Source organism: Pogona vitticeps, chromosome 11 (genome assembly GCF_051106095.1).
Source record: "Pogona vitticeps strain Pit_001003342236 chromosome 11, PviZW2.1, whole genome shotgun sequence".
Classification (NCBI taxonomy): Eukaryota; Metazoa; Chordata; class Lepidosauria; order Squamata; family Agamidae; genus Pogona; species Pogona vitticeps.
In genome coordinates this window covers 16,434,423-16,506,511 of record NC_135793.1, presented here as the reverse complement: position 1 = coordinate 16,506,511, position 72,089 = coordinate 16,434,423, and positions in this window count along the sequence as shown.

Sequence of the window (72,089 nt, the reverse complement as noted above, 5' to 3'; positions counted from 1 at the left end):
AATGAGAAGATGGGGGGGTGGATATTAGGAAATTCCACCCTTCTGGTTCTTCTGATTGTATGCTCACCCCATGCTCACTCAATATGTTTTACTGACTGAATCAAAGCTTAGATGTTTCTTTGTCTCCCTGGACCAATACTTTAAAAACAACCCTCTTCACTATTCACATACTGGTTCCTGCTTTCATCTATTCCCACAGTTGAGCCAGGACATTTTGCTGCCTGAGGCAGAACAACAAATGGTGTCTCTCCCCCTGCAGCCCCGCAGGATTCATATATTAACTTAGCACAACCAGAGTTGTTGGCATCTCAAGCAAAATAACTGGCACCTCTCTCTATTTTCTCTCCCCCCAAAATATGAACACAATATGTTAAGAACTAGCAATTTGGATATGAGGGCAATCTAGCTATGGCATCTGTCTCTCACACACACACCTTGATCAGCAGGGTTGATTCAGTTGATCTGGCTGGCTGGCTAACAATTTGCTGCTTTGCTATGAAATCCGCAAATCGGTCAGAGGTATCTGTCTCACTCTAACAGTAGAGTTGATATTATCTATGCCCACTGTCATCAGAATGGCATTCTAGCCTTTTCGTATCTTTTTGTCCGAAGTAGTCTTTTTTGGATGAGGAATCGGTGGAGTTTATAGCGTCTTGTCTTTTATCTTCCCCTCGCTACTGAAGTTGAACTTTTATGGCCCTTGTCACCAAACCTACGAGATATCAAAAGTGACAGGGGCCCATATTTTCTTCTAGTTTCTTCTTATTGCTAACAAAAATTGCTCTGCTGGGCACTGGAATATGCTGTCTTCCCCAGCACGTGTTCCCAGGCATTTGTAGCCAAGTGTGGTTCAACTTCTGTATCTAAACTTTGGAGAGGGCATGATTTTCAGCAATTCACTCACTTCTACCTTGCAGGGTTGTTGCAGGATTTGTTAAAAGTAGAGCAGTAGAAAAACAGCCATGACAATTGCTTTGTGTTTAGACGAGACATAGAGCCAAATTCTGGGATTTCCCCTTGCTTGGTGTGTCTTTGTAATGAACACAAGAGCATATTCTGTAGATTTTCTTAACTAATGACAATGGCATCATCAACATTCAGGTTGCCCTTTGTTATATAAAGCTTGGCCTTTTTCCTGCTGGCAATATGGGTATAATATTGTGCAGCAATATTAGGCTATTTGTTGGTGTTTTCAATGGTGGATTCAGAAGTACAATATCTCACATTTACAAACTGGGTTGGTTTTTTTTTTTAAGAAGTATTTAAAGAATTGAATTAGCACAACATCCCCCTCCTATTCTTAGCAGGGAGAAATTAATCAGATGACATTGTATGGCACTAGGGGTGGGGAAAGTTTTGATGGTTTTTATATGTTGCCCTGAAGAATACAATAGTGATGGTGAGACTGAAGCCAGCCCATGAAAACACACAGGGGCTGATTGGATGATTGCCTAGACATGGATACAGAATGCAGACCTCATCGCCATGGCTTTAAAAACCAGGAGCCATGTGGTTTGACAGTGCTGTAACATAGCCTCTGCTTCATCCTGCACCACGTCCCAGTGATGAAAGTTCAGACAGGATGTGCCCCTTCCCTCTATTCAGTGGTCCCCAACCTTGGGTCTCCAGATGTTCTTGGACTACAACTTCCAGAAGCCTTCACCACCACCTCTGTTGGCCAGGATTTCTGGGAGTTGAAGTCTAAGAACATCTGGAAGCCCAAGGTTGAGGACCACTGCTCTGACTCACTGAAAGGCAGATAGTACTGTTAGCTGATGAGTTGGTCTCCTTACAGTTTTGCAAATTAGCTCCCTGTTTCCTGTGCTTTTTATTCTTGCTTTTGTTTTGGGTGTTTGTTTTGTGATTGGTCATTGGAAGGTAAACACAGGATTCATTTTCAAGTCTGTGTTCTGAAGCTGAATATGTGGAGGGACCAATTTTGCAATAACAGGAAATTCATAACATGTGATCTGAAAAACACCAGGAAGTGCTTCTGTACACTGAATTTTATGTGTATGTATTACAGCTTGAATGCAATCTCTTTAATACAATAATTTGGAATAATTGTGTAAAATAGGTATGGCTAGAGAATCTTTGATTTAATTTTGACCCAATAAAAATGTATATGTGTGTATATAGTCAAAGATAAACCTTAAATGCTTCTTTCTTCAACAGTAACGTAAGCTGATTTAAAGTACCGTTATGCTATTGTCAGCTCCAACATGGTGAATCTTTTTTTTTGGTCCAAACCCCTGCTGTTGAAAAGTTATTTGCACTCAGATCAAATTGTGATCCTGAAAAAATGAAGGCATTTATCTTGAGAGAAAAGGAAAATGAAAGGAAAAGAAGATATGAAATATTTATAGGAGTATTGTTACAACAAGAGATAGAAAAGTATCAATACGATTAGTCTACATATATCAGCTAAAACAAGAAAATCGGCTTTTGAAAAGAAAAAGGGGTAGAAAGTGTGAGTCTGGGTACGACAATTCTTTTGGCAATATTATATTCTGTTGCTTTGTTGTTTCCAGTGTAGAAAGATAGTATTCTCCCCAGTTGTAGAACTGTTTCCATATAAGGAGTATTTTGACACATAGATGCTCAAATGCTCGTTTCAGAGGCCTCGCTTGGGACTGATAAATTTTGAATGCTTCTGATCACCTGAAGGAATGATATTCAAGCTTTTGAGATTCCAAAGCATTTTTCTTCATTGCGCAATGCAGCTATTTTTGAGACCTTTGACCTCATTACCACAAAGTGGTTGCACGCAATTCGTTTGTTTTTTTCACAAGCTCTCTCCCAACAACTAAATAAAATAAAACTGGGGGGGGGGGACAGCAGACCTAACATCCAGGCAAGATATGTCACTAACTCTTCATCATTATATGGCTAAAATGATTACACTTCTGGGGTTGGTTTTGTTTTCCTTTTTTATGCTAATATTGCCATTGCATTGATATTACTGTCCAGTAATTATGCATTACAGATACGCCAATAATCCACACTGTGTTGCTACCTTTATTAAGCCAGCTCAGCAGACATAAAATTCTCAGCACAAGCTTTTGAGTTCAAAACACACACACATACACACAAGCACAATGTTTCTTGATTATATAGGATTGTGTTACAAAAACTTGGAGGAAGGAGAGCTTTATGTCTGAGCAGAGCATCATCCTGGGGGTGCTGTCTCCTAACACAGGGTCTCACTTCTGGAATGGCTAAAATAAGTATACAAGTTCACAAAAAACAAAACAAACAACAAAAACAAAACAAAATTAAACTGAAAACTTAGGGAAGCCATGTTGCCTATAAGAGAAATGCCAAAATCCATGCTGTGTGTTGGGTCCTTATATTAGGCAGAATGAAAAGTCACAGCTCACGGAGTCAATGTGAACAGGTTTTCCACTCCTATTTGATTTTTTTGGAGCAGAATCAAAATTTTCTTCCAGAAAATTTCAACCATTCTAATTCAATTTCTCAGACACGACATTCCATTTAGGAAACCATTTCAGAGAAAGAGAAATTTCAGAGATATCCTCACGGGCAATGCTCAATATTCCTTTGTTACATCACTAAGTTATGAAGTTCCTGAAGTTCGTGTGTCCATGCTTTCTTTTCCACCACATAGTACATTACACCCCAGTTTACCACACGTATTAGAACTCATGAAGTACTCACAAGGGAACAACTCATAAGGTACCTACTACTACAAGGTTGTTTTTTTTTTTTCAAAACCAGGAAGTGTGGGCAGTCAGGGAAGCTGCAGAATAATGGAAATATATGTAGTAAAAGAAATAGAACTGCTTCAGGTTTCATTCAGAACTTCATTGGAGGTACCTAAGTTCCTGGACCCTACAGTGGACCCTCTACTGATGGAATTAATCTGTACTGGAATGGTGGCTGCAGGTTGAAAAGTCTGTAGGTCAAATCTCCATTGACCTACAATGCATTGAAAACCGATTAATCCTCTAACTGGCAGTTTTTATTCTATTTTTGTTCCATTTTGCTTTTTTTCTGGTCTGTAAGTCAATTCTCCGGCTGCAAATCTTGTGGCCAGAGAAGTCTGTAACTCGAAAAATCTGTAAGTCGAGCCGTCTGTAAGTCGAGGGTCCACTGTATCCACAATATACAGTAATATCTCAGTTTCCAAAATTAATCCGCCATCCAGGACGTTACGTAATGCGGAAATTACGTAAACCGGAATGTGGATTGTCGTAGCAACAGAGGGGGGGTGCTAGAAACCTCCAGGCGCAATGCGTCCTTGTCGTACAACGAAACCCCCCATAAAAAAAACGTAAACTGAGGCATTATTTCTTATGGATTTCAGTTTGTAAACCAGAAATTGTGTAAAACAAGGTGTACGTAAACCGAGGTATGCCTGTAGGTTCAATACTGCCAATAGTTCCTTGAATGGTCGGACCAAAACCTGGAGCACATTCATCACCCCATTGATATTGAATCTATTCGCCTTCAGTGGAAATTGACCTATACTGTTCTTTAGCAGGAAGGTCCTCGTAATCACTGAGGTCATGTTATAGCTAACTCTCAAATTGGGAATTTATGCCCAAGTATGTGAGAATAGGATTGCAGATTTTATTAGCTTTAGGAAATAGGACTTCATTGGGGATTTGTGCTTTGGATTCAGGAAGTCCAGTGAGGATATTTGTCCATTTCTGAACCAATCTGAATTGAAGCGAGAAAGATCGAAGCAGCACCCATTGGAGCTCTCTGAACAAATACGAATAGGTACAAATACTTGAAAAAAATATCTGGATACAAAACAAATTGGATAGGCTGAAAATTGTCTCAAAATGAATTGCTTTCAATTTGTGAGACAAATAATTACAATAAATGAATCAAAATAAATTGTATTTCTCCACCCTTATACTTCACATTAGTGGCTTTACCCTAAGAAATTGGATGCTTTTGCATAGATCTCGCCTATTGTGTACTGTTTCAGCTTAGGTTTTGGGGTGTTTTTTTAAAGAAGTGTTTTGTACCATCTACAGCAAATTTTGTAACATTTTGCAAGTCTATGAATGAGATATGCTAAATGAGCAAATACCTGTTGACAATATAATTTTAAAAAGTAGCCTTCAATTAATTTTTATGGAGGACCATTCAAGTCACACTAATACTAAACACAGTTGTTGTTAAATAGTTTGATCTGCATGGGGACAATTACTCTCTCTTTTTTAACCAACATGCGAGGGAGAACCGTAGCTTTTCTGAATGTAATGAGACTGGAAGTTGGCCATGACACCAGGTTAACATCCTTGCTCTCATGAAAAGTGCCGCTGGACTTTTAATGACAGCTGGTCGAGACCTTGGCTATACATTTCATCAAGGGGGTGGCACTTTGCCGAAAAAAAACCTTCAGCTTCTGCCAAGCTGGTGCGTTGCCTCAAATACACAGTCCAAGATAAAAATGACATCTAATGAATCAACATTGCCACTTTTCGCAACACCTGGGTTCTCTCCCTGGAGGTCTTCCATCTGAGCACTGACCTGACCCAATCTTGCTTGGCTTATGAGATCTGACAAGATCACAACCCAAGGTAGCATGTCTGTGGGACATGCCAAGAAATCTCATTTGAATTTGAATTTTAATGAGGGGGAAAAAGACTTTACCTATGCATCACATTCTTTGTGATAGGTGAGCAAAAATACAGATCTGAAGGAAGGGAGGAAGGAAGGAAGGAACAGGAAAGCTTTCAAAAATCTTTTGCTTTGGGAGTTTGTATGCTTCAAATTTACTAGGGCAAGAGTCACCAACTGGGAAGCTGCAACTCAGATCTCACCTGGAAACAGTTGTATAAAAGACCCTGGCAACATATAAATTTATAATCAAGATTTACTTCCTGTTTCTTTCATAAGGACAGTCAAATCATACAGTGGGGTCTTGACTTGAGAACTTAATCCATATTGGAAGGCGGTTCTCAAGTCAAAAAGTCTGTAGGTCAAGTCTCCATTGACCTACAGTGCATTGAAAACTGATTAATCCCGTAACAGGCCGTTTTTGTTCCATTTTGGTTTTTTTCTGGTCTGTAAGTCAATTCTCAGGCTGCAAGTCAAACCTAAATTTTGCACCCAGAGAAGTCTGTAACTCAAAAAGTCTGTAAGTCAAGCCGTCTGTAAGTCAAGGGTCCACTGTATGTTTATATTGTTTATTTTATTTATTTATTTAACTTATATGCTGCCCACACTACCCAAAGGTCTCTGGGCAGCTTACAACATTTAAAATACAATAAAAAGGCAAAATAAAAGGGCAAAATAATTGAAATGCAATTAAAAATATATACTGTAAAAATTGCCATGAGACAGAGCAAGCAAGCAAGAGTTCATGTAACGGTTTTTATTCTCTGTATCGGATGTGTATGAAATGCCATGATTCTCCCTGGGCACATTTGTTCCATAACTCAGAATTGTTCAGTGAAAACAGTTTTAGCAGGTAGCAACTAGAACAGCATTACATTGATGTTTGTGCCTTGGTGATCAATTATATTGTGTTTGATGTGTGTGTGTGAATTTAGGGCAAAATGATATGTGTTTTGCACAAATGTCTGAGTTTTACATGAAACCATTTGCCTTCATTACAAAATACTACTACTACTACTACTACTACTACTACTACTACTACTACTACTGCTACTACTACTACTACTACTACTACTACTACTACTACTAATAATAATAATAATAATAATAATAATAATAATAATAATAATAATAATAATGGGTGTTTCAGCCTTGCTATCCCTTTGAGAGCTCTCAGGAGGTTTTTGGAATCGTTGAGGACCCGCCTTGCTTGTCTGAGACACCCAATCTAATAAAATATATCACCCAGTCTTGCATTTTTCTAATCTTGGGGATTTTTCCTTCTCCTTTCCAGTCTTGACTAAAATCTGTTCAACTATCTGTTTTCATGACAGCTTTGCCTAAAATCCTGATCCTGGTGCGATAATTTGGCAGCTGTACACATCATCAACACCTTCTCTTCAAGATCTGAATGGGTGATGAGGCTAGTCTGGGCATTTGTCTTACACACCCTGTAATTTCACATCGTTGTCCATGCATGACATATTCCCGGACTAGATAACAGTATAACTGACACCATGTACCATCAGCAGATCACATGGTTCAGGTTGTTGGCTCCAGGAGTTTTTTTTTTAGCCTAAGAGAAGGCGGTGACAATTCATTCACTAGAGATTGAAATCTATTCTGCTGGACTTTATAATAGAGAATATCCACTTTTCAACACACCTCCCAATGGTCATGCAAGCCAAAAAAAAAAGCACTTTGCCTCAGATACCTGTATGTATGTTGAGTTTATGATGCATTTTGTGAAAATAAAATATGCATGAAACAAAGAAAATGCCAAATTTAAAATGGTAAGGTATAAAAAAAATGCACATAGTATGTGCTATTTTGTATTTTGCCCAGAATGACTCTCTGTCACAGTAGTGCTCCGTAAGTCATTAGCCATCTCTGAAGTGGTGCATTTGCTTTTGAGAGCAGATGCTATCAGTGCAGTCTTCTGTCTCAGCCAAAGTCTCTTAAACTTTCAATGGCTTTATTGCCACAAGGACAAAGGCGTTTGTTAAATCCTTGCTTCTCTAGAGTTATTGATTTATTTACAATTTAGAACAAGGGTGGGCAATATTTGTTGTTGTTTAGTCGTTAAGTCATGTCCAACTCTTTATGACCCCATGGACCAGAGCACACCAGGCCCTCCTGTCTTCCACTGCCTCATGGAGGTGGGTCATGTTGGTAGCTTCGATGACACTGTCCAACCATCTCATCCTCTGTCCCCCCCTTTTCCTCTTGCCTTCACACTTTCCCAACATCAGGGTCTTTTCCAAGCAGTCTTCTCTTCTCATGAGACGGCCAAAGTATTGGAGCCTCAGCTTCAGGATCTGTCCTTCCAGTGAGCACTCGGGGTTGATTTCTTTTAGAATTGATAGGCTTGTCCTCCTTGCAGTCCAGGGGACTCTCAAGAGCCTCCTCCAGCACCACAATTCAAAGGCATCAGTTAGGAACCAGTTAGGCCACAACAAAACCAACATTTACCATTTCTGCCGGACTGGAATTTTTTTTGACCAAGAATATGAGGTTGATTGGTTCACTACATATCTCTTGGGAAAACAGGTCAACATACTAATATTTTAATGTACTTTTGGCCCTGTCAGTATCTGAATATTTCTATATGTATTTTAACACAGACGTGTGTGCACACATGCATATATACACACATACCTTTAAGCCTAAGAATTGGGCTATAAAGAAATGTAGCAGTACCCTGCAATGCCAAGGCACAGAACTGTATTCAGCTCATGTACATTTTTAGCATTTAAAAGAAGCCACAAAATTTCTTTTACATTACAAACTTGCTCATTAGACTGCAGAAACATTCATTATGAATGCATGGTTAAGTCCTGACTTGCAGCTCTAAAAATGCACCTCGTGTATTTTTTGATACAAGCCTGTGTTGACATAAACTGCATATATTGTATAAATTAATCATATTTCTGCCAAAGCATCGGGGGAAGCTATTTCTTCTCATAAGAAGTTCATCTTTAAAGTTATCTTTCAAGAGTTATGCCTTTCTAGAAAAAAAGAGGGGGGTAAGAAAAGACAGTGTTTAATACCTTGACAAGTACGTTATGAAATGAACATTTCTGGAAGTTTAGTAATCACCCCCTGCTTTCTCAGGCATGGGAGAGTTTAACCCACACAAACATTAGCGAAGATATATGAGTAGTGAGAGAGGATGCACAACCCACTCCTGCTATGGAAACATTCATAATATGTGAACTTCAACTAATTTCACAGCAATTTCCTCTTCCCAGGGAATCTTATGAACTACATTTTTGTAAAGGCAGGTAACAGGACTTTGAAACACTGAATCTGTATGAGAGGATGTATATTCTTCTTCCTGATTGAAGTTGTCCTTCCATGGGGAAAATCCTCTCGGTGTAAACTGGGCACAAAAATGATTTATTTAAATGTAAAGCTTCCTATCCCCTCATTTGGATACCCTGTGTGGTGCAGTGGATAGAATGATGGACTAGGACTCAGGAGCCCTGGGTTCAAATCCTTGCTGAGCCATGGAGGCTCATTGGGGTGTGGAACTGGTGAAGCCACTCCTTAAATATCTCACTTACTTTGAAAGCCCTTTTAGGGTCACTCTAAGTTCCACTTGCTGGCAATGTAAGAACAATAATGTGCTCCCATTTTAGTTTCCAAGGCTCCCTAGAACTCCCTTTTCCCCTGGGGAAGCCTTTAGGAGGAGAAAGATTTTAAAATCAAAAATTGCCACCAAATTTTTATTTTTAAAGTTTCTACCCCTTTTCATGTTTTGAAGCTCCCAAAGGCTTCCCCAGGAGAAAGGGGACTTTTAGGGAGCTTTGGAATATGAAATTGAGTTGGGGTGGGGGGTTAGAAGCTTGAAATTAATTTAAAGTAAGTATTTTTGTACCATATTCTGGTTTACTCTGGCAAAAAGATACGCATTAGGCTTTTGCCCAACAGCTCATAAGAGAAATGATATCTCTTTCCCTGTCTTTCTCTGTGGCATAAGAGGATGAGGTTTCTTTCTTTCTTTCTTTCTTTCTTTCTTTCTTTTTCTTTCTTTCTTTCTTTCTTTCTTTCTTTCTTTCTTTCTTTCTTTCTTTCTTTCTTCCTTCCTTCCTTCCTTCCTTCCTTCCTTCCTTCCTTCCTTCCTTCCTTCCTTCCTTCCTTCCTTCCTTCCTTCCTTTCTTTCTTTCTGAAGAAAAAAGTGTATTGTGTGGCTTTTGAGTATGATTTTAGTAAAATGTACAACACTGGAAAATGCCACAATTGTGGCCTTTCTGGTTGAATGGTATTCCAACTTTCTGTTTTCCTTTCCTTGCTTTTCAGCACATTTTTTAAAAGATGCTGAATCTTTCCAGTGCAGTCAGTACCAGATGGTCCAGTGCACAGTGGACCCATTTGGGCTGAATCATTCATTTTGATATAGATTGTGCCTTTGCTCCCAAACCCTGGGAATAAAGGGGCAAGAAACACGTTGTTGGGTTAAACTTGGGCCACAACTTTATTAACTAATTTAATTAATCCCCCAACTACAAGGGGGCCTGACGGTAGTGTGATCTCCATCACAGACTGGAGTAGTCTATAGCTCTGGGTATTCAATACAGCATGGTGAGCTCCTATTTCTGAAACATGCTGTTCATTAAACAGCACACCTTCAGGTGCCGAGTCCCATGACCCTAAGTGGGCTGTTGTCCGGGGAGGCTGCCCTATGTAAAACCACCTCTCTTCAGATGCCCGGTTGGCTTGACCTGACAGAGATGGCATAATGCTCAGACCACGTTAACTGTGAACTCAACCCAGCTCTTCTCTTCACACTGCCCAATGCTGTGATCAATGATTTTAACTAAATTAAGAGTGTTTATTCTGAACCTCACCTGGCAATTAAGAATGGGATGGGCGAAAACGCACCTGCATCCAATGGCCGATCTAGGATACAGGTCAAAAATTCCCATCCGGCTCTAATAGGCAACCAGCTAATCTCACTCTTAATATAGGGTGGGTGGGTTTGCAGGAAAAAACAGCAAAGAGGCTGAGACAGAGGGACCAAAGCCTTATTAAAGGCTCCATCCCTCCTCCCCTTGGAAAGCGGCATCATTCAACTGCGACGCCGCTCTCTGGGTGGGAGAGCAAAGCCCCCCACCATGGTGAGTCAGCACCATGGCGGAGAGGTCAAAGATGATACATATAATTCTGATTTAATCTGGAATTTGTTTTTTGTTTTCTATTTTCATCTGAAACTGCAGTCTTGAGTCATGGCTTGCATTTTGATCTTGGCTTCTACACACAGACAAACCATATTAAAATCCTCAGAATTCTTTGGTGGAAGCCTCACAGTGGTTAAAACGCTGTACTGCAGCTAAAAACTGTGCTCACGACCTGGGGTTCAAATCCCAGGTAGCCGGCTCAAGGTTGACTCAGCCTTCTATCCTTCCGAGGTCGGTAAAATGAGTACCCAGCTTGCTGGGGGGGCAATGTGTAGCCTGTATAATTAAAATTGTAAACCGCCCGGAGAGTGCTTGTAGCGCTATGGGGCGGTATATAAGTCCAATAAATAAATAAATAAATAAATAAACAAAACCCAATCAATGAGTTCATAGTACAGGAAAAAAAAACCCTGCATCATTCTTTTTCCAAGCAAGATCTGAAAACACTCTTGGGCAACTGAGTGAAACATTTTAATGATATGGCTTTGCGAAACACAATCAACTTTGTTTCTTAAGCAATATTATTTCTCAAGAAATTGCCATATTAAGGCAACTACTTTTAAATATAACCTTTTTTAAAAAAAATGATTCAGTATCTGGTTTTAGCTGATGTCAAGTCAGAAGGACTTAAGAAAAGCTCTTTTCTAGAATGGTTTTCATAAAACAGCAAGCAGATTGTCACCAGGTTGGCATAAATGCCACTGCCTCCTTTTGTGCAATCCCCAGCAGAAGAGATGCAGGGTTATACTTCCTCTGATGCTGGACAAGCCAATTTCCTGTTCTGTCTAGTTCCTCCTCCTGCCCCAACCTCCATAAATGTATCTAATCTTTAGATGCATCATGGTGGTCTATTATGCAAAGACAATCAAGATATGAAAGCGACTTAAAATGTATGATTTTTCTAAAGAACAGACAACTTTTGACCAAATAATGTTAACATCAGATGATAAACTAATTAGGAAAATATATAAATTCCTTTTAAACTGGAAAATGGAGGACGAACAGGTCAAAGAAACGATGATTCAATGGGCACAAAATTTTGGATACAATATTGATTTTGAAAAATGGCAAGAGCTGTGGTCTAGAAACTATAAGATGGCAACATCTTATAAAGATAATTTATATAAAAGGTTTTATAGATGGCATTTATCTTCCGGCAGATTGCCTAAGATGTATTCTAATAGGTCAAGTAAATGTTGGAAATGTCATAAAAAAAAACCTGGAACCTATTATCACCTCTGGTGGACTTGTGATAAAGCAAAAAAAATTTTGGAACAAAATACATACATGGCTTGTTAAAATAATCAAAAAGCATGTAGATTTTAGGCCAGAGTTCTTTCTGTTAGGTATAATACCAGAAAAGGTTGATAAACAAAATGTATATTTAATACTGCATATTTTAACAGCTGCAAGGATTATATATGCACGGTACTGGAAAAATGAAGGAACACCTACAGATCAAGAAATAATTAAAAAGATATTGGACTGAAATGGATAGACTAACACTGAAAATCAAAGGAAAAGAAGATATAAAATATTATCATGTGACTTGTTCTATCAATGGTTAGAAGGCCGTTGTATAGATTAGGAGCGTAATGTGTATTGTAGTTGTTTTAACAAATGATTATAAGCTGTACCCAGGTGGCACGATGTTAAATCAACATGGATGGATTTTATATAATAAAAAGAAAATTGTATATATATCTTCTTCTATTGTCCCCCAAACAGACTTCCATTGCTGCAAACATCTTAAGACATAAGACATAAGAAATTTATTTGTCATTGCGCTCACAAGTGGGTGCAACGAAATGAGGTGCTCTTCCCCAAGGTAAAACTGGACAACACTACAAAAAAAAGTTAAAATATACACAACTTTCACCATCCAAATATAGATACCCCATTTTCTCTCAGCAATTAAAATTCCACCAAAAACCTATGGCCCCGCATTTAAACTCAATACTGCACTTGGGTAAAAACTGTTCTTGAATCTGCTTGTCCTTGCTTTCAATACCCTGAATCTCCTTCCTGATGGTAATAGTTTAAAGAGCTGATATCCCGGATGAGAGGAGTCTTTCAGTATGTTAGATATCTTCCTCTTACATCTGTTCTTATACAATTCTTCCAGTTGTGAATTCTACCAATTCAGTATGTGTTATGTAAAGATGTCTCGCCTGTTATGTGTCTTGAACCTCCCACTTTCCCTTCATGATCCCAGGTTCAAGGATGAAGGGGCAGATAATATTTACTGTATACACTTTTATCCTATTTTCCTTTACTAAATTTTTTTTTAATACTAAGCAGCTTCATAGGACAGTTACTGCAAGTCATAGGACAATTATTGTAGTCCAGTGGCTCCCAACTTTGAGTAAGACAGGTGTTCTTGGACTGCAGCTCCCAGAAACCTCAGCCACCCCAGGTGGTGGTGGAGGCTTATTGGAAATGCAGTCTAAGAACACCTTGCTTACCCAGTGTTGGGAACCACTGCTCCAGTCCCTTGATCGCTTTGGTCAACACTTTCTACACTTTCTCCAGCTCTATGATTTTCTTTTTCAGCCACAGAGACCAGAAATGTCCACAGTATCCAGCTGCGACAGTGCCATGGATTTGTATATGAGTGGGATGAGGCTGACAATTTTATTTCCAGGCCTTTTATAAATTGTGTCAAATGTGGCATTTGCCATTTTTACAGACAAGGTGAGCAGCTTACCGTTTATACAGAAGTGATAAACAATTGGGTCTTATCACAACCTCGAGATTGCTTTCCTTTCTGGTTGCCATCAACTGAAGAATTTTTCCTCCACGATACATCATTTTATACTTAAATCTGGTTTGTCATTTTCCAAGTTTGAAAAGTTCTTTCTGAAGTGTCTCGTTGATCTTCTCCACCTGACTACCCTAAGTAATTTTGTATAATCACCAAATTTAGTCACCTCACTACAAGCTTCTAATTCCGGGCCAAGTGATGAAGGAGCTTGAGAACACAAGCCCCACTTTGGAGTGACTGTTTCGCCCAAGAAGTTCATCCACCAATGTTGCACTTATTGTGCGGTGTGTTGTATATGTGGAAGTAGTCTTTATCTTCTTCTAGAATGCCCAAAGTTTCTGTTTATTAAGATTCATTGGAATGAATGAGTGCCAAACTCTGCTCAAATGACTCAAAAGAGTTAAGTCATCTCAAGGCATCCAAGATTAGCATTCTGAAGCCAGAGTTCCTGTTGTCACATAAAAGGTGATGGAAAATGTCATAAATTCAATATTTTCTAATGACAGAAGCAAATGTCAGAAATTATCTTGTGTGCATCATATTTTTAGGCAACAGTTTGACAAGCCTTGGCGAGATAGGAATGCTGTGTGTACTACGCTACTTCTAGTTTATTTAATTTTGCAAATCTAAAACCATTTTGTGGTACATTTGCATGGAATGGGCCTGCCTAGCTTATTCCCCCCAAAAGTCCAATGATGCTTCCATGATGTACTGTGGAAAACAATGACTTCTTTTGAAGTTGCAGAATGAACTGGAAACATATGGGGTTTATTGGGCCTCCGTACTGGTTAGTGGGCAATGTTAATATGAAAGGCATCCATTTCTCCATTCACCCATTGATTGCTCAAAAAAGTAACAGACGGAATATCAGAGGCCTTTAATTTTAAAAATGCATGCAACACAGCAGCTACTATCATTGTTGAACCCCACAAGTTGTGCACTTTATACACATGCACATACAATTTCACAGATGCAAGAACCATTTCTGAAACTGAAACAGAATAAGAGGATTTCTCATTTTTTAAACTTGCAGGGACATGACAATCAAATATATATACCTCTGCCCATTGTTTCTGTGAGTGGTGTTTTATCTCAGTGCCTCTGCCAGCACCACAGGGTACTCAGCCTTGAATCTATATCCAGGTCATACTGGACTCCGGGGCTCTTAAATCCTAAAATCTGTGATTTTCTAACATAAACTGCTGATAACAATTCCATCTGTGTTAAGTAGACTGTAATTTCTGAACTTTTCTTTCTGTTCCTCTCCAAAATTGTTGAAGAACTCTATCCCACTCCAAAATAATTCAGTGAATTTTACTGCCTGAAATAATGGATAATTTTACAAGGCCATTTTTATTCCATTCAATATTAAATAGCCTTTCTTCCCCTTTGAGATAAATTGAACATGCAAAAAAAAAAAAAAAAAGGGTGCCCAGAAATTTCCTTCCTCAAAAGGAAGTGGAGAGTATCAAACAATATTTTTTTGCACTATAGAGCATGGGACAAATTGAAGAAAATGCATATATCAAAAGGTCTAATTATTCCCTGACAATAGAAGGCTTGATGCTTATTAAAAGCAAGGCTCTTTATTTTTACTCATAGAAAACTTCTGATAAGTCTTTCTATGTTCTTAAAATTAGACCCCATGTAGAATTCGAGAAAGGGCGTCCAGCGGTGCAGGAAATTGGCTTTGGGGATACAGCTAATTGTGAACGTACTTCCTTCCCCCATAGTGTGAACTGCATCAATATTTTTACACCTCCTGAAGGCACCCTACTGTACCAGTTTGGAGTAGAAGAAAGTTTAGATTAACTGTTTTCTTTTTTTCTTCTTCTTCTCTCAAAATAAATATAACACTGTAGCAGATCACTGTGAAATATGGTCCAAAATGAATAGTTACGGTGATGGAACATAACATTTTATTGGCCGTACCAGGCTGATTTCTCTACAATTATTGGAAACCTGGAAGCGCTTACATGATTTATGTGTGTGAATAGAAGAACAATCTTACTGATACATGAACTAGAGTCACTCAGTTGGGCTGCACTGTTACACAGTATTTCACACACAGAGCAGTTTCCTATTTTCTTGTCTCTGCACTTTATCAGAACTTGGGTCCATATAACCCCCTACTGTCTTGTTTAGCAGTAGTGCTCTCCATCTTTTCTCTCTCTCTTTCTGAATGCATCTGCACCACATGGGTATGTCTGTTTGATTGTACTTCAGTTATCAGGATTCTATCCTGTGGAAACCTAGCATTTGTAGTTTGATATGGGTCCCCGGATTCCATAGGATGGAGCATTTAAAGTGCTAAGAAGCTGATGTAGCTGAGTAATGTAGATTCTCTCTCTCTCTCTCTCTCTTTCGGGGAATGTCAGTAATAAAACCTGGAAACATCTATGTGCAAAGACTGTGCTGTACCACTGAGGTTTGGCCTCACCAAAAAAAGACAGTGTAGGCAACCAGTACTTGACAAGAGAGAAAGACCACCCTTCTTCGGCCCTCCTAACATGAGGAGAAAGTAAAGCAGCCCCTACATGTTCTCCTTTCGATGCTCTCCTTTCCTTCACTTGATCTGGGAGGTAAAAAAGCTGCTACCAATCTGTGCCCAGGTGTATAACCCAATTCATAAGCCAGTTCTGTTTAGCAAGGCCACTATGGATTAGAGATGGGCATGAACCTAAAAACCGGTGGTTCATGATGGTTCATGGTTTGCGGCTACCCGTGAACCATAAACGCTCCCCCCCTTCCAGTCAAAATGAACTGGTTCATGGTTCATTGTTTGGGTTTGTGCCAGGAGAGCCACCCACCTGTCCGCCCCCTTCCCAGTGCCCTTGTTGCCTTCCTACCTGGTCCTGCTGCCACCACTGCTGCCGCTGCCTCTGCCACTGCCAGAGACACAGTGCACTGGCTTCCCTTCCCATAGACAGCCACTGTCTCTGCGCCTGCACCTGCTAGCACATCTGGAGAGGCAACAGCCTAGCTCCGGGAAGGGAAGCCAGTCAACGGTCTCTGACAATGGCAGCGATGGTGGCAGCAGCGGCAGGACCAGGCAATAAGGGCAGCGGGAAGGGGAGGGGCAGGCATCCATTTGGCTAAAGCAATATGAAGCGCTGAGGGGAAAAAGTTTGGTGCTTCATTTTGTTTCACTAAAACAGGATCCCAGAACCGATTGCCTAACCAATCCTGGAATAAAGACACAAGACATTGATACGGATTGAATACATGCCACACTTTATTAAATCACATCAAAATTGTATTTGCCAACCTTGTAAAGGGGGCCTGCAGTAGTGAGGAAACAGGTAAATGGCAGGGGTATCACAATACCCCTTGATCAGTAAAATGGGTGAGTTCCTGGCCGCGTCTTAAAGACAGCAAGAACCCGGCCGGCTGCTAATAAACACCCCCAGACCTCAAGACGTTTTTAATTGACAACTGTTGGTCTGGAAGTGGCCCAGCGCATCTTCCCGTCCCCAGCCCTGTAATCGCATGATCCGTAGTGCTGGGAGGTTGGATGTGCTGTTGGCTTACCTGAGATTACAACTGGGACATATTGGAGATACCTGTTTTTCTGCACTACCCGCCAGTGTGACCAAAATATGCCACCAAAATGACAACAACCCTTCTCCAGTGTGAGATAGGCAAAAAATCTCCCCATCCAATAGCCAATCAGGATGAAGGTCAAAAATTCCTATCCGGCCCCTTAAAGGCGACCAATAAACTCACACTAGAAATAGGGAGGACGGATGGATGCCCGAAAATGGAAAGAGGCTGAAGCGAGGGGGAGCGCTCCTATTAAATAATCACACTCCCCCACCAACCTCAGTCACATGACATGAGACAGTCTCACCTCATCCAGGATAGTGGGCAAACACCAGCCATGCTGTTCAAGGTCAGTAGACCATCCAGCGGCTGCAGTCGTCACAAACGGAACCATGAATCAGCTCAACTGAATATTTAGAGAAATATTGTAAGTCTTCAGGACTTTATCAGATTTATGTGCCTGTCCCAAAAAGACACACTTACTATCAGACACAAATATTCTCTATGGGAAAAAAGTTCTTGTTTGGTTTGAATGGAACGGGGAGATAAGTAATTAGAACTTAACTACAGTGCTTGTAATTCACACAGTATTTCATCACATCGACTCCCATGTATGCCACTCATGGTCATCATTGGCCAATCCTCCTCTTTGCAGAAATACCAGCTGCTCTATGCCACCCCCATTTCACACTCTTATTAAGTGTTTACGTTGCAAGCCACTTTGGGGGGAAAATGTCATACAAATATATCAAATAAGTATGAATCAGCCACAAAAGGAGGAAATTACACCAGTGGTGGGGACCCTTTTAGTAACAGCATGAGGAATAGCTTCAGCTTCTTGTGTTAATATAACAACTTTTTGCTCAATAAACTATTACCAACGGGCCTTAAGCAGGCTTCAGAAAACATAAGCAAATGAAGTCCAAAAATGTGCAGAAAGAGAAAAAGAAAAGAAAAAGAACATAGATGCCATAAAAGCAGGCTCTGCATGGTAAATAAGGGTAATCGGAGTCTATGGACAGGATTCTATTGTAACTTTCTTCTGAAAAAGAGTGTCAGCCTTTTATTGAGGCCGGCCAACAAAGAACTCGCAGGGCCTGCTTGTAAAATGAACCTTTTGAGCTGTAGACATCTGTGTTAATCAGTGCTAAAACATTAGAAGGACTGATTAGTTTGGTTGAAAGTGAGTCCTCCAGGGTATGCAGCGATTCGATTTTTTTGCAGAGTTGATTTGTACACCCTTTGTTCCTTTGAAGCTATAAGGCAAGACTCTTTGAGACCGTCCATTGATCTCCTCTCATGCACAGCAATCGCAGTAAGAGTTTTTCAATGCACAAGGCTCTTTATATTTTTGCATAAGATGATCATGGGGAACTTGGTGGGAAAACTTTAATAAAGAGAATTTTAAGTTGCATTCTACAGTAAGGTGACATGTCAGCTTCAAACGATCAAATCAAAATCATTATGCGAGCTTCTTCTGTTAAATAAATGATGTTCAGAGGAAATGAAAAAAGGATCTGAGTTGATACAAGATGATAGCTTAAAAACACACTAATTGGTGCTGAGTATATAGTATGTAGATGTGTATATATTTTTTTCATTCTTAAACGTCATTGAGTTATATTAATCTCCAAGGAAGTTTGGGTCCAAAACAAGTGAGAATGGAAACTCTCTGGCTTCATGAGAAGGAATGGTGAGTCCATTGGCTAGGACCAATGAACTGTTAGCCTGCACCAGCATCTGTTTCCTTTTTCACTGCTCTGCTCTCACTTTTTTCCATCCTGCTTGGATGGGGAAGCAAGGCAGCTTGGGACCATTGGCCATTTGATCTGCCTCTCTTTGCATCATCCTTTGCAGGTGTCATTCTATGTAGTTATTTCTGTAGCTTGAGACCATTATTACCAGTCCTGCACTCTGGGCAGATGAAGAACAGATCTTGCCCCTTCTCTCTATGACTCCCTTTCAAGTATTTGAAAAATGCTATCATATCTCCCCCTAACTCTTCTTTTCTCAAGGCTAAATATGCCCAGTTCTTTCAGCCTTTCTTCACAAATTTTGTTGGTCTCTAGTCCCCTGATCATCCTTGTTGCCCTCCTCTGAACTTGCTCCAGTTTCTTGGCATCCTTCTTAAAGTGTGGTGTCCAGAACTGGATAAAGTACTCTAGATGAGGCCTAGATGAGGGTGAAAGAGGGGAGTGCAAAAATGGTTTGAAGCTCAACATCAAAAAAACCAAAGATCATGGCCACTGGTCCCATCAGCTCCTGGCAAATAGGAGGGGAGGATATGGAGGCAGTGACAGATTTTACTTTCTTGGGCTCCATGATCACTGCAGATGGTGACAGCAGCCCCGAAATTAAAAGACGCCTGCTTCTTGGGAGGAAAGTGAAGACAAACTTCGACAGCATCTGAAAAAGCAGAGACATCACCTTGCCAACAAAAGTCCGCATAGTCAAAGCTATGGTTTTTCCTGATGTACAGAAGTTAGAGCTGGACCATAAAGAAGGCTGACCGACAAAGAATTGATGCCTTTGAATTGTGGTGCAGGAGGAGGCTCTTGAGAGTCCCCTGGACTGCAAGGAGGACAAGCCTATCCATTCTAAAGGAAATCAACCCTGAGTGCTCACTGGAAGGACAGATCCTGAAACTGAGGCTCCAATACTTTGGTCATCTCATGAGAAGAGAAGACTCCTTGGAAAAGACCTCCTCTTGAGGGCAAGAGGAGAAGGGGACAACAGAGGACGAGATGGTTGGACAGTGTCATCAAAGTGACCAACATGAATTTAACCCAACTCCGGGAGGCAGTGGAAGACAGGAGGGCCTGGCGTGCTCTGGTCCATGGGGTCACGAAGAGTCAGACATTACTAAAAGACTAAACAACAACAGATGAGGTCTAACCAGTGCTAAATAGAGGGGGATTAGTACCTCAAAGGTTTGGACATTATATTTGTGTTAATGCATCCTAAAATATCATTTGCCTTTTTTGCAGCCCCATCACACGGTTGTCTCATATTCAGCCTTTGAACGACAACAGTTCCAAGATCCTTCTCACCTGTAGTATTCCTGAGCCAAGTCATCCTGACAAGTATCTGAATTTAAGAACCACCTCAAGATCCGCAACCATTCGCATTTCGCCAGTGTTGGTATCAGGGGTGGGGTGGGAGGCTGTAGAACTCAGATACTGCTTTAAAGAGAGAGTAGGTGCTTCTTTTCATAATCAAGACCTCCCTCAACCTCCCTGGAGCCACCCAGAGGGATTTTTTTAAAAACATCTTAAGTGCAAGGCTGCAAAGGAAGAAATGTAAAATTCCTGCCCACGTCAGTGAACTTGAAGTCAAATCCTGACCTCTGGAAAGAATGGATGCACTCAGTAGCAGAGGTGTTTCATCTAAAAAAGAACACCAGCTCTTTTCTCAGCCTGCTCTGAATCATGCAGGGAGTGTCTGCTCCATGTATTATTTATTCCTGAGGATTGTAACAGTCTGTTTAAAATCGGATGCTAAATCTTGCATGAGTATTGATCATAACTTAATATCATCCATTATGAATACAACATTTTGTTCTAAGGAATGGCTTATTAACATGATATGGGGGGGAGGGGGTGCGGCGGACAATTAATTATCCACAGTAATTTTTCATGGTCATTTGAAAGAGGCATGGGATAGCAGCATGTTGTGCTCCGGTATCTAATATTTCTTTAAATACTGCAGCATTATATCAGATCTATGGTTTCCTAGTCCAACACTAAAGATAAAAGGATAACTTCCACTCACCCACACACATACACACATTTTGAAAAGTCATTATTTTGCATTTTATAGCAGGGTCTCGGGAATGCTAAATTGTTCCTCCTGGAGGAAAAAGTTGCTCAATTATTGATGCTAGCCCTCTAATTTGTTTAGTTTTATAAACTGTAGCATCTTACACCCTTGTTAGCTAATGCCAGTTCAAACACAGTGAAGCCATGTGATGCAGTTTCTCATAAATATAATTGGGTATATGCATACAATAAACCCTAATCATGTTACACATAGTGTCACACCAAACCACTCTATGCAAAACACAAACATCCTTTTATCATCCTTTTATCAGGCAAGGCAGCTATTTTCAAATGCCTGGAGAGACAGCAAACAACAAGAAAGCAAAATATCCTGTCAAAGTTTTGAGAAGACAGTCTTGCCATCATGCTGGGTCTTGGACTTTTCTTCAATAAGGTAAAGATCATATGTCAATCCCATATTTGGAACTCCTGTGTAACATGAAAAGGCAACATTGCACTTAGAAGATTTGAATAACTGCGCTGGACATTAACCTATAGAAGGCAGTCCCAAAAGATAGAAACAGTGTGGATTTCATCTCTCTAGCTGTATAACTGCGCCAGCATGTATTCTGATGTCTCAAGCCCATAAGGTCAATAGCTTTGTCGCCTGAGTTCAAAAACCTATCTTGTCCAGGTTTCTGCTCTGGCAGTGGCCAAACGAGTGTATATGTCAGGGCTATAGTTTGGAGAAGTTAGTTCTTCAGACTAGAACCAGAATCCCCCCCCCCCCCACTGTAGCTAGCCATATAGGCTTAGAGATGCTAGTACATTGTACCCAGAATAACCCTTCCAAGCTCTGAGAGGTGGACATGAGCACAAGAGCACTCTCCTTCTTGTGCGCCTCAACAATATATTCAAAACTGTGTTGATAATATAGATAATATATAATGATTGTCAATGAATGCAATTTTTTTCCTGATTTCTCTTTGCATTTCTCTATGTTTCAGGCTACTGTTACTTGGTAGCAACTCCACAGTTCAGTTATGTGAAGGGTGAGAAACTTCTCTTTCTGTGCCTAACCTTCAGCTTCACAGATTCCCCAGATTCTAGTATTATGGAAGGTGACCACATTTTTATCTCATGCACTATTGTTATATAATGTATATATATATTTTACATCTCAGCCATGTCCCTTTTCTTTACTTATTCCCGTTCTCAGCTTCCACCAGCTTCTCCAGATGTTCCATGATCCCGTAGGACTTGATACATCCATTTGGTGGACAAAGACTTATCTTCAGGACCATCTCATGGATAGGCAGGCCTTCCCTTCCAGTTAATTCCTGCCCTCTTTCCTTTTTTATTCTTTTTCTCTTTATCTGATTTATTTTGTATTTTTCCCATCTTGCAGAATCATTTAATTAATTAATTGTTATTAATTTTTCTTGAACTTGTTATCCTTCATGTTGTAAGCCGCCTAGAGTGGTCGAAATGACTAGATAGGTGGGGTATAAATACAATCAATCAATCAATCAATCAATCAATCAATCAATCAATCAATCAATCAATCAATCAATCAATCAATCAATCAACCTCCATGGCAAGATGGCCCTTAAGAAGGTGCTGCTGGGCAGTACCTATTCTGTATTACATATAATTAGAACTGAAGTGTAAGCAACCGAAAAGGGGAACACATTACCTTATATTAACTTAAATTACCTTATACGAGGTATAAATTACCTTATCGTAGTGAGTCTCTATCATGCTTGGTATTGTCAACTCTGACTGATAGCAAGTGTTCAGGATTTCAAGCATGATTCCTTCCTAGCTTAGAGATCCTTACTATTTCCTAGCAATTTCCTGATGATGATTTCTCTTTCTCGTATGTTGCTCGATTATGTTGACAATGTTGGCAACTTTGATTATGGCAACAACGATAACAAATTTGATCATATAAATATATAGTCTTTCCATGGGTCTGATAATTTTTCCCCTTAAGTACTGTTCCCTGGTTTTGGAGTAGATTGATTCTCTGTTGCCTTGCCCATGCTTTTTGGATTCAGTTTTTAAAGGTATCTAGGGCTTTTGGAGTATCACAAATGACAATAGGAGAGGTTTCTGGAATTTTAGAGTTTGGTGTCACCAGTATGTGGATGGCATCCATCTTGCCATCTAAATCAAAATAACCTGTTACATCTAGATCAATGTCCAGTGTCAGTAATGGACTGGATAAAGATGAATTAACTGAAACTTAATCCAGACAAGATAGAGGTGCTCCTGGTCAGTCAAAAGGCAGATCAAGGAACATGGGTGCAGGTTGTGCTGGATGGGATTACACTCCCTCTAAAAACACAGGTGCACAGCTTTAGGGGTGCTCTTGGATTCATCCCTGAGCCTCAATCTCCAGGTTCTGGCAGTGGCCAGAAGTGCCTTTGGACAATTAAAACCAGTGCACCAATTGTGCCTGTTCCTGGAGAGGGCTGATGTGGCCATGGTGACACATGCCTTAATTATATCCCAGCTGGATTACTGTAATGCACTCTACATGGGGCTGCCTCTAGGAGCAGTTAGTAAACTTCAGCAAGTCCAAAACACAGCAGCCAGATTGCTAACTGGGGATGGTCACAGGGATGACATAAACCCCTGTTACAGCAGCTGCACTGGGCTGCTGATCATTTCCAGGCAAAACTCAGATTCTAACCCATAAAGCCCTAAATGGCTTAGGCCCAGGCTATCTCAAGGACCACATCTCCCTTTACGAGCCTGCTCTGGGGTAAAGATCATGAGGAGAGGCCTTTCTCTTGGTCCTGCTGCATTCACCAGTGGGGACATAAGAGAGGGGCTTCTCTGTTGTTGCTCCCAGACATTGGAACTCCCTCCTACAGGAGCTTAGGCCAAGCTTTCCGTCGTGACTGGCTGCTGAGTGCATTTTTTAAAATGGATTGCTGTACCTTCTGCTTTGATGTATTTTGGTGTTGCTTTTGTTTATTATTTTCTATTATAATATTTGTTTTGTTGGCCTACTGCTAAGCAGGCCTGGTCCTATGAATAACACACACTATAGCCGCCCAGAGTGGTAGAATATACCAGATGGGCGGGATATAAATCGAACAAATAAATAAATAAAATACTCTTTAGATTGAAGCAAAAGCCACAACTTTGTTGACTAAAACAGCAGGTACTCTGGCTAGGCATTGGGACACCTGAATGCCCCCCCGATGAGGACCAACACCTCTCTAGTTCCTCTGAGAGACCACATGGAATGGCAGCTTTCCAGACATATGCCACTCTTGTGCTTCCCTGCCACCTAGGAGCAAAGGGCAATCCCCATATCACCCAAGCTCAGCTATCCATGGGTCCTGCCCCTGGTTCCCACCAAGGGATTCCTTATCAACCAGGACATGCCATCCTACAGCTGCCTGGATCCACCCCAATGCTCAAAAATGTGTCCTTGAGTTGTGACAACAGAGGTAGTGGGAACTACAAACAATGCCAACAGTTCACTGCTGAAGCAACATGAACCTATTCTAAAGGGTGAGATATAAGGGGATTGCAGTTGATGAGAACTGGGGATTCTCCAGCCTTGGTTCCCCTTGAAGAACCTAGCTGGTGGACCAGAGTGGAAACTCCTCCCCTCAAGTCTGCCTGCCCATGGCCCCGCCTCCCAAGATTCCACTGGCTGATCAAAATAGGCCAGCATGATCCAGCTATGTGTCTGCCTCTCAGAGATCCCTGTAGTGCTCCACAAGTCGCACCACCATCCTGGGGACACGGGATTGCCGCAGGAGGACCTGACACCATTCTGGCCACCATGTGGGCCCCTCGGTAACTTGGGTCCCTGTCCTTATTCTTTTTAATATTTGTATACCCACTGTTAGATTTAAATACTGTCTTTTCATGATGTGATCTGCCTCGGATCCTTTATAAGGAGATGCTGGGGGTAAAAAATATTTTAAACAAATAAATGGAGAAATATAAAAGAGGCAATCCCTTTTGTTTTATATGAAAAACACAGAAATCACAAAGGCACTCTCTAGAAGAACCGAAAACAAAAGAAATACGGTTTGTTTATTTATTTATTGCCTTGTACATCCCTAGTATTTATTCTATTTTTATTGTTAGCCGCCCAGAGTAGACTTGTGTCAAGATGGGCGGGGTATAAATTTGATGATAGATAGATAGATAGATAGATAGGTAGATAGATAGGTAGATAGATAGATAGATATAGATAGATAGATAGATAGATAGATAGATAGATAGATAGATAGATAGATAGATAGATAGATAGATAGATAGATAGATAGATAGATAGATAGATAGATAGATAGATAGATAGATAGATAGATAGATAGATAGATGTAGGTTGGTAGGGAGAATGTTTGCTCACCCCTGCTCCACAAATACTTATTTATAGACCTCATCTTCCTTGATTTATCACATAGTTCAGAAGAGCACAGTTACATTGTTATATTAGTCCACAAAACATATGTAATTGTCCTATGCAATTACTGTATAACAAAAACTGATACTGATGTATCAATTCCTTATTTCACTTATTATTGGTAATTAAGTAAAGCAATCACTAGATCAGCAAATTATGGGCTACACAATTTTCAAATGAGTTTCGTAGCATCAAGCAGTAGATAATTGATACCAACAATGACAAAGTGACCTCCTACCTTTTAAAGCTGCAATTACTCCTGCATTGAAAAACAGTTGTTCATTATGTATGATGGTTGATTAGTCAATGCTTCATAACATGGCATCTAATTTAAGTAGAAAGCCATCCATTTACTGTGGGGCTGGTGTGGTGGAGGGACAAATTTTAAATAATAAATTCTAAGTGTACTTTTTAACAATGGTGAAACCGATAAAACCAATTTTGCTGTCAGATAGATGAGCATACCACAAGATCAGAAGTACACTTAGATGGGAATCTGAATAGGTGGTTCCTGGTAGGGCATCTTTGAGTTGAGAGGTGTTTGCTATGATGGACCTGTATGCAAACATTCCCTTTCTGACAATACTCCCCTTTTCCTTCTATCTTGCATTTGCTAATGAGGCAGTGCTCTGTACTTAGCATTTCCCAAAATCTCTGGCATGATTTTAGAAACCTACCTCACCAGTGTAGACTTTGGAAAAAAGGCCTTGCAAAGGAAATACCACTTGATATTCCAGAAGGTTATTCTAATAAATGAAAACAGGGTGTACTGAGTCCTGAAGATAAAAAGGTAAAAGACAACATCTGACTTGCATGGAATTTTTTGAAATTATGTGCTATCCCCCCTTCCAATTCCAGGAATTAGGTATTACATGTTGAATAACAATCATCTTGGATTAAGGCAGTTACTTACGCTTCAGCCTCCACAAAAAGGAAACACATTATCAGCTATCAGAAGATAGACATTTAGAATAATTACTGAGATATACATAGAAATTCAATTCTTTAAAAAATGCTGTGGTTTATGAATGTGGGATATTGTGTGTCTGTATCCATGATTGAAAATGCCAGAAAATAGACCAGAATTGCTGCACAATATCTCTCCTGTTTTGCCAGCAGGATAAAGGATGCCAAGCATCATGTAGCAAAGAACATGAAAAGAAAAAAAGGTGGGGAAGAAAGAAAAGAAAAGCCCATCTGGACTCCAGAACTTTTAAAAGCAGGAAGGAAAATAGCAGAGAGAAGAAAAAGAAAAGAGGGACCGAGGTTCCAAGACAAAATATATCTAGTAGAAGTTGGGTAAATCCACCATTCAATCTCTGTTACAAAGAGTCTGCTCCTCCGTAATCCACAAGTATTGAGAGACACACAGTGACTGTATCTCAAGGTTTCTTTCTTGCCTTCTTTCAAAACAATCCATAGTCGCATAAATGTTGCTAAGCAAAGCTTCAGCAGTCAGGGGGTGGGGGACTCTAGGGAGAAGTTCTTGTTTATCAACAACAGTAAAGCCGCCTCGTCCAAAGTAAACTCAGCCTGTTGCTTTCAATGTCTCACTTCCACTTCTGCTTTCCCCTCACCCTCCCCTCTCCTGAGTAGACTTTTGTTAAATAGTTCCAGTAAATAAAAATGCCCTTAATATTGGTATATAAAGTTCAGTTACCTCTATCGTCCGCCAGTATATCCTATTTCAAATACAGTGGTGCCTCGCATAGCGAGGTTAATCCGTTCTGGATTAACCTTCGCTATGCGAAAATATTGCTAAACGGGAATAAAAAAGCCATAGAAACGCATTGAACTTTATTCAATGCGTTCCTATGGCTTTAAAACTCACCGTTAAGCGATGTTCTGCCATAGCGCCGCCATTTTCGCGCCCTTGGTAAGCGAGGGCAGGGCGCGAAAATGCGGCGCGGACCTTCCGGCGGCCATTTTGGAACCGCCGATCAGCTGTTCTCCCGGCTTCGTTATGCGATATTCGTTAAGCGAGGCACCACTGTAAGCTTATGCTCTGTTGTTTACATTGAGCAATCACAACTCCAGGCCATTTTACAGCCCCTTCAAACGGTTCTGCCACAAAGAGAGTTTTCCTCCTGAGCTTTGAAGGTCGCCCTCCAGCACCCCGTTTATTGGCTCAGGATCTCCCTCTGTTTAGGACCACCAGTCTCTCCTGATTGGTGATAAATCCCTTTCAGGATCACAAAAAAGGCAAAGGGAATGGGAGCCCTTTCCAGAGCTGACCGTTCATTGTTGCTGGCTCCTCTCCTCCTTTTTTCTTTCTTTTTTAAAAATCAATTAACCACTTTTTGCCAAAGCACAAAGGAATTGTGAGAGATGTTTTTCGGCAAGTGTGAATGGTAATTGGTGCATTACTATATGAAGTGTCAAACCTCTATATATCTACAGACTTATGGTCTGTATGGACACTTTCTCCCTAGATGTCAAGCTGGATAAATGCATTGGCAAAGCAGCTACCACGTTCTCTAGACTCACAAAGAGAGTATGGCTTAATAAGAAGCTGGCAGCATATACCAAGATCCAAGTCTATAGAGCCTGCGTCCTGAGCACACTCCTGTCTTTCAGTGAGTTTTGGACCCTTTGTACATGGCAGGAGAGGAAGCTGAACACGTTCCATACGCGTTGTCTCCAACACATTTTTTGTATCATCTGGCAGGACAAAGTTCCAAATAGAGTGGTCTTAGAATGAGTTGGAATTTTTAGCATGTATACATTACTGAAACAGCAACATCTAAGTTGGCGTGGGCATGTTATGAGAAGGGCTGATGGTCAGATTCCAAAAGATCACCTGTATGGAGAATTCGTGCAGGGAAATCGCCCCAGAGGGAGACCACAGCTGTGATACAAGGATATCTGCAAGCGGGATCTGAAGGCCTTAGGAATGGATCGCAACAGATGGGAAACCTTGACATCTGAGTATTCAGCCTGGAGACAGGAGGTGCATAATGACCTCTCCCATCTTGAAGAGACCCTTGTCCAGCAGGCTGAGGCAAAGAGGCAGTCCCGAAAGCAGCAAAAACAGGGAGCTGGACAGGGACAGATAGGATTTGTCTTCAGTGTGGAAGGGATGGTCACTCTTGAATTGGCCACTTCAGCCACACTAGATGCTGTTCCAAGTCCTCCATACACAGCATGTTACCATAGTCTCTCAAGACTGAATGAGGCCTAATCTATGATCTGAAAATGGGATAACTCAACCTACTACTATGGGATGATGCTAAGATTACCAGATCTCATGGCCATATCTGAAGTATCAGGAAATTGCTGTGCTGCCCTAGGTCTCTAGTGAGGAAAGCAATGTCACAGTAAGTTATCCTGAAGGAGAAGAAAATTTGATTTTTATGTGTGAGGTGGCTTTAAAGCCCAGACACTTCTCTCCACACATTGCAGCTGGCTTCACCTTTTATGTGCTTGGTGCTTGTGCAATACTGGCACACCAACACACCAGGATCAATCCAGGGAGTGAATTCACAGCTACCTGTCCCAGAGATATTTCTGGCCCACTTCTCCATCTTTATCATATGGCTCTGTGCCATTATAAGAGTCAGCTCATCAAAAGCACATGGCCCAAGGATCTGAGATTCTGACCTAAAATCTCAGGGAATGAGATGCTGCTGATCTTGCAACTGTAGAGGAAGCACCTGATGCTTAAATGATGAACTATTGATATTTTTCTCACACACATTGCACACTTTGTCCTAATGTTAGGTAAAGGTAAAGGTTCCCCTTGACATTTAGTCCAGTCATGTCCAAATCAAGGGCGCGGTGCTCATCCCTGTTTCCAAGCCATAGAGCCAGCATTTGTCTGAAGACAGTTTCCGTGGTCACATGGCCAGTGCGACTTAGACACGGAACGCTGTTACCTTCCCACCGAGGTGGTACCGATTTATCTACTTGCATTTATGTGCTTTCAAACTGCTAGGGCGGCAGGAGCTGGGACAAGCGACGGGCGCTTACTCTGTTGCGTGGATTCGATCTTATGACTGCTGGTCTTCTGACCCTGCAGCACAGAGGCTTCTGCGGTTTAACCCACAGCGCCACCACGTCCTAATGTTACCTCTAGCCAAAATAAGGGTGAATGAAAGAAGGCGTACTGAAAACATGTGTGACATCTTTCAAAGCAGTTTTCAACTTTCTGAAAACAACCACCACTACAGTCTCTTCCCAGCCTTGAGATAGATGAAAATTGTTCTTTAAAACATGAATTATTCTGAACATGGCATGGGGGAAGACTCCAGCTTTGTGTCCATGCCAATAAGGAAAAAAAAAAAAAACCAGAAAAAGCAAATGGCTTAGTTGCACTCATTGCATAAGTCACTCTTGGTCTCAGCAGGCTTCTTTCTGTTTCAAATTCCAGACTGTAATTGCACTGGGAAAGGATCTTGCAGAAAAGATAGCTTCTTCTATTTATGTACATTTTTGTCTTGTTTCGGTACATAAGCTGCCTTTCAAGTGCCTTTGCCAGACTTGTTTACGGATGCAGATTGTTATGTTCTGCAATAATCTTGGCAAAGGTGACAGGGAACAAAAACCCATCCCCCAAATCATGGTTTATTCCCCTCCCAAAACAGGGTTTCTTCAGCTCTGTGTCAAAGATGAGATGTTCATCCTTCTTGACACTGAACATGCTTACTATGATATAGAAAATTGCATTACTTTGCTTAATACTGATGCAAAGAGGTGGAATTCAGAATGATTCGGGGTGGGGGGGGAGCAGGATCTGCAATATCCATAAGGAAATGACAGCAGATTCTGTAATAGTTGCAGTGCAAATTTGACTCATTTGGGATCTGAGAAATCTGAGTGTAGGGATGGCAAATAATTTCTCCTGTTGAGATTTTGTAAATTTTAATAAAATATATTCTAGAAGAATACAAAGCAAACAATAATTCATTCAAATCATGTTAATTGTAGTTCATCATGTACCTAATCAGGAAGCATTAAAAAACGATATACTGTATATCCAAAAAAAGAAAAATTAAAAAAAGAAAAGAAAGAAATCTCATTCTTGATAAAAGCATTCAGTTTTGTACTTCTTGCAATTCGTTGTGAGGTAAAAGTATGCTATGCATAAGAAATCTGTAAATGTGTTTGGTTTGCAGTGCATTTCAGAAGAATAAAATACAGCACAAAGCCGCAAAAGCATTTTAAAAATGCACAGATGCGTAGAAATGAAAATATTTAGAAATACCATTCTGTCAGTTGGGGAAATGTTTAGTAGTATCTATGTTACACAACATGTCTACAGAAAATGCCTTATGAATTTCCATTGTGGGAGGAAAAGGGATTTTTCACAATATCATTTACTGATTTGCCATCTGGATAAGGCAGGTAATGAATGAGTCTACACTCTCCTGGAGCTGTTTTGGGAACTAGCCCCAGAGGTGATAACCTGAGGTTGGACACTAGCGGGTGAGGAAAGGGGCCAAGGACTATCACTGACTTCAAATTATTTGTGAAGGAAGCCTTCCACTCCCCTGTCACGGGCATCCGGAAGCTTATCTGAAACCCATCAAACAAGTAGGTGGCATCTTCCTTCCTTGGATACATCACCAATCACAATTTTAATGGGGCTGGGTCCCTTTAGCAGTGACAGGGGTGTCGTCTGGGTTTCTGTCTCCACCTGCCTCCTTGTTGCTCCCTTTTTGTGGCCAACCTTCAAAACATCTTGTACTAGCATGATACCATCCACATATGGAGCAATCATATTGGTAACAACACACCTTCCTGGAGCATGAGCCCTTTAAATTAAACTCTCAGCAGAGCAGGTGGGGCTGAACCACCTGTACCACTGCAGCACTGGGAGGATTAGCTTGACCTTATATATAATATATATATAAGGTCAAGCTTATATATATATATATAAGACAACTACTATTGAACCTATCACCTTGAGCCAGATGGGCTGGCGTCATCATTTGAAGCCAAAGACCCAGAATGACAAACAAGTGAGTACTAGAGCAAAATCAAGCCTGAACTTTCTCTGGAGGCAAAAATCATGCAACCAAGGCTGTCTTAACTTTGGGCGTGTCATAAGAAGGCAAGATTTTCTGGAAAAAGATAATGTTGCTGAGAAAGGTGGAAGGCAGCAGGCAAAGAGGAAGATCCAATACAAGATGGATTGACTCTCTAAAGGAAGCCCCAAGCTTGAGTTTGCAAGAGCTGAGCCAGACTGTTGAGGACAGGACATACTCATGAGGTTGCCAGAAGTTGGAGATGATCTGATGACATGTAACAACAACAACAACAACAAGGGCTGACATGAATAACTCCTCTCTGACACTAACAAGTTGTCAGTTCTCTAATGACATGCTGTCCTTAATTTCTGTTTCTATCCTCTGTGGTTGCTACTCAGGATGGCAATATAATGCCTCCAGTTTCAGAGGTTATTATTCCTCTGAATGCTGGTTCCTGGGATATGTGAGAAGAAGGGTCTTGTGGTGCCAATGTCCTGCCGGGCAGTTTTCCAGATAAGTTTGGTTGGCCTTTCGATCAACCTAAGTTGATTCCTCCTGATACATGTTTGTAAGAACAAACTGTAGAAAAATTCAATACAGAGAATTTTTTTTACCTGAAGAAAGAGTCCCATGAATTCTTTCAAAACTTCTTTTTCTTCAATACTCTCACCCACCCAGAAAAAGTTATATGAAAGAAAATAGAAAATTTTCTCTCGTTTTATTCGATATTTGTTTTGCAAAGGACTCCAGCTAATATATAGTCTCCAGCTCCTGTTGCAGTCATGATTGCTAATGTTGGGAACAAAAGATGCAAACCTATATGGTTATAAGAAATAATATGCAGAATACATCATGCGAAAGGCCGGACTAGAGGAATCCCAAACTGGAATTAAGATTGCCGGAAGAAATATCAACAACCTCCGATAAGCAGATGATACCACTCTGATGGCAGAAAGTGAGGAGGAATTAAAGAACCTCTTAATGAGGGTGAAAGAGGAGAGTGCAAAAATGGTCTGAAGCTCAAAATGAAAAAAAACCAAGATCATAGCCACTGGTCCCATCAGCTCCTGGCAAATAGAAGGGGAAAATATGGAGGCAGTGACAGATTTTACTTTCTTAGGCTCCATGATCACTGCAGATGGTGACAGCAGCCACAAAATTAAAAGCCACCTGCTTCTTGGGAGGAAAGCGATGACAAACCTCAACAGCATCTGAAAAATCAGAGACATCACCTTGCCGACAAAGGTCTGCATAGTCAAAACTATGGTTTTTCCAGTAGCAATGTATGGAAGTGAGAGCTGGACCATAAAGAAGGCTGACCGCCGAAGAATTGATGCCTTTGAATTGTGGTGCTGGAGGAGGCTCTTGAGAGTCCCCTGGACTGCAGGGAGATCAAACCTATCCATTCTAAAGGAAATCAACCCTGAGTGCTCACTGGAAGGACAGATCCTGAAGCTGAGGCTCCAATACTTTGACCATCTCATGAGAAGAGAAGACTCCTTGGAAAAGACCTCCTCTTGAGGGCAAGAGGAGAAGGGGACAACAGAGGACGAGATGGTTGGACAGTGTCATCAAAGTGACCAACATGAATTTGACCTGACTCCGGGAGGCAATGGAAGACAGGAGATCCTGGCGTGCTCTGGTCCATGGGGTCACAAAGAGTCGGAGATGACTAAACAACTAAACAAACAAAAAATAAGGAATGAAATTGTTCCTATATATTTGCATGTCACAGTTATTGGAACACACATTCCCACAGACTTCTTTTTTTCTCCTAAATACCAATACTTTCTTCTTCTTTATGTAAAATAAATTCAGTTAGTTTGTGTACTCTCTGTTAGCCATACTTATTCAGAAGGTAGAATTTATATCAAGCACAGTTTCCTAGCAACACCCACAAGGTATATATATGTGTGTGTGTGTCTGAGTATCTATGTATATTGATTGCCTTGTGCAGCTGCTTACAAATTTCTGAATACAGTGAGGAGCACCTGTTATGACAGAGGAGTAAAAATGACTTGGAAATAGTTTAAAGCAAGTAAAGAAGGCAGAATGGGAAGTATGATTAGAATGGAGGTTAAGAAGTTCAAGGATAGAAGGATTTGACAGTTTTACTTTCCCAAATCAACTTTTCAAAACTTCCTGTCTTTCCCTCTGATTTATGATGAAATTTCTAAAAGGCAAAAGAAGAAAAGGAGAAAGAAGAATTTGGAACCTCAAATGCAGCTGAATGCACAGGGATTCAAAGCCAGACTTTAGCAACTAAGCATGCAGAACCCTCAACTTTCTCCTACTTAGTTTATGGTAAAGAATGAGAATTTTAGAAAATGTGTGTCTGTAAATGAAGGAAACACAATCCTCCTATGTTTCTGTCTGTGATATCATGTTTCACTGCAAGTTTCTATCCTACTATGCCCTCTAGTTCATCTTGTCATGTCCTCTCCCGAGATATTCTTGCCCTGCCCTAATTTTCCACCTCTCCCCTTCTTTTTCTTTCAGATATGTTTGTCCTTCACATCTTGGAACTCACCTGAACCTCAACTGTGAGGTTGAATTCACCTGAATTCTCGGTGGCCCCATTTTGGCTACAGATCTGAACATGTTATGATGAGTAGTGATTATAGCTGCAGAAGAGTACAGTGATGATGTTGCATGGCAGAACAAATCAACATTCCATAAGGCAACTCTAAAAGCAAAGGCAGTCCAAACAAATAATGTTAACTTTGGGAATTCAGATCAGCACAAAATCTGCCACAGGTCTGGAGCAGACACTCTTGCTCTGTGCCAGTTTTGGGATGTTTTGACAAAGGGTTCAAGATATGTGTTTTTAAATGTAAAACTGTTTTCTCCATTCAGAAATAAGTGAGCACAAGCTTTCCCAGATTTAAAACAGCTCACATAAGGCTGGGACACAGATTTACCCAGTCCCGCGTTGAGGCCAGAGTGGTGGATGGGTTTCCTCTGGTGGCGGCTGAAAAAGAAGATGGAGGTCGCCATGCGGCAAGTGGTGAGGCCCACGCCAGGCCGGGGAGAACAACCCCCTTTGAGGATTGGCCAGGCAGGACAATGGGTGTGGGGTTGCCTGCCAGAGGACCTGGAGGATAGAGTTTACAGTCCGGTCCACTGGCAGATTTTAAAAGGAGGATGAGCTGAGGCAGGGAGCCCCAGTTTGCTGGTAATCAAGCTACCCTCACTCCCCACCCCCTAACTGGTAGCATTCTGCTCATATGTCAATTTGGATTATTAATCTGTTGGGTGGTGTAGAGCAGAAAAAGGTAACAGTGCTTTTCCACATGATTCTGTCCTACCACTTCCAGCAGCTTCCTCCAGTTTAGCCAGTGGGAAGGAATTATGAAATGGTTGTCCAAAAACTTCAGGAGGGTGACAACTGTCCAACAGGATATAAATAAAATAAAATAAAATAAAATAAAATAAAATAAAATAAAATAAAAATAAATAAATAAATAAATAAATAAATAAATAAATAAATAAATAAATAAATAAATAAATAAATAAATAAATAAATAAATAAATAAAGAGAGATGGACTCTGATTTAGGAGACTTGGGTTTGAATCCCTGTTTGGTCATGGACTCCTGCTGGAGTAGTTTTACCAGACTGGGGGAGTGGACTGGACTGGTAAAATGACTCCTTAAATATTTCAGCCACTTTGAAAGACCTATTAGGGTCATGATAGGTCAGTTCTGATTTCACAGCACATAACATGCATAAAACAAAAACAAGTTGCAATGTTTTTCTGTGATTCTCCCAAGTCTTGAATCCTCAGCCTTGATCCTTGATGCTAAGGAAAGGGCAGTAACAAGCCATATAGAAAGAAGTGACATTTCAGGTCCCAGCCCTTTGCTCCCAGAACAATGTGTGTTTGTCCATATGCAGCCAGCAACCAGGTATGTGGGGAAATGACAAGACCTTAGAGTTCGCATGGAACTTCTCTGAAGAAAATTGGATCAATAGCATGCAACAAAACTAAGGCAACACAAGAATTTGAGATGTCTGTTTCAACTTGACGTGACCTTTATGTCAGCATAAAAAACAAAAACAAAAAGATGCCTGGAATGAAAACCAAGACAAAACAAAACAAAAAAACCCCACAGCCACAATTGTGCAGTCCACTGGAACTTGCAGAAATAGTACGTACGCCCCCACAAAGCAATATTTGGCTCTTTTACTAAATATGATTGTTGTTTTCAAATTTGTATATATACAAGGCCCAGAGTGGCTTTGGATGCCAGATGGGCAGTAGATAAATCAAATAAATTAATTAATAAATAAAATTATTTCATGAACTCAATTAAAATTTAATATTTACTTTTATATTGATGATTTATATATTTCTTCATGTTTTATAAAAACTGTCTTTCCACCCTTACTCTATCACAAGTGGAATATAGAATTTCCATTTTTTTTAAATGAAGACATTATTCAGAAAACCAATATGAAATACACTGTCTTTCTCAAATGTGAACACTGAACATTGTTCAATGCACAGAGACTGAAACCTGGATTTGAAACACTGAATGCTCTGGTCTTACCAAAGTTGGCTTCTTCCACACTCTAGTGATGCAACCGTCGTCGTCTTTTAAAATCTCTAGTTCTTTCCATCTGAAATCTATGAACTGGAGTGAATTCGCATTAGAAATGAGCTGAACTGTAATTCGGCTAATTGGAAATTAGCTTGGTTCCTAAAGGGGAGTTTTGTGTCATTCCTCACAATTTAAATAAATAACTAAATAATTAAGAAGCTTACCAGTCTCATGTAGTCATGAATGTGTATTCCAAAGGGGTGATTCATGTCTTTATTAAGTCACTAAAATTAGAAAAAGAGGCTAGCTTTCAACCCATATAAGTCTTCATCAGGCTGGGTACCACAGCAATGTTCAGCAAAAAACACAAGAAGAAGAAGAAGAAGAAGAAGAAGAAGAAGAAGAAGAAGAAGAAGAAGAAGAAGAAGAAGAAGAAGAAGAAGAAGAAGAAGAAGAAGAAGAAGAAGAAGAAGAAGAAGAAGAAGAAGAAGAAGGATCAAGTAATTTTCAAAGTAGAGACTGAAGATTCAAGTCAGAAGTATAGTTCCAGATCTCCCTTCTGCTGGTGTATAATTGGAATACCTGTCCCAATCTTGCTATACAGAGAGCTGGCAGTCATTCAGCAAACCTCCCCTTTCCCCCATCACCCTATATTGAAACCCATAGTTCCCTTTTTGGCTGGGGGTGTACCAGTCAAAGGATGGGTAGGTGAGACTTTATATTGCAAGATTCCCTGTGAGCAGGGTCACCAGATCTCTAGTATTTTATTCTGGAAGATTTCAGGACTGACCAAAACCTAAGATGGTGGAGTGGATCCCTGTGCTGTCACAGATTGGGCAAGAGATCTCACACAGCTTTTGACTGTGAAAGTGGTCATGATGGGTCGATGGCCACAGACAATACCACACACATGCAACATCTTTTAAAGCAAGTGACGCACTGCTGTGAGGGCTTGTGGAATGTTCACCAGCAGATTGCAGGGCTCCCCTCCCCATCCTGTATTGCTGCTCTCAAGGCTTGGGCAACAAGAACGTGAGGCAGGATTCTCCATTCCCTTCCTTGCTCCAAATGGGATGATGGTCCCAAACCCATGCTCCTACTTCCCCTATCCTCAGTCCTCTCCCGTCTTTTGAGTTCACCAATGTTTTGCAAGTGAAAGACATGAAGGATTCCTTCCAAAGTACTGTATAATAATAGCCCGAGACTTGAACCAGTCCCTCACAAATGTGAGAGTTCTTCAAAGCTGGAAAGCTTGCTTCTTAAAAGGAAGTTTGCATCATTCCCCACAACAAAATCCATTGTTCTCAAAAGCAACCCAAAGGCATCAATAACTATGAGCTAGCGGGAAAGGCATTTCTCAGCCAAGCCCATTGGGTATCTCTAATTCACTGAGATCCCTAGAATGTTGCTTCATCTCATAGCTTAGTTTAGTTTAGTGTGTTCAGTGCAGTCCTGAGTTCACCTTTCTCTCTTCAGAACTCTTGGTGGTAGGAGCTCTTCAAAGAAGGAGCAGAAATCCAGCCCAATCACCATTCCCAGAATCGGAGGAAGAAGCTGCAGGTGTTACAGGTATACATTTTCATTAAAACAAAATTGGAGACCAAAGCACCTTTTTCACACACCTGTTTAGCAACATTATGTTGCTGATCTTTCAGAACATTTTTTGGAATGAAGGGGAGGGAGAAAGTGACATTTCTTTCTCTTTCTGGAACATTTGGTGTTTATTATTGCTAGGCATGAAGAACAGCATTGAGTCTTGGCATTGAGCTGGAACTGGCAGTATGACTCATTTTCATTTCCAACTCCTCCATTTCAGACAGTATTCTGTTGCCTCATCAAACTCATATTAAGAAGAGTCATAACCAGACCTTTGACCTGGAGGGTCCCCAGAAGGTGCACAGTGTATGAAGGACTGAGGAATTCCCAAGACATTTCTGGGTTTCTGGCTTGATCTTGCATTCCTCATATTACCTTCAGGATTGCATGAACTGAGGAAGTGGTATGCAAGATGGAACTATGAGTGGCCTGATTATTTGTTATTGATCTATTCAGAAAGGAAAGAACATGTCAACACTTACGCAAGGGCGGGACCTGGCTAAAAACCAGAAAAGCTACAGCCTCCAGCTGCTATACTAATCCCCAGTCTGAAAGGCATCTTTTGCTGAAGTAGTAACTTTCTTAAACCTCCTAACTCCACAACAAAAGGAAACAGAGAAATGGATATAAGGCATGGGACTACAATGCCCAGAGGTCTGCAGGAATTGCCCTAGCCAGCCTTCTGGAGGTTTCAATCAAGAAGTCAAAGACTTGACAGGAATTTTCAAGTTCTTAAAGTAATAAATTCAGACTCCTGCAGTCATTTTTGTCCTATGGAGTGGACAGGGTAAATACCTGGGCAGGACTAAGGGAGATGCAAGAGATTATGGATATAGTAGGTGTGCTCCAGAACAACTCAAGGCATCTGAACCAAATGCACATGTGTTCCACTTAAAATCTCCCATATCCAAGGACCCAGACCTTCAGTTCCCTATTTATTTCCTTCCTTGCCCGATCCAATTACAGTGGGACCTCTACTTACGAATGTCCCTACCTATGAACGATCCAACTTACAAACAGCTCTGTTTGCAAAATTTTGCTTCTATTTGCGAACGGAGCTTCAAGATACGAACAGAAAAAAGGCAGGGAAAAAGGCGGGCAATTCAACTTTCTAACTGTAGGTGACGCCGAGGTTGCTGCTTTGTGCTGTAGCTCTTTCGGCAGTTATAGGGTGTGTCACAGTTAGAGGCTTGGGAGAGCCTCCTGCTTCGGAGTGAGCCTGTGTGTGTGTGTGCAGGGAGGTAAGCTCCTGTTTTCTTCTTTAAAAAACCTGTTCTGGGTGGGTTTTGGTGTTTCTGTGCTGTGTTGTTAGTCACACACTATTGTTGTGTGAGCTAGGATTGCTGGGAGTTGCAGTTCAGCAACATCTGGAGGACCACATTTTGCCCCGCTGTGTTAGTGGCTCTGCTTCAGAGTGAGCGTGTCTGTGTGTCTGCTGGGAGGGTATGTTTTTGTGTTCTGCTTCGGAGGAGTGAGTGAGTGCATGTGTGTCTGCAGGGCTCTAGAGTTTTTTTCCTTCTTAAACCTCAGAAATGGAGGTGGCTGTAGTGTTTGTTTGTTTGTTTTTTGTTTTGTTTTGTTGTTTTTTCTTAAAGTGTCAGCAATGGAGCACCTTCTGACTGGGCTTGCTGTGCTCTTTTTAATTTTTTAATTTTTTTGGTGATTTTTCTTCGGCCAGAACAGATTAATCGGTTTTCAATGCATTCCTATGGGAAATGGTGCTTCTACTTACGAACATTTCAACTTACGGCCACAGTTCCAAAATGGATTAAGTTCGTAAGTAGAGGTTCCACTGTGACAAAGATCACAGTCCCCTCTCCAAAGTCTCCTAGGGAAGACTGCTGACCACACAGTGATTACTCCTGGCCAGTGACTGTGAACGTCCTGAACATCACAAGCCACCCACAAAATTAACTATTTTCCTAAGACTGATGTATATGTTAATAACCCCAGCAACCAGCTAGCCCATGTCTATTAACCTTCCTTTTCTTCAGTTGTTTGTTCTCCTTATTGTCAAGGAACTACTTCTCTACTTCTCTGTTTAGGAGACTGACTACATCTACATACTTTTCTTTTTAAAAAAATTTTTGTTACTAGCAAAAGCTGATCCCCAAGGAGCACTGCCTGGACAGCAAATGGGCAGGCCTACTCCACTCACTTCCGTGATAGATGGGAGTACTGACAGCACCAATGGACCAGGCATACCCCAAAGCTGTTCCACCTGCTCTCATGGCTGGATTTGTCCTAGTCAATTGGAACTCCCAGTGGTGGATCAAATAGTGTAGAATGCAAGTCGCTGCCTGGAGACGGTACTGGAATTGATGCAGTTGAATGGGTTGAGGCTGAACCCAGACAAGACGGAGGTCTTGAGGGTGGGTGGCCCTTCCATTAGTGGCATAGGTGACTCCCTCTCTTTTGGGGAAACGATCCTTGATGCAAAGAGTGAGGTCCACAGCTTGGGGATACATCTGGACCCAGTGCTTACCATGGAAACCCAGGTGGTGTCCATGGTCTGCTCCACCTATTTCCATCTATGGCGGATTGCCCAGCTGCGACCATATCTTGATGGGGGGGGCCCTCACTACTCTAGTACATGTGCTCGTAATCTCAAGATTAGACCATTGTAATGCACTCTATGTGGGGCTGCCTTTGAGGTTGATGTGGAAACTTCAAGGGGTCCAGAATGCAGCAGCCAGGCTTCTAAGTGGGGTGAGAAAATATCAGCACATTTCCCCCACTCTGGCTGCCTTGCACTGGTTGCCCATCCGTTTCTGCGTTGACTTTAAAGTGCTTATAATCACTTATAAAGCCCTAAATGGTTTGGGACCTCCATATTTGGCAGATCGCCTTCTCTCACCCAGATCTACCCAAATCACCCGTCATAGCCGGCAGGGGCAGCTGAGGGGCCTGATGCTGAGGGAGGCCCGGAAGGAAAAAAACAAGGAACTGGGCTTTCTCGGTGGTGGCCCCTCAGCTGTGGAGCACTCTTCCAACCGAAATTCGGCTGGCACCCTCACTGGGTGTTTTCAAAAGCCAACTAAAAACTTGGCTATTTAAACATGCCTTACCTCCAGTCAATTACGTGATTTCTATCCCTAGTTCTTTCTTTTTCTTTCTCCTTATGGTATGCCGTCTTGGCAATCTCTTGGTTGGTAATCAATTACTCAAATTGTAATTATAATTGTAAATAACTGCAAATTTTTATGATTTTACATATGTATATATTGCCATGTTTTATTTGTAAGCCGCCCTGAGTAGACATTGTCTAGAGGGGCAGGGTAAAAATCCAATAAATAAATAAATAAAATAAATAAGTCCTCCTTGGACCCACAGCTGGTCCGGATGAGGCAGCTGGGCTAGAGGTTTAAAAACCCCAAGGGCCTGTTTGCCCCATCCCATGTGCCTTTGCTAGTGCCTGCACAGACACTGCTTCACTTTCTAATGAATGTGGACCATTGCCCAAAGCCAGCCATACCCTCTGCTCAGCTGTAGCTTTGCCGTTCATTATTGCTGACACTTCCTCCTCTGCCCTGGAATTGGATATCTTGTTTGGCTTGTCTGCTGCTGGAGGAACTGATACCATTAAGTCCTGTGTCGGTGCAGAAGGGGGAGCAGCACCCACTTCCAGAGCTGATGAAAGAGGCAGGATCTTGTCAGCCACTTCTTGCACTTTAGCTATCTTTGCAGTCTTGGTTTCCCTCTGGGATTTAGGCCTACAAACTTCCTGATGAGGGAGAAAAGTGCCCCATTCCATCCCAGTGCAATCAGCCATGTTAAAATGTCATCAACATCAGGCAGCCCCCAATCTTCGGAAGAGGCCATCGTCTGGGTGATGATGCCCCCTTTGTTTGCTGCTGGTTTTCCCTTGGCTCTTCTTAGGACCTATGTAACTATAGTTTCAATTAATAGGCAGCACTCAACCATCTGATGCCAGTCCCCTGAGCACTGCCCAGCTGCCATGCCCAGATACTCAGCCCCCATTATTTCACAAACCAAATCCACACGAACTGGGAAGGAGTTGCATAACCCCACAACCCTTGCAAGGGGGGTTGCTTCCCCTTCCTCCCAGCTGTATAGCATCAGGACTACAGAGGCAGGAATGGGTGGCTGCCTATCGGCCCGCTGATCGGTGGGCCAGTAGGCAGAATGGAAAAGCCATAGGATGGCTTCCCCCCCTTTTGTATGGGGGATGAATAAAAACGGGGAAATATTCACCCCTTTGTATTTATGGGGGTCTCTGGAACCCACGAATATGAAGGGACAAATATTTAATGAATCAGCAATTTTAGACGAATAGCACAATCCTTTTTTATTCGTCCCCATGTCTAATCTACATATCTGAATGAGAAATATTAATCAGATTATTTCTTCTAAAAATTCAGACCTACACTAACTAACGGATCACCTTATGCAACCTTATTTTTAAGAAACCACACTTTTCAGATAAATAAATAAGTGGGGGAGGAACCACTGACGTGTGAAAGGGCTTTGAGACTCTCACAAAATAATACAAAACCAGCTAGTCATGCAGCCTTAATTTTTCATACTTTAAATTCATAGCTCAGTTCAGGCCCTTTACATTTCTATGCCATAGCAATGTTTAGAAATACAAGGAAACAGGCATTCCTTCCCCTCTTCAGAATCATGAAAAATCAATAGCAATTGACTGGCATTCTTTTGTTGTGTTGACACTAAACTGCATGTCTTTATCTCTGTGTAGATTTTATCAAGGCTGTGTATTCATTATTTGAATTACAGGTCGAAATTCACAGCATTTTAAAAAGAAGTACAGATATTTTCCATTTGTAAAGGGACACTTTCAAGGTTGCTTCTCCAAACCTCTATGCTGCTATTGTCATTACTATAGCCATGATACTCCAGTAAACAACATCCTTATTTCTTTATGCTGTTTTCTTAAGCCTCCTATTGGAATTGTTTAAGGACAGCAGTGTAAGACTGAGGTACAAGGCTACTCTCTACTCTCTACTCACTGGAGAGCTTGTAGTGAATGAAATATGTTCGTTTTATGTATAGTACTAATAATAGTGATGATAATAATAATAAGCAACTGTTTAAATAAAAAAAAATCCAGTCTGATTGTCCTGTCACTTGAATAAAAAGGGATTCACTGGTAAGTGTTCAAAAGAGAGAAATAAGTAGGGCTATGTGTCTGTCAACAGCTCCTATTAAGGAACTGTTGACAGAATTGGGTATATTTAGCCTTCGAAAGAAGTATCAGCAATAATGAAAGTAGCCATCATCAAGTATCTGATGGGCTTTCACGTGGAAGAGATGGAGCAAGCTTATTTTCTCATGCTCCAGCGAACAGGATTCAACATGACAGACTCAAATGTCAAGAAAGGACATTCAGAATTAAAATTAGGAAGAACTTCTTGATTGTAAGAATTATTAGGCACAAGGATAGATTATTTTAGAAGGTAATGGATTGTCCTTCTTTGTGGGGTGTTTACACAGAGGTTAGATTATTATTGGTTGCTCAGCTACTGGGCTGGATGACACTTAGCATACCTTTTAACTGTATGATTCTGTGAAATTAATGAGGTGGTGTCATCTCAGCAGAAGAGTCCTCCAGTGAGGATGAAGCAGAGGAGCTGGACAATCTAAAGCCAGAAGGGGTAGAGAACCTGCTTGACCCTGGAGTTTCTGGACCCTCAGAGAATCAGAAGCCCGAGCCCATAGATCCTTGACCCTTTGGGATTTAGGAGCCTGAGCTTGTTGATCTGGGGGCTCAGGAGCTGAATCTGAGGAGGAGTTGTCCCCAGACCTTGAAGGCTGAAGGCATGAGTCTGGTTTGAAACCCCAATGTGGAGTGCTCAGCTCCAAGGAAGATTTCCTCATGAGTAGGTCATCTCCTCACAAACTGGGTCTATCTTCCAGGAAGACACTGGGAACAGCCATGCAGTTGGGTTCTTCCTTTGCCACCTGAACACCATAACTGTGTGCTGAATGGGACTCCAGAGAAGGCACAACTAGAAAACAATCTTCAGCGGGCTACACAAGCCGTTGGAAGCAACTTCCTTGATAGACTTTGCTTTGTCTGTCAAAGGGATGTGTCTGAATCCATTGTCCTGGATTGTCTGGACCTTTAACCCTTTGGACTGCTTCTTGCATTATGACTTTGGATTGGCCCACTTATAGTGAGATCTATAGTTCCCCCTTCTATTGCTTCACCTTTTCCTTGGTCTGGGACTTTACTAGCTTGCAGCTTCATGTGCTTCACCCACCGTGGAACAGGCCAAATTAGGGTCACCAGTGGCTATTACTCAGGATTACCATATCACTTCTTATGTCAAAGGCATTTAGAAGCAAGGCTAGGGATTTGTCATTACTCAATGCGTCTCAGGACTCAGAGGTGCTCATGGAACTCCAGGTGAACAGAACTGTTCATTTAGATATTCTCATGATCTGTCCGGAGAGCCCTATTCAATCATTACTCACAGACTATTGCATGACAATTACCTGAGACAGCATTGTTTAGCTCTTTCTCATTGTCACTTTACTCACAGTGACAGTGAAGTGTCTGAAGGTGTAAAATTCCAGCTGTATTTTCCAGCGTTCTTGCTCTTCTGAAGAGCTTATACAGGAATAGGACTGCTTTCCGGCTCCTTAGATACTACATGCCAAAGCATTTATGCTCTTTAAAATGTTGCCAAGAATCAGGGATGGTGACTCAGCTTAGGTCTTTTAAAAAAAGACTTGGATTCAACCCGCAACAACCATGACTATTTTTCTGAGTCATGTTTCAGGTCCCTATTAGTGATGGACCTCCCTACCTGCCACTGCAGCTGCTACCACTGCCATCATCCTCAAAGGCAGCAGGCCTGGCTTCCCTTCCAAGGGCTGGCTATAGCCTCTATGCACCTGGTGCCCAGCAGATAGGCTGGCAAATGTACAGAGGCAGGAACCAGCTCTGGGAAGAGAAGTTGGCCCACTGTCTCTGCACATGCACAGAGGCCCCCCTGGCTTCCCTTTCAGGCCTGCTGTCTCTGCACATGCACTGGTCTATCATCTGGGCAGTGCACGCTCAGTCCAGGTCTTAGGATCTGAGTCATAAGTCATAAGCCTTGGTTGTTGTTGTTGTTGTTTAGTCATTTAGTCGTGTCTGACTCTTCATGACCCCATGGACCAGAGCATGCCAGGCCCTCCTATCTTCCAATGCCTCCCGGAGTTGGGTCAAAGTCATGCTGGTTGCTTTGATGGCACTGTCCAACCATCTCATCCTCTGTCGTCCCCTTCTCCTCTTGCCTTCACACTTTCCTATCATCAGGTCTTTTCCAGGGAGTCCTCTCTTCTCATGAGATGGCCAAAGTATTGGAGCCTCAGCTTCATGATCTGCCCTTCCAGTGAGCACTCAGGGTTGATTTCCTTTAGAATGGATAGGTTTGTTCTCCTTGCAGTCCAGGGGACTCTCAAGAGTTGCCTCCAGCACCACAATTCAAAAGCATCAATTCTTCAGCTGTCAGCCTTCTTTATGGTCCAGCTCTCACTTCCGTACCTCTCTACAGGAAAAAACATAGCTTTGACTATTCAGACTTTTGTTGGCAAGGTAATGTCTCTGCTTTTTAAGATGCTGTTGAGGTTTGTCATTGCTTTCCTCCCAAGAAGAAGGCATCTTTTAATTTCAGGGCTGCTGTCAACATCTGCAGTGATCATGGAGCCCAGGAAAGTAAAATCTGTCACTGCCTCCATATCTTCCCCTTCTATTTGCCAGGAGGTGATGGGACCAGTGGCCATGATCTTAGTTTTTTTTTTTTTTTATGTTGAGCTTCAGACCATTTTTTGCGCTCTCCTCTTTCACCCTCATTACAAGGTTCCTTAATTCCTCCTCACTTTCTGCCATCAGAGTGGTATCATCTGCATATCTGAAGTTGTTGATATTTCTTCCAGCAATCTTAATTCCGGCTTGGGATTCCTCCAGTCCAGCCTTCCGCATGATGTATTCTGCATATAAGTTGAATAAGCAGGGAGACAATATACAGCCTTGTCGCACTCCTTTCCGAAGCCTTGGTGGGGTAGGGCAAATGACTCAAGACTCAGTCTCAAGGCTTTGGATGCAGGCCTGAAGACTTGACAACGTTCCTACCAAGAATCAAGTAAGTAGCAATTGAATGGTGCTTCTATGGCAGTGGTTCTATTGCAGTGTTGATCTGGGATTTGGGGATCCACCCTGATCCCAACTGAGCCATCCATTCACAAAAAAAAGCTAGTCACTTTCACTCATAACCTATATCACCAAGGTGTTGTGGGGATAAAGCAGAGCAAGAGAGGCAGGTATGCCACTTTAACTCATTGGAGGAAAAGTGGGATATGTAGAGGACTAATAAATAAATCAATATATATTTTATGTCAGACAAAGTGGTGGAGCTGCTATAGGGCAAAATGCAAGTAAAGATGTGGAGTCTTCAACAGAATCCTTTACTGAGCATTTAATTCTCATATCCAGGTATTTGCCAAATGGTATGAGCATGTAGTTTTAGCACCTTTCCGATAATTTCACTCTGCAAATTTTGCAATCAGTGATCACAGCTCATCAGCGTAATAATGAGTATTCTAGCTGCCAATGCTTCCATCAACTGGACTCTAGAACTTCTCCCCCAGTGTCTTCTTTTCCTTTATCAGCTTCAGCTCCAAGTTGAAGGAATTCTTTGCATGTGACAACAGTCATGAATAATTCCATCACAATGAGTAACAACGTAGCAAATGAACAGAGCTGTTTGTGTGTTTGTACGTGCAAAGTTCTGGCAAAAGAGATAAAAGTAAGTAACTTTTCTCCAAGTGTGTTATTTCTACATGGCTTTGAAGTGTTTGATCTACGCTATTTTGTCATACTGAAGTAATGAGGGTGTCTGCAAATCAGGCACTTTGCTACATGAGACAAGTTTAAAAATGAGCTCTTGAGTTTTGTCACTTTTCTATCTATAATGTATTCCACAGTCTTTTCCTGTACATCTAGTGCAGATTAACTTTAAAAAAGGTGTTTTTCAGTTCAAGCGCGTATCATGATACCACGAGTTTCTGCCATCTGATGTTATAAGTATGGATACAAATCCTGACCTTGTTCTTTCCCATACCATAAACATGAAAATAAGGTTTTTTTTGCTCCTTGCTGCTAAGTGGGGATTATGTGCTTATTTATTGTAGACTCTGCGAGATAGAGTATTTTGCAAAATTTTGAATGATGATAACAGCTACATGGTTGCATGAAAGATCAGAAGCAGCAGCACGTGATGGGTTATTTGCATTTTTCTGAATACTCCGTCTGTCCTTTTGTGCATAACTTCACCTAGGAAAAAATGGGCTGGACACATTTTCTTCAAATTGTGCAATATGTGTTTTCAAAAAGCTCCTGACTCATGTTGCAGGTGAGATTTCTCATGGGAACTTGAAAATCACAGAGGGGTTGTCATGGCATGTAGAGAAAATCATTTTGATCACGAATGAGACAGTAACCCCTAATTCTATTTTAACCTGTGTCTCTAAAGAGTTTCCAGATCTAGGAATCAAATATTGGTTTCCCTGTCTTGTAATCTCAGGGGGCCCCCATAACTTGAATAACTGACTTAAACTAACAATTTCTTCTGCACTACGGAAACAATGGCGGAGATTATTGGTGCAGTGGTTATCCTTCATACTTTGCTCTTATCTGAATTTTCCAATTAAAATTTCAGCTGAAAATTTGCTTACAAAAATGGGTTAGTCAGGAAAACATATACAGTATACACATCTGCATACTTGAAAAAAATCCATATCACAATAAACATTTTTGTGCATTTTTTGAAACGGAATTAATTGAACAAATGCATATGAGTACATATGAAAACAAGAGCCCAATTACACGTTTCGTAGTTTGTAAATTTGTTTGGTTTGCTTTGTGATTGGTATTTGGGACATAACTGCAGGCTCCATTTGAACGTATGATTGCTCAGTCAGAAAGATCTGTCAGAATAATGTCTTTAAAACATGAATGGATTTTAGCTTCTAATGCTGTGCTATCCATAATATATAATTTGGGTCTGAAACACTCTGGTTCTTAATCGATTTCTCCTTTCACAGTTCTGCTCTCTCCATTCAGCCTCCCCAGTGCAGGAGGTTTGGATGAGTGGGCTATCTAGAGTTTAGGACTTTCCTGCCTTTTCAAGTTGAGCTACGTTCATCTCTCCTCATGACAACAAAATCAGAGGACTACCACTGTGCCATGATGCCGCTGTTGTGGAGAACAGAACACTGTTATCTAATCATAGCAGGGTTTTAAAAAACACATAATTCTGTTTAAAAACTTTAGCTATGTAATTAAATCCAAATTATCCAATTTCACACCCATTAATGCTATGAAGTTGAATTGTTTCTTAATCTGCTTTGAAGGTCTGTTTTGATATTCCTATAGCTACAGAGGGAAGAAAAGAAAAAGACCTTGAGTGTTTAAATTAGATATCAGGGAGGGAGAAGTGACACAGATATATTCTATACAACCTACAGATCCGTTCAAGGAGACATCTGGACTCCATGTAGAGCTTAAGCTTCAACCTGTGACCAAGTGAATTCATCTGAATGATCTTCCAGATTTCATACCAGACCTTTGTGTTAATCACATGAAGCTCTAGGAGATGTCCTTGTGGGACAGGGATCAGAGCTCATATGAACTTCATCACCCATTCAGACTTATATGTTCACATATAGGGCAGTAGGAGTGTGTGTTTCTGAATCAAGAAATACTAGACTGGTCTGATTTAGTGTGAAACACATCCATAGTGCCTTTGCAGTGTTGTACAATGATAGATTTTTTTTTCAGGTTTGTTCTACTGCCATAGCCCACTGTCATAACTCCTCTTGGGGTATGGAGCTAGGAAGGTGCTTAACAATGCCAACTTTGGATGCCAGGTTGAATATCGAGCCTCTTAACTGATGGACTAGTGCTTCAAACACAGTCATCTGTGCACCAAGATAAGCGCTAAGCATAAAACATCTCAAAACAAATGAGATCAATGACCATTTTCAGGCAGATGTGATTGATCCCAATGGGATAAATTAAAGTGAAAACAAAAATGCTGCTCAGAGATTCATAGGCACTGTTATATCTCCTATGCAAAAATACTCAATGGCAAGAACAGGACCTCCATCAGCTTTTGGGAGAAAACACATGCTGTTTCTTACATCTAATAAGAACTAACGTCCATGCCAATTTTTCAGGATTAATGTCCAAAGAAGAGACTTAAAAAAAAAAACACAAAATAAAGTATTAGCCAACTCAGCACAACTGAAAAGTGAAATGAAGTGAACTTCTTCCTGGGTCCCATCTAACAACTTGCCTGAACCGCCATCATTTGTCTGTTTTCTGTTGTCTCCTATTACGGTTTATCTCTTGTTTCTCATCTTTATTTTTTTTTTATCAGCCAGTTTTAATTCCTTTGTCCCCTCAATAGGCCATACATGAGAACACACCTTTCTGGCTGGTCAAAAGGATGAGTTTTAATTTTGTCCCCTGAGTAACAGCACTTGATTTAGCCAGAATGATATCCAGGACATACTCAGACTTGATGCAATTCGTACATTCAAGACCCTTCTCTAGGAATAAGATGTAAAGGTCATGTGGAGCCTGAAAGTTGAACAGTTGTTATTTTGTGTAAGCTTTCATGAACTTCATAGCACTTCACCAGATACATACCTGCAGTCCATTTACCTGACCACTTACACCTCTGTCTCATTTAGAGAGATTTTATCATTGCTATCAATTCATTTTAGGCCCAGGGCTACTCCTCATTTCTTTCCAAAACTATAACTAACTTCCTCTTTTCAACCCTTCTTCCAAGACATTACATTTTAATCTTATATATTTACAATTAAAACCACTGAGTACTTTTTCTCCAAGTGAAAGCTAAAGCTGGAGGGAGAGGTGCTATATACTTGCTATGGGCAAGCTCATATGTGGTGCTGGAGGAGACTCTTGAGAGTCCCCTGGACTGCAAAGAGAACAAATCTATCAGTTCTGAAGGAAATCAACCCTGAGTGCTCACTGGAAGGACAGATCCTGAAGCTGAGGCTCTAATCCTTTGGCCATCTCATGAGAAGAGAAGACTCCCTGGAAAAGACCCTGATGTTGGGAAAGTGTGAAGGCAAGACGAGAAGGGGACAACAGAGGACGAGATGGCTGGACAGTGTCATCGAAGTGACCAACATGAATTTGACACAACTCTGGGAGGCAGTGGAAGACAGGAGGGCCTGGCGTGCTCTGGTCCATGGGGTCACAAAGAGTCGGACATGACTTAATGACTAAACAAAAAAATGGGCAAGCTCTCACCCCCATGTCCAGAAATATCCAGAGGCATGAACTATTTGCTTAATGGATATCTCCCCCTCCATTGTGATGAATCCTTGGGACCTAAAAAACCAAGCCTCCTCCCACGAGACCTAAGCCCAGGCAAAGCCATTTCAGCCCTCCCCTAGCTGACTGTGGAGTTCTTTTTGTTGTTGTTGTTTTCCTTTTATCAGTAAACCAGCATCCATGACAGCACAGCTGAATACTCCTTTTAGTACAGATGCATCAAGATTGCTTCAAGTGTTTGCTGAATGACTCCGCTTCAAGTGCAGGGGTATGAAAACTCTTCAGGAAAACCTTGAGAGAATGTGAACACTGTGATAATGCCTTCATACTGTTGCTGCCACAGAGAGTGGGAGGCTGCGGGGAGGGGAGATCACAGTATGTTGTGCATCATTTTGACTCCTCGTAATCGACAAAACAATGTGCCTTATTTAGCCTGAAAGGAAAGGCTTTTTCTCCCACCCGCTCCTCTTTTCCCTTCACGTTTCCCACAGTTGCGTAGATTACCTGTGGTGGCAACGCCTGACCTGTGTTGCTATAGTAAGCAGGCTTGTGAATGCATAACAAATCCATATTAACAATACCTGCACATTATCTTCCCAAGAAGATATGTTTTTTATGAGTTTTAATGGAATAACAGTAATAAACACTATAATACTATGCATGTCACCTTGGGGCATAAATCCTATCGTTTTCCTTTGATTTTGTCATGGGTGTTATGGGCTGACAAGTTGCCTCTGATGTACAGTGAGTGACCTTTAAATAGTTTTCAAGGTATGTGAGATGTGTGTGGTGTAACTTAAAATTGTCAGCCCCAGCGAGCTTCCACAGCCAAGCAAAGATTTGCACTTGGCTTAAGAGTCAGAATGTATTTGGAAAATGAAACAAAGCAGGTATAATTGCACATTTCTGGACCAATCCAAAGTGAAGCAGGGAAACCTGAAACAGTGGTCAAATCAAATCAGGGCTCAACCGAGAGCCACCTTTGGCTTGGGCACTTCACAGGTTAAAAGCCCAGAGCAGCAGGTTTCGTTTCAAAGGATCTGTGGTGACGGACAGCTGGGCAACAATGCCCAACTAATGCAGGATGGATTCATGGAAGAACAGCAGCTGGGAAGAAGTAAATGGCATGGCTCCAGATTCATAAAGAAGGAAAAAGTATGATGGAGAAGCTCACTCTTCTCAATAGACGAATGAGGAACCATCAATTGAGCTAGTAAAGAACCATCAACATTTGAAACAAGTTTTTCATCAGGATGATTTTCCACCGCTGTACTTTCACCTTTTGCTTCATAAGCTGATTTTATTGCTTATTTTGTGTGCTTTTGTTTCAACATAATCTAGCATTCCTGAAAATAAAAGCATTGTTTATGATTCTTTTTGCACCATGATTTGACTAACGTGCCTTCTTTTGTGCACAGATACCAAGGTTTCTTTCTCTCCTGTATTAAATATAAACAAAATAAATAAAACCATTAGAAATGTGGGTGTCATTTTATTGCTTTAGCTAGAGCCTCTTCTACTTTCGCATTCTGCACATTTGACATTAAGCCTTAGTATATGGCTCTTTGAGGCTTTAATTATTGTCTTTTTTCTAGTTTTCGCCTCCATCTCTCTCTCCCCCCCTTTTTTTCTTTTCACTTCAGTGAGTAAACATCCAGCTTTAGCAAACTCCTTTCGTTGTTGCATCTTTCTTGGATCTTACTTAGATGATTTCCCACTTCCCATGATATGTATGGCAATATTGTAGCTCTGTTGTCCTGGTGCATAACTTGTTTTGTGGACAAGAAGCTACTGTTAGGACAGAAATTTGGGAAGGCAGCAGGCTCATATGGGCTTCCGTTGAACTTTTAAAAAAGCATTTGGATTGGTAGTCTTTGCCTTTAGCCACCCTGTTTACCTTAATAGATAAAAACAGGAGGGTATCTTCAGCATGAACTAAAACAATCATAGTACCCATAATTTAAAAAGGAGATCCACTTTTACCAGGGAATTATTGCCCTACCAGCTTGTTATCCATAATGGGCAAGCTCTACTCAAGGCACCTAGTTGACAAATTGACAACCTGGATGGAAACTCAAAAAATCCTAGGGCTTGAACACAATGGCTTCTGTACTAATAGATCAACACTGGACCACTGTGTGATCTTAGCTTATTTGGCTGAGTAATATAATAACATAGCTGGGAGAAGATTGCTTGCTGCTTTCTTTTATCTAGAAAGGGATTTTAATTCAATCTCTAGAAAACTACTGTGAGACAAATTAGATAGGACTTCATTACATAAGAGAGTGTTGTTTCTCATTCAAATTCAAAAGTTGCATTTCCACATCAGCTTCCAAGTCCATTATGGCCCATGTAGAAAACTGTTGGACAAGATTTTGAGCAATACATGGGTTAAGCAGGGCTGTATTCTGGCTCCCTGTCTTTTTAATTTGTTCATAAACAATTTGAGATCATGGTTGTTGCAGGTTTTTCGGGCTGTTTGACACTGTTCTGCAGGTTTTCCTTCTTAACATTTTGCCACTCTCTGTGGCCGGCATCTTCAGAGGACAGGACTTAGAACTCTGTCTGTGTTCTGGTGTAGTGTGTGGGATAGTTGACGATAGTTGACAGAGTTCTAACTCCTGTCCTCTCAAGATGCTGCCCACAGAGACTGGTGAAACGTTAGGAAGGAAAACCTCCAGAACACGGCCAAACAGCATGAAAAACCTGCAACAACCATCGGATCCCAGCTGTGAAAGCCTTTGAGAATACAAATTTAAGATCAGTTGAGGGTCATTTTCCAAAACTCAGTCCCCAGCAAATCTCACTATTATTATATACAGATGATGCTGTAGTTCTATCCTTAACCCAGCTGAGCCTAACACACTCTTGGTGGCTTGGCAGCTTATTGTGACACTAACCTTTTCTCCATTAACATTATAAAATCTAAGATTCTGATGATCTGAAGACATGGAAAAAATCCATCGGATACTACAGAACAACATTCTTGAACAGATTAAAGAGTTTAAATATCTGAGACTAAACTAAGTATAATTCTAAGTGGATTGCCCTCTGTAAACATATTCTTAACCTGGCCAAATGCACTATGACAGCCGTTGCTTGCTATTTCTGCATTAATGGTGGGCATCAACATTTGTTACTCATGTTTTTAAAGCGAAAACGGGGACCAAACTACTTTACAGCATACCCATTTGGATTAGTGCACATACTTTTGAGATAGAGAATACACAAACCACCTTTGTGCATCACATTCTGGGTGCTCCTAATTATGTAGGATATGCAGCCCTGTATTTAGAAGGAGGAGTTGTACAACTGGAAACCAGAACATGGTTGTAGCTACACTTTTAATATTCTGGTTGTGGCTATACTCCTTAACTGAGCACCTTGGCTATGTATACCATATGCTAAGTGGTTTCTGCACCAATAAGTGGCTACCTCTGATCCAACATATAATGAGGCCCATTGCTATGCTCCTTGATTCTATTCTAATGTTTGGACGGCAACAAGCCTATAGAGCGCTAACACAGAGACGTTACAATACTGAGAAACAAGAATTGTTCTATGTATTCGCAAAAACTTTCATGGCCGGGATCTAATGGTTGTTGTGGGTTTTTCAGGCTCTTTGGTCGTGTTCTGAAGGTTGTTGTTCCTAACGTTTTGCCAGTCTCTGTGGCCAGCATCTTCAGAGGATAGCACTCTGAGGAGAGCACTTCAGATTGCTGTCCTCTGAAGATGCCGGCCACAGAGACTGGAGAAACGTTAGGAAGAACAACCTTCAGAACACAGCCAAAGAGCCTGAAAAACCCACAACAACCACAAGAATTGTTCTCCTTGGAAAACAGAACCTGTTTCCCTTTGGCAAGTGGTACCCTTGCATCATATGGGACTCCCACAGGTTAACTACTCTTCAAGCACCTGATGCTCACCAGATTTGATGTCCTATCCTCAGCTTTACTTCAAGGTAGGTTTCCAGGAATTCCATGCCAAGAAAGATACTGCCCATGTGGGGATGGGGAGCCCAAATTTTTATCAGATACTCTTTTGCACTGTACATTTTACAAATAAAGTGATCTGATTTGCCCCCTGCGGCATAAATTTCAAGGTTGCTCAGATAAACAGCTACCGCTAGTCGTATATTGCCTGTCAAACCAGAACATATATACAACGGCTTAAATTACTAACTTCTTCCCGGCTGCAATACACAGAAGGTTTGTGTTACTTGCTGATGCCTGAACGCTTCTTGTTTTCTTCTCCGTATTGATTGGTTTTGCATATGTGTATGGGTCAAATGACCACAACAACCTTTTGTATATCAAAGGCAGAACATGGGGAGACAGAATGATTCCCTATAGGCAACTGAGTCTGACAAGGGTGCATTCTGTTCAATCTGTATGTAAAACGTATCATACTGAAAGCCAGACTAGATTCAGAGGATGGAGGAGTGACAATTGGTGGAAGAAACATCAATGATTTAACATATGTAGATGACACCATCTTACTAGCAGAAAGCAGCAAGTGACAAAGCAGGACTACAGTTGAATATGAAGAAGACAAAAATCACGACTCTAGAGGAACTACACAACTTTAATATTGATCATGAAGAAATTGAAATAGTTAGAGATTTTGTATACTTTGGCCCAACCTTCAATTTAAATGCAGCCAAGGAATCAGAAGAATGAGATTCAGAAGGGTAGCCCTGAAGGAACTAGAAAACATTATCGAGTGTAAGGAAATTTTGTGAGAGACCAAAATCAAGATCATCCACATGTTCATACTTCTGATTACCAAATATGGCTGTGAAAGCTGGGTGGTTAAGAAAGCTGACAGGAAAAAAAAGTTTGGTTGAAATGTCATGCTGGAGGAGAGCTTTGTTGGTCCCAGATGAAATCAGGCCTATTCAAGGTATCCTGAAATCTCCAGAGATAGTTCAGGCTAAAGTTGTGATTTATAGTCTGGTGAAGTGCATAACATTTGTTGCTAATAATCCTAGTGCTGTTGTTGAGGGGTAAACTACAGTCTTCTTGTACTGAGAAATGAGCTAGATGGAAATCTGGGATAATGGAAAAAGGGAATAATTACAAATAACTGGTAACCAGTTATTTCTAAATTGTACCCCGTCCCTGACTGTGCAAGCATTTATCCCAAAGGAATGAACAGGTAACTTTTAAAATTTACATTTTAAGCTTACTTTTAATTTGCCATATTTACCACTTAGGGAAAACTGCCACACCTTTTGTAATGTTTTGAAACAGGTCATATATGAAGCCCAACCTGGAAAGACAGATTGCGAAAACATTACATGTCTCCATCCAGTGTCAATCCTCTAAATGCAACAATATCCCTTTGCAGACCCCATAATTTTGTTTCTCAGCCTTACGGCACAGTCTAACCTTCCTTCTCTTTCGGTGGCTAAAATGTCAAAGGATCCCTTTGGCCTCAGTGCATTCTTATAAAATACACTGGTTTGTGTGGCTACTAATCCTTGGTTAGTTTCTCTTTACACCTTGTAAACTTTATCCAATTATTGCATATTCTAGATATTTGGAATACTAGCGGTGTAATTATTCTGAGAATTACTTAGCATATTTGGGGTTATTACAATGTCTAAAACAGAACCATTAATTATGTATTTGTTTTATATGTGCATCCAACTGGATTTGCATTGGAACTTTAAAAAAAAGATCTATTTTCTAAAAAATGAAAATGCAATAATGCTCAGACAAATAACTCATAAAGGACGCTAATGAGCGGCAGGAGATGGAGTGGAAAAGCTTTAAATGTGTCCCATTATTCAGGAGGATAATTAAGGACACAGTTCTACCATGGCATTTTATTGCAGAAATAGATAAGATCCCATCTTATTGCAAGCAGGTGTTGTAACGAAGCAAAACGAGACCACTTTTCCCGGAGGTTTTTCGAGCCTGGAGAAGATTGCCAATTTACCTTATTCTGCTTGTAGCAAATTTAACTCAGGTTGTCAATGTCATTGCAAGAAAAAGCAGAGGAGGCTTCCATCTTTCTTTCTTGTATCTATCTGATTTGGGGTGCACTTTTTTTTCTCTTGTTAAAAATTAAGAGACCAAGGAGTTTTTGTAGAAGCATGCTTGAAGGGGGAAAAGAGCATAAAAGAGCCCAAAGCACCAGGGAGATTTATTTTTTGAAGTTGGTAAGGGTTTTATCTTGCTCTTCTTTCTTTGAACAAGAAGTCTAGGCCTTCTCATAGTTCCACCCCCTGAGTTCAGAACTAGATGAGCTGCCAGCTTTGCTTTTAGAAAGGAATAAAACATTTTCTCTTCAGCTGTTCCAAGGTTGCAAACAAATCCTTCGCTTGTCTCCTAAAGACTAATACCCAAATTAAAGGAAGATAATTTACACCTTTCAAAGCTGAAGGACCTAGGATAAACAAAGAGAACTATCCTCTTCAGTGAAAAGTCTGACCACTGGATTAAAACACCTGTTTTAATCCTAGGTGAAGACAAACTTGACACATCTCTCTCTCAATCATCATCATCTTCTTAGAACTGTAGAGCTGGAATCAGTTCCTGCCCAGGGAGGCACAGAGAGGAATCAAACTCCCAGCCAGATACGTAAACCACTGACATAGCAAGCGGTTCAGTTGTCTGTGCATATACAACACTGAGAATTAACAATGAAAGAAAAGCTATGCCCAAGGAAACTCCAATTCAACTGAAGTCTTCATTCTGACAAACATCCCCCCCCTATTTTTGTGTTAGCCATGGATCCTGAAAGTTTCCACACAGATTTTCTATATCAAACTGATGTTAAAAAGTTGTAATGGGATAATCAACACTAAAAATAAAACTTCTTTCATCTACCACTGTACGATCCTAACAGAAACGAAGGAATTCTGTTACCCTATTAGAGAATCTGTATTAACGAACCTGATCCATTCCATTTCTTTAGAGTTGTCTTCTTGATAAAGCATGAAAAACTGCTTGACAAATCACGAAAAGGGTAAAGCATCCTTTGGGCAGAAAAGAAAAGAAAATTTCCCTGGCCCATCATACAAAGGGTGTTTTGGTGCATTCATGAAATACATTCTTCATAGGAGTGACAGCATCAGATACACATCAGGAATTCAGAACTAATTCACATCCCATTGATTGAAACTGTGCAGCACTAATTATGGCTTAGGGTTGTTTTTTATTGTTGTTTAGTTGTTAAGTCATGTCCGACTCTTTGTGACCCCATGGGCCAGAGCACGCCAGGCCCTCCTGTCTTCCACTGCCTCCCGGAGTTGGGTCAAATTCATGTTGGTTGCTTCGATGACACTGTCCAACCATCTCATCCTCGGTCATCCCCTTCTCCTCTTCCCTTCACACTTTCCCAACATTAAGGTCTTTTCCAGGGAGTCTTCTCTTCTCATGAGATGACCAAAGTATTGAATCCTCAGCTTCAGGGTCTGTCCTTCCAGTGAGCACTCAGGGGTATTTACACTAAACATTACAGAAATGTGGTGCCATTTTGATTCTCATGGCTCCATCCTATGGAAGCCTGGGATGTGTTGTTTGGTGGGGGAATAAGAATTCCTTACCAGAAATCTCTTGTGCATACGCAAACATACACACAACACACACAGAGAAAAATATAAAACAGCTATATATGTAGCTGACAAGACTGTGTGTACTGTGTGTGCACGCGCACACACACAGAGAGGCATGCAACACACTCTCCATTAGCTTTTTCGCAGAAAATCAGAAAGGAGTTCCAGTCCTACAGCTTGATCACACCTTTTGCTGTTGGAACAATATACACCAAAAATCATCAGCTGTTTAAAAACCCAAGACTATTACAACTCAAGGAGGAATTCTGCTATTTATTTGCAGCTAATGTTTTGCTTCACACTTTATTGCCCACTAACTGTCTTTCTTCTGTATCCATTAAACCTGTTGTGAGCCATTGAGAAAATACCAATTTTTGTCAGTAGGGAATAATATAATCAGAAATTTTACACTTATTAGATTGCTTCCTATCCTGGGTGGTCATTCATTCTTAATAGTGCTCCTTATCGTCCCGAGTAGCAATAATGACTTGCTACTAATAAAGTTCCTAATGACACTATCCAAATTACATAGCTCTGGTGCCACTATAAATTTGCTAGGAAAACATTAGCTATTTAAAACTTCAAAACAAACTGCAGAAGTTTTATAATTCCTCCTTCTCTGCACCCCCCATCTTATTTTGGGGATAGATTTCATTTGGGCATATAGTAGTCCTCCAAAAACTGGACTACAACTGACATGATCCTGCACCATCCAGGTCTTGTTTTTGCTGACTGTATAGAGGTTCTCCATCTTTGGCTGCAGAGAATATAATCAATCTGATTTCTGTATTGCCCATCTGGTGATGTCCATGTGTGGAATCACCTCTTGTGTTGTTGGAAAAGAGTGTTTGTTCTCTTGACAAAACTCTATTAGCCTTTGCCCTGCTTTGTTTTGAACTCCAAGACCAAACTTACCTGTTGTTCCTTTTATCTCTTGACTCCCTACTTTAGCATTCCAGTCCCCTAGAATGAGAAGAACCGGTCTGTGTGGGTGGGTTTTCTGCAGACCTTGTATCCCAATAGGAGGTCAGGTTTCTGTATGACCATGGCATCTAAGAAAGGGAGTTGGCCCTCTATTTCTTTTTTCCTTCGATAATACATTTCTAGCATTAATTTGTCTATACTTCAGCTCAGTCCTCAGGGGAAAAAAAAAAAGGAAATCAAAATCGCCGTAGAATGTTCAAGGTCATTGTTCTGGGCTTTTTGCCAGCATTGTAGATAGCTGTAGCCATAAAGTAGACAAATTTAACTCCCCAGAGTTGTTTAGCTAATGATGATTTTAAGAGAAAGATTTCTTTAAGTTTCTAACACCAAAATAATGCCAAACTTCCTTCCTTGAAGTATAATTAAATGCCTAATTAATGTCCAATTTATTTTCTTTGCATCTCTTTGCATCTCTTCAGATTCACCACTGCTCTATAAGTAGTGAGGATAGGAGACTCTATTTCTGTTATAGGGTTTGTCACATCCAGGGATAGTAATAAGGCAGTACAGTTATAAAATACTTCTCACCCAATGATAATGGTGATGTTAATTAGCTAATTTATTGCTTCTCCATTGCTGGCTGCCAATGAATTGCAAGCAAGCTATTCAACTGCTTGTTTCTGCCCGCTTGGTGTTTGGAGAGTTTCTCGGATCAAACGGGAGTAACCACCAAACCCCCCATGATCAACAGGGTTCTCCCCCATTTTGCCACCTCTTTGGGGTGGTTTTAACCACCTGGGAGGTCCCAAACAGGATGGAATTCAGCCCAGGGGATGGAGCTCCATCCTCCTCCTGCTGTCTCGTTGCAGCGTCAAGCCAGAAATTGCCTCTTGTCAATAATTCCATTGGCCCTCAGGCTGCTAGTGAGATGGCTATATATTGAATTAGGTGTCTCACAGAATTGTTCCCCATCACCATCCTTTTGGAGCCCAGGGGACTAAGTTTCCTACACCAGTCTCCTGGATACAGGCAGTTTTTTTACTGGCCTCAGTTTCTGTCACTGAGGCGGTCCTTGTAATAAACAAGCCCAGTTTAGGGCTGAGCTTGGAGTTTTTCAAGAAGGGCCAATAGAGGCATTGGCTGTCCTCTCACTCTTCAGCAAGCCTCCTCCTTCTCTTGCACTGGTGCTTGCACAGTAACAACCTTAGCTGACTGGGGGTGTGCACTGCCAGAACCTCTCAGCCACCTCAGATGCCATGGAGTTGGTGGGGCTAGTGCCTCTCCCGGGGATGTGTTGATGTGTGTCTCTCTTCCCTGACTCTCCCCCTACCCACTAGGAAGCAGCTCAGAAGTTTCTGCCACAGGTCATCATCCTTCACCCAGATCAACTCTCTGAATGTGTAGAGGATGGGATCCAACTCTTTTGCTGCAGGTCTCCTCCTCATCCAACCTCTCACCCTGCAACGCAGATCAAAGACCCTGGTGTTTTCCCACTAAGCTTCTTTAATACTGCTGGCATAATCTCTGCCACTCTGACCATCTGTTCTCTCTCATCCCACTCCGCATAGACACCTGGGTTCTCCCCCTCCTAGGCATTTCACCAGCCCAGAGCAGGGGCTCCACCCATGCTCTCAGGCACTGTGGGGTGAGGGCAAACCACCTGCCAGGAGTACTAGCTGTGTCCCTTTGCAGACCAATAAACCAGTGTAGGTGGTGGGGAAATTAAAGAAGGACCCTTAGCAGATAAGAGTGAGTAAGATATCGGGATAGATCTGGACAATATAAGGAGGAGGTGGGGAGGTCAGAAGGAGGATCTGAAGGAGGATCTTTCAGACTAGGAAGAGTAAGGGGCTAAGGGGGTGCCTAGGAAGAGTTAGAGGAGGCCTATCATTTGTAAGATTAGCCTGAGCTGCAGGGAAAATGGGATTCTATTACAAAAGAGCCCCCTCAGACTGGTGTCTTAATCCAGCCACAGGCACCAAATGGAAGAGGTGGAAATCACCAATGCCTGAGACTCCCTTGATGGCTGAGCTACAGGTGACAGGACATTGGTAGAGGCAGGGACAACACCTCCAGTTGGTTTATGGGGAATCAACTCCAATTCAGCTGTGACACTGGAGGACGAAGTGATAAAAGGAGCTCCAGGCATGACTCCAGGAACACAGCAACAGCAATCCCTGACCCATACCCAGTCAGGGGCCCAAGTGCACTTCATTCCCTACCTTCACAGCAGGCATACAGTGTGAGGTGCGATTCCCAAGGTTGCTAAACTGTTGGCTTAATCTACAGTAGAGGGCAAACCCTCCTGGATGACGTCACAGTTGCTTCTGAGGGGCATGACTGCCCACCATTCTTCTTCTTTCTCATAGGAGCTAGAGAGCTTGCATAGAGCCTTTCCATAGGCCAATTCTAACGGCATGATGTAACCACTGTCCTATCTGAACTCTGTAACCTATCTGTAGACTGTCCACTTTCTGTGAGCTTGTAAGGTTAATAAAAGCACAATCCTCCTGGGGGCAGGGCAGAATTCATTGGGAACCCATTCGGTGTTATTCTGCCTCCTCTACTAGTCCCCCCTCAGGAGCACTGTTGGCAGACATCCCTGTGTGTGTGTGTAGCTTACGTCTTTAACTTCTATCTCTAAGAGATTATTTGCTATCCTAATTATCTGGTGATCATCACAAAGCCCACCAGCCTTCTCGTTTTGTGACTCCAAGAATACAGGCTCTTGGTTCTCCACATATCCAGCTTCAGCATTGGGTTGCACATGCTCACAAGACAAACTAGAGACTGACACACTCTAAAGTTGGGTGTGAAGCAGAACAGGACTGAGCCAGTGCTCGTGAAGAACGGTAGCCCTACGGTAGACCAGTCTCCTGAACAAGCCTTTGTTGGAAGCCTTGCCCATTTAAACCAGTTGGTGTCAAGTCCACAGATCATGGAATGCAGAAGGGTTCACCCCTCAGAGTTGGTGGGACTCACAGGCACACTACTGAAATAATGGAGTGAAAAAAACCTGACCATTAGGTGCTGCTGCCTTGAAGCAAAGGAATGCAACATTTGAAATCATCTGCAAGCCAAAGGTTTGTGGTTATAGCCGTGTCTCAATAACTTTTTCAAAATATGTTCCTAAGGAAGATGATACACAGAGCCACTAAGTTGGTGCCATGAAGAATGCTGTTTTCATTCTAATGCGTACTTTCAGCCTTACACATCCTACTACCCAGTCTAGCTGTAGGAGAGTTGTGTTTGTTTGCTTCAAGTGCTTCTCCCAACGAAATATGGTGAGGATGAAGAGAATTCATCTCTCTGTCTCCCTCATCATTTTCAAAAGTTGCTTTTATAAACCAACTTTAAAACACGGCACAGGAGATTTTAAGAAAAAGGTCAGGTTCTTCACACTTTTTTTGGTAATTAAATTAACTCAAGGGCACAAAAAATATTTAGGGCTTCCAGATAGTCTGCTGGATCATTAAATAGCTTAATTAGAAGACAGATTTTCTGAGGGTATGTACAAAAAAGGACAGGGATATTGGCTGCAGGAGTAAAAATATACATATAAATCAGTGTCTTTATGAAACATTCATGATTGAGCACAATATCTTCATTAACAATAAAGCTCAAGTGACAGGTGGATGTTTTCTGAGGGGTTGAAAACTACATTTCAGTTGTAAAACTGAAAAAAAAATACTGGCAGTTCACTTTTGGGGGGAGGGATGGGGGAAAAAGGGGTCTAGAAGAGGACTGGGGTACAAAATTAGCTTTGATCCCATCAAAGCTAATTGGCCAATGGTCATATTTGGCTCAACTGGTTCTTCTTCAGATCATCAGAAACATAGAGTTTTGAGGTTTATTTCCTCGTCTACTACACTGACTGGCATTTCACACATGAAAATGTATCACACCAGTTCTAAAACAAAAATTCATCACTTCCATTTCATGCTGACCACTCAATACTGTCTGCCATATGAACTGAAAGCAAGGATATTTGTGTTCTTCCACAGTGACTATGGACCGGAGCAAGAAGTCACAGTTTTTGTCCAAGATGGAACAAGACCACAACAGATCCTTCATATCCCATTCAGAATGCAATGATCTTGAGGGTAACTTAGCTGCTGCTAGACACAGCGCAGTGTTTAATGCTCATCTGCATGTATTTAGAGACAGGCATGAATCAGGAAATGGCGATCCATTTTGATTCATGATTCATCAAGGTCAACGAATCATGAATAACAAATGTATTTTTTTCTGATGAATCAATTAATCAATTGTTTTTCTTTTCAAACCCTATGAAATACCCCCCAAAACTATCTAGAAACACCAACATCATAGGGAAACTTCCACTGACTCTCCTCTACAAGCTTTTTAAATTTGGTGAAGTTTGGGTTTCAGATGTCTGTGTTATAGACCCACAAAGAGTCCCCCCCCAGGAATGTTTCCCCCAGGCACCTAGAGATACCAAAATCACAGAGAAGCTTCCCCAGAATCTCCTCTACAATCCCTTCATATTTGGTGAATTTGGGGTTTCAGACATCCAAGTTATACACCCACAAATTGGTTTCCCCCAGGATAGTGCCTTTTATCAGCTGGCTTGAAGAAGCCCAATCTTCACCAAACTGGGAGATCTTGTAAAGGAGAGTAATGGGAAGCTTTGCTGTGATGTTGGTGTCTCTAGGTGCCTGGGGATAATTTTCCTTGGGGAAGTGCTCTTTGTGGGTATATGACATCTGAAATCCAATCCACTGAAAAAATGTAGAGGAGTATCAGAGGAGGCTTCTCTGCAATTTTGGTGTCTCTAGGTGCTGGGGAAGGAGACCATTTTATATCCTTTTAAATCAACAAACCAAAAATTGCTAAAAATTCATTGATTCTTATTTGTTGGGGGTCACTGATGTGTATATGAATTGACAAATTAGTGATTTTTGATGAATGTTGGAATTCATCTTTAAATTTGTGCCCGTCTCTAATTGAGATCTGTGTGTATGAGAAGCGCAATGACTACCATGAGTAGTCACTCATGGATTTAAGTGCTCAGAGAAATTGGGCAAGTGTCGGAGCTTAGGTGAGTGGGGAGACGAACTCTACGGCAGCTATCTTTTACTCCTCCAAATCCCCTTGGAAAAATGCCACATCGTGAGAGTAACATCCTTCAGCAGATGGAGTAACCAGTTTCCTAAAATGGCAAAACCAATTTCAAGAAGGAGGTTAAAGGGTACCGGATGAGGGAAGCAAAGCTTCTGTTACTGATAATTAGGAAATGATTTGGGATTGGAAATTGGTTGGATGTGAGAGATTAGAAACTTTTCACTAGAAACACATCTGCGTACTGAGGTCACTTCCCCTGAATGCTTTCAGCAGTTTGTAAATATATACTGAGAGTTTTATGTGTTTTTCTTGAAGACGCCTATCCTGTGCTAAACATCCTTCACCTTTTGCACAAAAAAGGGATTATTGAAATGTATAAATTTAACACATTCCTCATTTTCAAACAGGAACTCATTTATCTGTGTGAAATGCATTCTTATTTATTTATATATTTAAAATATTTTACTCCACCTTTCGCCTTAAAAAGGCTCAAGGTGGCTTGCATCATTAAAAAGATAATATTTAAAAGCTAACAACAGTTAAGCATACACCTATTTAGAAAGAATTAAACAAGTTTTAAATAAATAAATAAAAGCAATACTAAAAACACATTTAAAAGCCACAAAACATAACAATCTATTTTTTTGAAGAAAAAAAGCCCTCTTATACAATCAGCTACTAAGGAAAAGCCTGCCTGAAGAGAAAGCTAATGTGATCTATATCATCTTTGCCAACAGTGGCCCTCTGTACTGTATATAGGATAAACAACAAAGTCTCTATGCAAAAAAAAAATTACTGGGCATTAGATATAAAAATGGCAATACACCTGTCTCAAATCACCTCAGTCTATTAGGAGACTGCAAACAAGATATAAAAGTTGCTATACTGGGGAAAAATTGCTACAAAACAAGAATACAGAGAGAAACGATGGTAAAATATATTCACGTGATAGACACCCATAAAAATGGATTCAATATCAGTCAAGGTTTCTTAGGTCATTTTGAAATGTAATAATTATGCTGTTATCTACTTTTATTTTCCTTCATAACTACCAGAGCCATATTTCAGAACAAGGCTCAAAAATATAGTCTCTCATTCTCTATATTAATATGCATCATTCATGTTGTTTCCTTTAGCCATGTTACTGCTTACACATGTGAAATGCATCCATGCATCGTTGTCTCTTAGACCATGTTTTACTGTGTGATTTCTGTATTCCACCCAACATATCTGAAGACGCGGGTGAAGGAGGTCCACAAAAGCTTGCATTAAAATAGAACAGTCTTTAAGGCGCCACTACATTTTTTTCTTTTTCTTTTGTTTTTACAAGGTTTTTTTTTTGTTTTATTCAGCTGCATAACCTCTGGTCAAATCTAGAGAAGTGAAAAAAATCTCATAACTATCCAGTGAATCATGTCTGTTGAGATATCATGAAGCTCAGTGGAATTTCTTTCTTTTACTGTAAGAATGTAACAATGGACACTTTTTTTGGGGGGGGGGTCTAGGCATCCGTAATTTGTTAAAGATGATGCCAATGTTGGCCCCAATCAAGCCTTCAAAAGTTGGGCATTTCAGAGTTGGAAAAGGCTCTTCATCATGTCTCTAACCTAGGTTGCGGTCACACTAGAGAAATGCCCCACCCATTTTCTCACATCTTCTGCTTCCTGTAGAGTCGCAGATTGTAGTCATGTGACATATATCCTGTGATATCACTTCATATGTTTTTTTAACTGGTTCACATTTTTTAGTTAAATGTGCTACATTTATCTACACTCCTGCAGCTGGGCATAGCCCTTCTTCTTTTTGTGAGTTTCTCTGCCCCCCCTTCCCCTTTTTTTTAAAAAAAATGTGCAGGTACATCAGTCTATCAGCAAACACTCTTGATGGCCACTTACTGATCTGGGTCATTTTTTCTGCACTACATTATCCTCAGTGGTGGAGAACCCACAGCCCTTTTGACAGAAGCATACCAACAGATTGACATTCCCATTTTTTTAAAAAATGTATTATTTCTTTAAATTAAGGGAGTCAAGCAACAGCCGGTGGTGGGACTGCACGCCAGATGTAAAGGAAATGAATCTGTATTGTTGCACACACTCTACGGAATGTCAGTTGTACTGTGCAAGGAAACATGGAACAAATATAAGAGCAGCTTCCCAGCAGGCTGGATTTGATGTGGAGATAGCACGGAGGGGGAACAAAAGAATCGGTAATGGCCATGTGTTGTCTGAACCCTAAAAAAGGGTTGAAACTCACAAGGAGTAACTTAGAAACATTTTGCTCGTGTGACCACAGCCATAATGAACTATTCTCAATGATGGGGCACAGAGGAGACCCTCTGCAGTAGATCTTAGTGATTGGCAGGTTTATACAGTGGTGCCTCGCTTAACGATTGCCTCGCTTAACGAGGAAATCCCTGTACGATTAGGTTTTTGCAATCGCTTTTGCGATCGCAAAATGATGATTTAAATGGGTTTTTTCCGCTTTGCGATGATTGGTTCCCTGCTTTGGGAACTGATTTTTGCTTTATGACGATTAGCAAACAGCTGATCGTCGGGTTTCAAAATGGCCACCAGCTGAAGAAAATGCCCCCCCGCTGTTTTTAGGAAGGCTTTTTCACTTAACAGGCACCAGAAAATGGCTGCCGTATGGAGGATCTTCGCTGGATGAGCAGGTTTTCAGCCCATTGGAACGCATTGAACCGCTTCCAATGCATTCGCAAAGGCCTTCACAGCTGGGACCTAATGGTTGTTGTGGGTTTTTTGGGCTCTTTGGCCGTGTTCTGAAGGTTGTTCTTCCTAATGTTTCGCCAGTCTCTGTGGCCGGCATCTTCAGAGGACAGCACTCTGTGCTCTGGTGTAGTTGGCTTGGGAGTGCTAGGTTTTCAATGTGTTTCAATGGGTCTTTAAATTTTGTTTGATGACGTTTTTGCTCTACAGCGATTTCTCTGGAACGAATTGACATTGTTAAGTGAGGCACCACAGTATATAGATGCACTGCTTCAAATATCAAGGTCTTAAACTGTTTAGACTTTTGTAAGTCATTTTTAACACAGTGAGCTCAGGCCAGAAGCTTATTGACAGCCAGTGCAAATCCTCCAGAACTGGTCTCACGTAGCTTCTGAAGGATGCTCCTCTTAGCAGTCTAGCTGCTATGGATTGCACTTGTTACAGCATCAGTGTCATCTTCAAGGGTAATTCCATATGCAGTGCGTCACAGTAGTCTAACCAGAAGGTTACCAGGGCCAAGTTATCCCTGTCCAGGAATGGTCATAGCTAGTGGATCAGAAAGCTGGGCACTCCAAGCCGCCGAATTAACATAAGCCTCAAGTGACAATGATGAATCTAGAAGTACCCCCAGACTACACACCTGTTCCTTCAGTGGGAGTGTAACTCCATCCAGAACAAGTCTCCTTTCCAAACTCTGGACCTGGGAACCACTGAACCACAGAGATTGTAAAGCCTCATATTCAGTTTATTCACCCTCATCCAATCCATTACAGATTTGTGACATTGGTCCAGCGCTTGCACAGCCTGATCTAACTCTGATAACAAAGCTGAGTGTCATCATCATATTGAGGGCATCCAATCCCAAACCTCTCCCAGTAGCTTCATGGAGATATTAAACAGCATGGGAGATTTAATGGAATTCTATAGCTATTCTATGCTGTTCTTTTCACAATCTCAGCTGGCCAGCAAAGCACCCACTTCATTCATTCATTCATTCATTCATTCATTCATTCATTCATTCATTCATTCATTTGCAATGTGCAGTTTTAGAAATGCCTACTAGTGGAAGCCAGAGATTGTCTTCCTGTATTCTTCTGGCCTCCTAATAAAGACACAATGCAACAGATTACTTGTATGACTGAAGAGTAACAAGGGCTCAGCTGCCACAACAAAAGATGGATAATGTGAGTAATTCCTTTTAGAAAGTAATTTCTAAGCTCTGCACACAGTGGCCTTCTCCTTTGGTGAAGCAAAGCACATGCAAACAAGGACTGGCTGATTAATCAAAAATATGCAAACAACTCTTTTAATTCTTTCATTGTTAAAAGTTCATCCAACAAGACACAATCAGTGTCACAATTCTTGCAAAAATTATTCTCGCAAATAAAAAAGGTTTGTATTCTCGAAGACTGATGAAAGAAGTTTAATCAAGTTAAGCAAGAGATATCTTGCCATTTTGCAAGTGAGAAGACATTTATGTCCCTCGTTCTTGTCGAGAAAAAGACAAGCAATCTTTTATTTGCCTAGCATGACCAAACAGTTTCCCTCTTATGTTCTTGCATTCTTACAGAGAAGGCTGTAGCACAAACAGATACCTGTAATCCCTTCTTTGAATGATGATTATATCTGCTATTATGTTAGGATCGAAAAATGTATGTCACCTCACACAAATTAATTTTCACTGTAGATATTTTGTGCTATATAAGGAAACGATGCAGCCCAGTTTTGTGAAGCTCTCTTTTCTTCCTTGTAAGTGCGTGCACATGCACAGGGTGAGGGAAATGTTTTCTAACTTGCCAAGCACTGACATTGTCTCCTTTGCAATGCTTTCCTGGATTCTTTACTGTCAAATAAGCTATTTTTCTCTTTCTTCCTCATTTTCTCTGTATCCCCTTGTGAGCACACCTTTTCTGAAGTTACTCAGTGTAAAGAATGTTACAGAAGAAAGGCAATAAACTATTTGTCTTCATTTGATAGGAATTTCCCACTGCTGAATTCTCAATGCTGGACAACAATCATGTAAGAAGCAAGAAGTCAAATCCTTTTCCTTCTTGTTTAGGCACCAGTTATAAAGGTGTAGGTAGCTTTGGTCCATTTCTGGCATGAAAATAGTAAACGAAAAGCAAACTACTTGGCCAAACATCCGAAAACCCAGATGCAATCAAGGTGATTTATTGGGTAAGACAGAAGTAAAGGAACCTGATGATTTAAACAATTGTTGAGAAGGACTTAATCTGTGGGGTTAACATGTAGAATCTTCATACTGATACATAGCCATTTGTTTATTTGTTTGGTGATTTGGTCTAAAGGAGAACTGCCAAAATATTAGGATTGATGGAGACTGTCTCCAAAGTAAAACATTTAGAGACAAAGACATGGTGATGGAATAGCATGAGACTAAATGCAAGACTAAGCATCCTCCTTGATTTGATATCAGATAAGCATGGGGGACGTGGTGGCGCTGCAGGTTAAACCATAGAAGCCTCTGTGCTGTAAGGTCTGTAGATCTTCAGCTGTAAGATCAAATCCACGTGATGGAATGCCAGTCGTTTGTCCCAGCTCCTGCTAACCTAGCAGTTCAAAAGCATGTAAAAATGTGAGTAGATAAATAGGGACCACCTCAGTGGGAAGGTAACAGGGTTCTGTGTCTAAGTCGCACTGGCCACGTGACCACGGAATATTGTCTTCGGACAAACGCTGGCTCTATGGCTTGGAAACGGGGATGAGCACCGCCCCCTGGAGTCGAACACGACTGGACAAAAATTGTCAAGGGGAACCTTTACCTTTACTAATCATGGATTAAAGGGCTGGAGAGAACATCCACTTCAGGCCACAGATTCAGGAGTTACCCAAACCCAGACATGACTAGAGGCCTATCCTCCTCCATCTTCATTTTCATCACACAACCAATGGTGAGTTTGAAACATTCAGCTTTCTGTTCTCATCTGGAGAAAGTTATGATGGAGAAGGTGAGGTTGATGACACTGAGTAAGAGAACGGCTGAATAGGGCTTTTGTGATAGTTTCTTGTTTACTGGCAAGGACAAGGAAAAAAAAGATCTGTGGGATTTCTTGCATCTGAATAACTGAGCCAGGGGTGGGGGTTATGCACCTCGACTGGTATGACTGGGAAGCAGGCATTCCTGCTCTGCCGTAGGCATCAAAAGATTTTCAACATCCTCTGATGGATTTCTACAAATAATGAGAATAAGGGAAGTGAAAATGTCATACTTTTATGTTGTGCAGAGGGAAACCAAATGAAGTAAAGGAGGAAGGAGATTGGTAACTCATCTGATTTCTTTGTTACTTAGGTCAGGGCAGGCTTTTACAGGGGACATGAGAAATCACCTACCTGGCATAACATATTGCAATTAAGAGGCTTCTTTTTAGTTGATATGGCTGTTTTCTTTTGAGGATCCTCCTTTTCCTAGAGCAGAGGCGAGACTTAAGCAGGCTGTGAGCTGCACAAAGCCTCTTGCCCATTTTTGTGTCCCCAGTCTCTGCAAAGAGATTTTTATTTTTCATAAATAAAACTGGGACTCCTACCTCCCAGGAAGGTATTCTGCCTCCAGAATGATCTCTCTAGTAGTTCTGTTAGTCTGTTGCAACAAAAGAGAAACCAGAAGTCTTCCAGCATCTTTAAGACCGTTTAATTTTCATTTTTCATAATAATGGTGGCACTGGCACTCCATTTATCTGAAGAAGTATGCTTGGACACACAGAAGCTTATGGAAATGGTAACTAGTTAGCTCTAAAGACATCTCTCTCTCTCTCTCTCTCTCTCTCTCTCTCTGTGTGTGTGTGTGTGTGTGTGTGTGTGTGTGTGTGTGTGTGTGTGTGTGTGTGTGTGTGCGTGTCTGTCTCTGTGTGTGTGTGTGTGTGTGTGTGTGTGTGTGTGTGTGTGTGTGTGTGTGTGTGTGTGTCTTCCACTTCTAGGATGGTGCTATTTTCTAGTAACATGAGTTGTTTTAGCCACATTTTATTTCAGCCAGAAGTCCATTTTTAAAAAAGAAGTCAATAATAAACAGAAGTGAACTTCTAGCTGCTTCTATTTTCATTTTACGAGACGGATGCTAGCCCCAGAGGGTGTCAAGGCTGGAAAAATATTCCGTAGATCCCTGGAGTTTGACCACTGCTGGCCAGAAGTCAGATGTGATGTCCTTCAATAGTTTACCAATTGATAGCTCTGTTTCTGAGAGACATCCTGCCTATTTTCTCCCAAAGTAACGAGGCAGCAAGGATACGATGCAGGATTTGCATGCAGACTGCACAAAGTGATAATACCATTGGCTGGAACGGCTTATTCAAATATTGCAGAGGTCCCTTGAGAGACGTGAAATCAAAAAATTAGCTGTGCAGTGATCCCTTGAGACCTGAAATCAAGAATTAGCTGTGCAAAAATCCCTTGCAGTCTTGGAGGGCTTTTTTTTAAAAGTCTGGAGGATATGAGGCTGCTGTGCATATGATTATATTGGAACATAGCTGAAAACTCTCAGACATTTTTCATAGGACAGTTCTCAGACTTTTCTTACACCTTCTTCTGCAGGAGTAAATAAGGTCACTTTTCAAAATCGTTTCTAAATATTCTCCCCACTTTTAGTGGCATGCTGTTATAACTGGGAATAGTGACTCCAGCCACCAAGGAACAATTGGAAGACAAAATTGTTTCCCCGACTTCTTTGCCCACAAAGATGGCAAGGAATGTCAAAGGCCCACTTACATCTAGCTCTGGTTTTAAGTCTACAACATCAGATGTGGGGATGGATGCAGTGGTGATAGAGCAAAACCATTGCTTTCAATGGAGAGTTGGTAGTAACACTTGTTCAGACATGCCTGTTCATCCACTGACACCTCTGGAGCTTTGTGAATGTGACTGCAAAGAAATTTAATGTTATTCTTCATCAAATATTTTTCAATGGAAAATAGATGAATGGAGTGCCAGTGCCACTTTTCTCTCTTTAAGAGAAGAGTAATCAAGTAGTACTGGGAAATCAAGTTATGCACATATACAAATATGCTGTATGTGCCAATGAAAACCCACCTTTCTTCTTTTGTGATCAGGATATGCTTCCAGTTATTCCCTGAAAAGTGTTGGCTGCAGAGCTAACATATGCTCATCATTTAGGTGCATCATATAAACCAAAGGAAAACGATATTGTGTCATCTCAAGGATACAGCTCTTATGAGCATGACCAATAGATGGTAATGGGAGATGTAGTCCAAACTACCCAGAACACTGAGGGGCTAACCTGCACTGAAAGCAAGTGCTACATGTCTTTGACCCACCTGTTAAGTGAATCTCTCTCTCTCTCTCTCTCTCTCTCTCTCTCTCTCTCTCTCTCTCTCTCTCTCTGTGTGTGTGAGAGAGAGAGAGAGAGAGGGAGGGAGGGAGAGAGATAGAGAGAAGGAGAGAGAGAGAGAGCCAGCTACCATTTTCTGTTTTGAAATATTAAGCACAAACAGCTAGAGGATAACTTGTGTAGGGGATCTTACAAATCTTAGCCATGAAAGGTCCCCCGAACATTTTCCCCCACTAGAAACTGCAGAGGAGAATCATTATTTTTTCCCCTCATAAGTGAGCCAAGGTTAATACTCCAGCTTTGCAAACACTTACTTGAAACTCCATAAAACTGGGTCTAGTTTTGATGCATCATCCATTTCAGCCCTTTTAATAGGACTGTGAACAGGCCTCGCTCCAAGAAGAAGGACAACTGTTTGTTCCACTGGATCCTCTACCTTCTGCTTATAATGAAGATAATCACATTGGGCAGCATCCACAGCCAAAGTACTTGCATAAAGGTAAAGGTTCCCCTTGACATTTAGTCCAGTCGTGTCTGACTCTAGGGGGCGGTGCTCATCCCCGTTTCCAAGCCATAGAACCAGCGTTTGTCTGAAGACCGTTTCCGTGGTCATGTGGCCAGCATGACTAGACACGGAATGCTGTTACTTTCCCATCGAGGTGGTACCTATTTATCTACTTGCATTTACATGCTTTCGAACTGCTAGATTGGCAGGAGCTGGGACAAGTGATGGGAGCTCACTCCGTCACATGGATTCGA